We start from the raw sequence: 71,687 nt of genomic DNA on the forward strand, positions 1-71,687 counted from the left end.
CACACACACACCCACACACCAACATACCAGTATTGACGTTTTTGATTTAGGTCAAATAATGAACTGGAAATAATTACACACAATTCAGCTCTATTTCATGGCAATGTTTATGGCATTAGCATGAAAGCAGCTAACAGTAGGAAGCTAACAGCTAACTCACCTGGATAACCCACTCAACTGGAAAGAAAATGCAGGTTGTTATGACAACTTCTCTTTCACCTAATAGCTGCTAGCTACACATGTCTTCTGGCAGTATTCACCCCCTGATAACACTGACAATTGTCTCCAGTATACACAATTTCCATGTGGCATAAACTTACATTATAAGTTGTTTATTTCAATGTTTATTTTACTTCCAAACAAAAGGAGTTTGTGTCAATTAACTGCTGTCTCATGCAGGTGCGTCGGGGGAGAGGGGCGCGAAAATGTGGAGCGCTGCCCGACTGAGGCCTGCTTCTAGGCAGTGGTGGAAGAAGTACTCTGATATCTTACATAAGTAAAAAGTAGCAATACCACAATATAGAAATACTCCGTTACAAGTAAAAGGCCTGTGTTCAAAATGTTACTTGAGTAAAAGTACAAAAGCATTGGCATCAAAATATACTCAAAGGGCTAAAGTGGTCAATATTTGTTTTATACTATAATAATTTAATAATCTGCAAAGTAACTAGTAACTAAAGTAAAAGTAGCCTACAATATTTTCCTTCTTCTTTTTCCTTGTTGAGAAACACATAACTACCAAGAAATACTTTTGTTTTAATTGAACAAAGTATTTTCAATTCTAGCAAACAAAGAGAATTCAGTCAAAGTAAATGAGCCAAAATAAAAAAATAAGCCTATTAAAATCACACTATAGGCAATGGAACAGTAGGTGTGCTATACTTTTTATTATGTTAGATAGCTCTGAGCTCTGTAACTTTGTTTCAACAGGAGATATGTGCTGTGTTACAAAATAATAATAATAATAATAATACAATTATATGTATTTGTTGGCACATGTGAGTGTTTGGGTTCTATTACTCTTCTTCCGGTGGAGAAAATGTATCAATGGTATGACAGCTTTCTCATTTCATATTCATGGTCAGTTTGTTAGAATCCAACATTTCCCTCTTAGTGAAGTAGGCCTGACACAAGTATGGTAAAGTGTAATGCATTGTTTTAAATGATTGTACTCTTCTTTTTAGCATAATATTTGTTTCAATTTGAGGACAGTGAAACTTTACACTCCAGCTTACCTGATGAAATAACTTTTCACTTGTGTGCTATACCTTTGAATGAAATTTGGAACAACTTGTCTTTGGATCTCTTATCCACTAGTCCCCCCCTAACATTTTAGTCTAGTTTTTATTTGTTGACAAAATTGCCAATATTTAGTCATAGTTTTCATCAGTGAAAAAAGGTAGTAGATGAAAAGTTTGTGTCAGTCGACAAAATAAACACTGTATTTCACCAAATCTGTAACAAAATAGTAACTTAAATAGGAGTTATACAAATGTAGAACGATTATTAATTCAGACAAGACGTCAATCATCATTTCAAGGGATTTATTGCCTCTTTCTGTTGAAATTGGTCATAAATCAAAAGTGTTAGTGCAGTGCTTCTACAGCCCGCTGTGGAATGAGACAGGAATGTAAAACAAGCATTTCTTTTTTTACTGATTCCAGTTCTAAGTTCAATGTAAACATAAAGCCTGATTTAAACTTCATCGTATGACCTTGTCACGTGCCTAAAATAGCAGATCTACAAGCTCACAATGCATCGCGACACGTTGTGAGCTTGTAGATCTGCTATTTTTGGCACGTGATATCGCCATGCAACAGAGTATAAATCAACCGTAACAGACACTCGGGTCAACATATCAATTCATTGCCCTAATAGGTCTGCTTAAGCACATTAATCAACCCTCCCAAAGTCCGTCAAAGCAGTTTTATCACACCACAACTCCAATGGCAAAAGAACAGCAGCTCTTAATGTATAATTTAGGAATAACATCAACTTATGTCGGCTCATAATTCAAAATCCTGTAAACATGATTTAAAAAGCACAGTAAAAAAAAAATCTAACTTCTGCATTTTACAACACTACATTTGACACGGCAACGTCTGTGATGGACATTCATCAGAGCAAATAAAGACAATCATTGTGTTTTTTCCTGGGATTACATGAAAAGCGCAGGGGATGTGGGAAAAGATGCACATTGTAGCAAGAATGTTCTCTTGTGGAACCCTTTTCCAACCCTTTACCGTTTTTATTATCTCATTGGATTTCAACATTTACACAGATTAACCTAAATTGCACCTGGGTTTCACTGAGGCACCAAATCATTCTTAGCGTTTGTTTCCAGCTGCCTGAAGCGCTAAACCGGTGGAGCTCTTCTGCAGTGCAGGACAACACAACTGTCACAGTTGTGTTGTCACAGGATGGTAATTGAAAGTCAAATGAGTGTAAACTTTGTATGAATTACAGTGTAAACTTCTGTAATTCATAACTTAGCTCTACCTTATGCTATGTAGGCTACTGTAGTTGTCTCGAAGTGGTAAAGACCACCCACCTGATGCTCTCAGGAGGTTAAAACAAACACAAGGATGATGAACTGCTTGAATTTGACTACTGGTGAACACCTGCTTTTCTGTATAATAAGATCACTTCCCATTTTATAACCATTGAGTTCAGGGCTGCAACTATTGATTATTTTCTTAGCGATTATTCTATGGATTACTTTTTTGATTAATCGAATAATCGAGAAGTTTCACAAAAATGTATTGTTTAATAATTTATCAATGAATCAATTAAACAAATTGATTAACCATAACTTCTTAAGTGTTTGCACATTTCTTTTGAACCTTTTGCCTATGACATTCCCAAAATGATTTTACTAAATGATTGATTCTCAATTTCTTTTTTTATAATCGATTAAATCAATGAGTTCCTTGTTGCAGCCCTAATTGAGCTATACAGCCACATTTCACAGTTGCTTGCAACTACAGGGCACTGCTAAAGAGCACCCATGTTCAGTCAGATTTTCCTCCATATTAGGGAAAAAAAACTAAACAATCCAACCATATTCCCTTTGCAAAACCGGAACAAAGTGATCATTCAAGGGAGGTCTCTAAAGTCTTGTTTTCCCATTAAAATCGCCTCTGGATAGACTTTACATAAGACAGGAAGGAGTCTTCAACATTTTTCAGGCCAGGGACCCCTTAGCTGAGAGAGAGAGATGAAGCAGGGACACCCACTTCATGTATTGTACAAAATTGTATTGCATATTTTTTCTTCCATGCAACTTGATAAGAGGCTTTGAAAGCTAGCTCACCATGTGTAGCTGATTGTCTGTTCACCGTTGAGATTTGAGACTAGATTGGAAGTGAGTATTCCACAGGTTGTTGCTATGTGTTGCAGCCAAGTGATGCTGCAGATTTGATGGCTTCAATCAGTGTAAATCGAATGTTTTTTGATTGTTTATTTTCTTACACCTAATCTTTGTTGGATTTATGTTCACGTGTAATTTCAGATATTTCAATTTTTTTGGTAAACAACAAAAAATGATGTTTCCATCTCATAAAAAAATGCCATCCCCCCCTATAGTAACTCTGAGGATCCCCTAGGGGTCCCGGACCCCCTATTGAAGACCCGTGATTTTATAAGACATTATGTGACCCACAAGCTTTCAAGTTGTATGTGTTTACAGTATTCACAGTGGGTCAGTTAAAGCATCAGTACGTAACGTCTATGTTATGATAAATGTGGCACGCAGTGCTGCTTCAAGGGAGTGCAATTCGAGTGACAAAACAAATCCAGATCGCACATGAAGTGCAGTTCACTTAACTGCCAGGTGGGGGCGCAATTGACAAAAGTGGAAAAGGTAAAAACACCAGCTACTCAGGACATTACATAGCCCTTAAAGCTGTGGTCCATAACTCCCCTCTTATGAACCCTCATTGCAGTTGCTGTTTTTTTTTTTTTTTCATCCTACCATCCTTGGGATTAATTGAGCCCTGGGACACCAGGTGAATTTAATCAACTACTAGTGAAACTGAAAAACTACCAGTAAAATGGGTGGGTCCCCAGGATGGGAGTTGAGAACCGCCTCGATTAAGATATTACTGCAAACACCCCTTGGCTTATAATTATCATTATACTCTACTAACTTTTACAGATTAACCCATTCAATCCGGGAACGGGATCTGTGTCATTTTAGATTTGAGCTAGAACCATTATTTTATACTTTGGCTATTCAAAAAGAGCAGATCTACAAGCTCATGTACGCTAAGAGCTTGTAGATCTTCTATTTTAGAAAAATCGTGAACATTTGTGCAAATCTTTGTATACATATATTTTTTTGAAACAACATTTTTAACTCAAACTCTTTGCTTCGCGGCACTCATGTGCCGTGCTACGAGCTTGTATATCTGCTATTTTTGAATAGCCAAAGACATCTAAAATGACAGAGATGCGTTCCCGGATTGAATGGGTTAAATGTGCCACTTTCTTTTCATTAACTTCTCTTTTTTTTTATATAAGTAAACTTTAAAATAACAAAGGTCGCTTTTGTTTCATTTAGAACAGGCATTGTTTTTTGAACATTCTAGAACGGTGAAGGTGTTGTGTGGCTGACTGTGTTGCAGCAGGAATGTGAGTGTGGGTGAAGTCCGTTGTTTCGGTGATGCTCAGGGACCGAGGGACACTGGTCTTTTTTTTTTTTTGTGCCAGCGGTTCCCAACCTTATCTTGATGCAGGGCCCACTTGAAAAATCTCGAAATCGTTCGCGGCCCACCAAATCTAAAGTTTATTTTAATGATCAATCCAGTGATTGTCTTCCGGCTTTAATCAATGGAACCGATGCAGTATTAATACTTTTAAGTTCTCATTTATCGGTATCGCAATGGAAAAAAATACCATGGCTTTTCCTTTTTACATAGTTTTTTGTATGTATTAATGTTATATTATTATCATTAACATCTTAGTGTTTTTTCAATTATGTGTGGGCCCACTTGCAATATCCTCACGGCCCGCCGGTTGGGAGTCGATGTTTTAAGCGATGATGCAGGATGGAGGGACGACAACAAGCACAGTCGATGGCGTGGCGCTGAGGAGACGCAGCTGACTGCCGACCGGGCCTTCAGAACTGGATCCAGTTTGACGCGTTCTGTGGTGGTGGTGATTGTGGAACAGAGCTGTACATACAACAAAAACAAAAACGTTTTGTTTTGTCTTGCACTTTTTTACATTGCTTTTAGTACAGCATGACGGAACGTAACCACTGGCTGCAATGAACAAAGTAAAGAACATAAGTGAAGTAGTGATGTTATCATGGATTAAAGCAACATAATATCTCACGACTGAAACATTATTTTTGCCAAGTCCCAATCTCTGGTTTGCGTGAAACAGCGTGAAAGGAGCCCTCCCACACTAGAGTTTCATAAACAAGTAGGACAATAGAGAATTATGATGTTTAGGTATCATCATTTTATACCTATGTTCTTGCTGTTCTACATACAGCCAACCAGGAAATTGCAGAGCGAGGCTTTAACCTTTGCTTTTATGAAATATCTGAGACCATTAGGGTTTTATTTAAGATGCCTCTGACTCAGGTATCCTATGCTAGCATGACCAATTCTCTTTAATATATTGCATTGCTAGTATGACTACTTCAATCTTAAAATAACAAATGAAAATAGCTGATCTACAAGCTCACACACTCTCACTGTCGCAGCTTGTAGATCAGTTATTTTCGGTGCGCTTCCATAGAAGACATGCTGGCTTGTATGGAATTCAAATGACTGAAATAAGTCGTAATGACTGAGAACTTTAATCCATGTGTTACCTTGCTGGAGAGGAGAAGTCCCCCCACATGTCTGAAGTGGACTGATTAGTCTGGATCACTGTGTTAGAGTTACTGCTGTCCAACTCCAGCAGACAGCCTGGAGAGACACAGAAAATCACACATTTAAAAGACAAAAAAAGTTCCTAAAACAGTGGTTCTCAAACATTTGCATTTATTTGGCCACAGACCCCTATCTGAAAAGATTTTGTTCCAGGCACCCCCATAAGAGATTTGTGTATATGATTAATTTTCAAAATTATTCAAAATCTTTCAAAAATAGAAAAAGTATAAAATAGGGTTAAACTGATTTGAACTTATTTAGCTGCGGAACCCCTGGAACCCCTGGGGGTCCCTGGACCCCACTTTGAGGACTACTGATATAAAAAAGTTAAACCAAGAAAGAGGGGGTGAAATTATACAACGGCACACATTTGGAAGCAACTAGATAAAACGCTTTACTGACCTGTCACCATGCCACCGGTCTGGGGGAGTGTGTTGTGATTGGATTGCCCTGATGATGGGGGCGTGGCTATCTTGCCTCCCGGCGGGGGTGGGAGGAGTCCAAACCCACCTGACCCCTGTGAGCGGGTCTTGTCCCTCTTTCTACCTTGCTAGAGGAGAAGAGGGAAAATAGAAAGGATGAGAGAGAGATGACAACAGAGCAATTTTCTATTCCATTTCCACCCATCCATGGACCGCTTAAACCGCTAATCCGGAGTCGGGTCACGGGAGCAATAGTCCCAGCAGAGAGCTCCAGACTTCCCTTTCCCAGGCAACATTAGCCTCTACATCTTGGGGGATCCCGAGGCGTTCCAAGGCCAGTGTGGAGATATAATTCCCCCCATCTGGTCCATGGTCTGCCAGGGGGTCTCCTCCCAGTGGGAGGTCTTGCTCACTCATGTACAAGACCCTGAGATACTTGAACTCCTTCTCTTGGGGAAAGTCTCATTCCCTATACCTGCGAGTTCTACCAGGGAAATAATTGTATTCAACAATCAACATGCGGCAGCTACAAAGCTACAGTCTATCATTCATTTTCAAGGGAATCCAGCGACAAAAAGATCCAAACTGACGCCCGACACTTGTAGCTTATGATCCTCTCTACAAAGCTACACGATACATTTGAGCTGGCGCCAACTTCACACTAGCAGCTACAAAACGAGCAAGTGTTGTTGAACCATTTCCACTCACCTTCTCTCTCTCCACACAATTCCTTCTTGTAATGGAGGAAAGTGCAACACTTACACAGCGACTCGGCGACGAATATGCTGCATTGCTTTGTGGTTTTGTATCTTTTTGTCGCTGCCATTAGGTCTAAATGAGTCCTGGACTAGATGGCAGGAATGAAAACCAGCAGTATTCTGTAAGATGAGAACCACGCACAGACAGCAGTATCTCAGATGAGGTCATAACAGCTCCTCCTAACACATTAACATTATTTGTACATCAGCTATAAATAGAAGAGACCAAAGAAGCGATGGTGTCTTTGCAAGCAATCAAGATTAGAGCCTTTGCATGTACAAAAAAAAGTTTAATCATAAGTGCATTTTTGTATTATTTTACATAGGCGAAGTGTTGCGCTGTTGCTTGCGTGGCTTCAAGTCTGATTCATACTTAAAATAGCCAAACTTAAATAGCCAATCTACACAAATCGCTGATCTGATTTATATGTTGAAAATATCGGATCGAAAATAGCCGATCTACAAGCTCAAAACTCCTCGTGCTGCGATGCATTTTGAGCTTGTAGATCGACGACAGGCGACACAGCTGCACAACAAATCAAGCCTTAAGGTCTTTACACACGGGGTGAAGGACGAATAAACTATCTGAAAATGTGTCTGGGAGTATTTCGCATCAGATTATTCATATAGTTGATGCCTCCTTCAACAGGTTGATGCTTTTATTCATGCTGAATACTTAACCTTGCTGCGGAGAAACAAACACTTACACTTTACTGCGTAATATTTGCGTTCTGTTTGGATGTACTCATGACAAACAACTGTTTGAATTATTGCGAATCAATCGCACCAAATAAACACTCCCGGTGTGGACCTGTAAGGACCTTTACACTCTATAAATTGCTGCCCTAGTTTTGAGCGGTACTTCTGACAGTTCTATCTTCTCCATTTCATCCTGTTAAATCAGGCAATAAAGAACCATAAATAAAGAGTATACTATCCCACTATAATCCCCCCCCCCCCCCCCCCCACACCCTCCCCCCACACCCTCACTCGCCAAATGAGGATCACACGTGCTCCCGAATTAGAATTTATGAGCATGGTCTGTAAAAGTAAATGCTAATGGATTTCCCTTACTATGAATCTCAGATTGCAGCATTGCACATGTGCAACTCTGTAGTGTGAGTTTGTTTTTTACGAGGCGTAGCAAATTGGCAGCGCCCTGGATCCACTTCAGTCATGTTATGTTATGTATCCAGTAGCTGGACAGCTACTGCTTTGGCTCGGATACAGGTCCATTGGGGTACCTCAATGTTAAATTGGCTGTTTCTTTCCAAACTGTAAAATAATTAAGAATGAATGTATGCTTTGGAAAATGGTCGGAAATAATGTAGTGTTCATGATTTTAACAAATGTCTCACAATTTTTCCAGATTTCTTTGAAAATAGCAGATCTACAACACGTTGCGATGCTCACAACACATCGCGATGCAACGTGTTGTGAGCAGATTTTCAAATAGCCAATAGCCAAAAGATTTTGAGTAAGTTTAAGTGGTTAAACTGATTTTAATGCTATACTAACCTATTTTGCTGGGGACCCCCTGTAACCCCTTCAAGGACCCCTGGGGGTCCCCCTGGAACCCACTTTGAGAACCATTGGTTTAGTCGATATTTATGACATTAACCATGCCGATCAATGCAAAATAGCTTTGACTACATGCAATACCGGCTGAGAAAACAACATTTTCGGTCCCATTCTGAACATGATCCTACAATCCCCAGAATCCTCTGCTGCTGCTGCTTGGTTCTCTCTTCAAGGGCAGGCCCCCTAGTGACCTCTAGTGTCAGAAGGGAGAATAGCTGCAGAATTTGATGTGGCGCTTTCTGCCTCTTTAATACAGGGAGCTTTCACAGACTCAGCACCATGTATTGATCCTCACTCCAAACAATACAGACATAAGGTGTAAAAACAGCAGAGTACTACTCTAAAACTGTCTTGAGGTTCTTCTTACCCCAATGTTGAGTGTGATGGTCTGTCCCTCTTTGAAACCCAGGTCCAGTTTTGGCCCAGAGTCCCCTGACTGGGCGTTTTTGCTTCTCTCATTCTCTTGTTTCACCCATCTGTAGAAAGAAAACACACACACACACACACACACACACACACACACACACACACACACACACACACACACACACACACACACACACACACACACACACACACACACACACACACACACACACACACACACACACACACACACACACACACACACACACACACACACACACCTCATCAGCACCTATACAGAAATAAACATCACCTTCCAGCAGAAAGCCTGCAGTGAGTGACTTTGCACAAAAGCACATATCACTGACAGCAAGTCTTGGCTGGGACTGCTTTAAGCTGCACACTGTGATAAGAGACCTACTGTATAAAACATATTGGGTGGTCCGATAACATTCTTGACAATTTGGTAAAAAAGTAAAAAGGTCACAATTAGCCAGTTGGGAATTATTTTGGTTACTTGAACCTATAAATCCAGCTTTCCGGGGACAAAATGCAACATTGAACTCTGTCTGACCACTATTGAAACACATGATTACTGTTTTTTGCCATTAGTTTGTATATATATATATATTTTGTGTTTTACCCACTTGACTCCTAGAGTCCCTAGTCTGGGGTGAAGAGATTAGATGGGGAGCTGACCTACTGTAGTACAGAGCCCTGGGGGACCCCGGTCAATGAAGTATACGGTATATGGTTAATCAAGTGGTAAGTGGTTAATCAAAGATGTAGAGGGTGAAATGCATGCATGTGTTGTTTTTACGACACAATAACTCATATCCTGGGAAGCTAGAATGTTGCTACTACAACTCTAACCAATTAGCTACCAGTATTCTGAGTCCCTGGGACCAGAGCTAAGTCCCGATGTTTCAAGGCAGCATCGACACAATCTGTGTTCATCCATCCATCCCTTACTTGAAGTGGTCCTGCAGGGACACGTTGAAGTCAAAGGCATCTCCTCGGTCCCCGAAGCCGACTCCTATGAAGGCACTGCGTCCTGGAGGAGTGTCGGGGCACAAAACCACCTTATGTTTCATATTACATAGTCAAGATTAAACTGCAGTACAAAGCAGAAGAGTTGGAGCTGCATCCATAGGGAAACTGAGAGATAATATTTCTCAGTTGCCCTATGGATGGTACCTTTTGACTTCTCCTGTTCCACCAAAGGCACCATTGTAAATGCTACTGTGACTTATTTTCATGAATAAAATGTCATTTTACCAATATTGTATGGTACAGTGTGTTAATAACACAATATAACTAGCACATCTGCAGTGTTTGGAAGGGGTTTTCCTACTCTTCCACTGGAACACTGGATTGGACCTAGAGGTGCTGCCATCTTTATTGTACTTCAGACAACATTGCCATTACCTCTTTCCATCGGTAGAGGCAACGGACATGAAACTTACGAATTGTGGCTTTTTAAGTAAAGGAAAAAGTAGTTTCTACAATCTGAATGCATGTTCTCTGAAATCCTGTTCCACTACATACAACCACTGTATACAGTATGTCCATTTACACATTAACTGTTTGAAGTTCAGTTGTCACTGCACTAGATACAGTGAAAATGTGAACCTCATACTTGGAAATACAGTACAGGATGTTGACAATTTTTGTTTTGAACGCCTACAGTATGTCTTTACACCTTACGCCTGTACTAAATAATGCTTAATTTTATACTCTCTCCTACGATCGTGTTGATCGCCAAAACGCATTGTAATTTAATGCGTTGTGAGCTTGTAGATTTCTATTTTTGGCATAATAGTATAAATCAGGCTAAACTCTGCAGGGGCATGTCACACAGTGTCACTGAGACAAATTCCTCTGAATGGTTCAGTGTTCAAAATAATGTGTGAGTGTTTAAAATACATCGGTAGACGTTGTTTCTGGCTTGTTCCAAGTTCACATCCTCACCGTTGTCATCCTGTATTCGCAGCACAAAGTACCGGCTGGAGTCACTCACTGTTTCGATAGCAATACCGGGATAATCCTGGACTGGTGCCTGGGCAAACAGCTCTCCTGAAGGACAGGACGCCAAATGACATGGGAAAGAGAGAAAAATATGAATATTAAAGTGGGTACAGCTTGAATCCCCTGACTCATTTGCTCACTTGCTGAAGTCATCCCCCATTTCATCTCTAGATAAACGTTGAAGTCCTAGTCAAGTCAAGTAGAATGTATTTACAGTATATGGCACATTTCATGACTTGCGTAGACTCAATGTGCTTTCAAATTAAAAGAAATAAATAGGCAAAGATCAACCATGACAAACATAATTAAGATTGGAAGATTTAAAATGTAAGGTATTGAATATGAAAACATATAAAAGAAGATAAAAACATAAGAATGATAAAACAACAGTACAATATTTTTTTTTTAAAAAGAGACACTTTTAGCCTAACCAAAAGCTTGTGGAAATAGATTATGTTTTTAGTCGGCTTTTAAACAAGACACTTTTGTAGCAGACCTTAATTCAAGCTAGAGAATTCCAGAGAGTAGGACCTTAATACCTGAAGGCACCATAACCTCATTTAGAATTTATTCTATGTTTAATTAGGAGACATTTATCTGAAGATCGAAGGGATCTGTTCTTTTTTAGGGTGTATTGAATGAGCATGTCAACAGAGTGAGTAGGAGCTACGCCATATATTAAAAACAAAACAAACAGAATTAGTCTAGGGCTGTAACGATGTAGTATTTTATCAGTTCGTTTTTCAATTAATGGAACAATCTTGAACCGTGTTTTTTTAAATACTAGAGCGGCCCTCACACCTACAGTATGTCGCACCACCAATCTGACTGATATGTCTGAGTCATAGTGTCGGGGGCTTTGACGAGTACCCATTGCACCCGTCTGTCTATATGGAGATCCCTGATGTCATCAGTATATGCCCATATATTGGCATATCGGTTGGATCGGCGGTTCTGGACAACTGGATATCTATATATGCCTATGGATGGACATATCGGTCAGATCAGCGCTTCTGAACAACCACATATCCGAACTACTCGACGGCGGGCACTGCACTCCTTGCCGATGCGCCGTATAATATGCACAAGACCATATATGGGCATAGTGGTCGGATCTGTGGCTCTGGACAACCGCATCTCCATATATGCCTACATATGGGCGTATCGGGTTTGTTTATGGTTATGCCTGAGTCATAGTGACATGCCTATATATGGGCGTATCGGGTTTGTTTATGGTTATGTCTGAGTAATAGCGAAGTGGCCGTGGTCCTGCCTATACTGTACTGTATATGGACGTATCAGGTTTGTTTATGGTTATGTCTGAGCCTGAGTGACATGGCTCTGGTCCGCCCGCCTATGTGTCCTATAATGACATGCCCAAAATAGTGATCGATAGATCATTAATCGATTATTTTATTATTGATCAATGATTGATTATTTTTTATAATCAATTTAAATCAATTAACTCTTGCACCCGCCAAATAAGTAAATTCTCTGTTTCACTGGGATCCAGAAAAGAGAAGCTACAATCGGAGTGATGTTTTCAAATGTTTTGGTTTCAGTTAGTACTCTGGCTGCAGCATTGTGAACAAGCTGGAGTTTATGTAACACCTGCTTTGTATTGAGGTTGTGAAAGAAGATAGAGGCTGGATCTGATTCAACAGGGAGAGTGGTTGGATTTTAATGGCTCAGCTCAGCAGCACAGCAGCACAGCAGCACAGCAGCTTTAACTTATCCATTCAATTAAATGTTTTCTAACAGAACTTGGTCAGCTTTTTAACCACTATTTTTTTTTAATACTTTGTAGTGTACTGTAAACAACACTCGGTAACATCCTGAGTGTTCGTTTAACTCTAAGAGTGTACAAATGGGACTAAATTAATGGACCTGTCGCGTACGGTCCATTTGGCTCCATTTGTACATTTTCGGAGTCCTGCTATTCCCACGTTTTTGTGTTGTTTTTTTAATAGTGCCGTTTGTAGCTGCTGAGCAGCCAGGGCCTCAGAGGCAACCATAGGAATTGCACCTGCTCCATATTAAAATGACAGTGTACAGTGTGTAACGTCTCTGAATCGGGTGGAAACCTCATATGTCTGTAAAACTGTTACTTTTCAGGATTCAAATTCAAATATTGCAAAAGTAGCAGATCTGCAGATCAAGTAGGGCATTAATTTACGAAAATACACAAAAAGTTAGAATATGGAGATAAGAGGTTTCCCCCCCCCCGACAGCAACGATATGGACAGTGTCTAATGATTCAGCAGTGGGATGTAATGTACTGTATGAAAAGTACTGCCATGGCCTCACCTGAGACTTTGTCCTCTAGTTTGATGTAGGCTACGTTCCCCTTGGCTGTGATCCTCATGCGACCCGACCAGTCAGGAGCATCTAGCTTCCAGTCTGCAGCCCTGCGTGTGAATCACGGAAACAACAGAAATGCATCATGTCACGAGGGAATTTGGCTCATGTTAGTAGCAGGATAAAGATAAACTACAATGAAAGTAAATAATAGATATAAAAAATACGTAAATATCTACATTTTAAAAGATTATGAGAGGAAGTGATTCAAACCAGTCAGTAGCTTGGTATGTATGTGGGTATTTCTTTTAAATAAAATGGACCCTTTTTCTGTAATGCAGCCTACAACTATCTGAAGGGGAGAGATTCTGTACTTAATTTAGGAAGCTTCTGAAACAGGTTTTTTTTTCCTTGTATAAAAAGACTGCAGCCCTTTTGAGTTGACAAACAATTATGCCTCAATTGGTTCTGACATCTACATGTGTACAGCAGGCTAATGAGGGGGAAAAAATCAAATTAATTCCATGACACACTGGTGACATACATTCCACATAATCCATCATCATCTTTGAGGTGAATCGCTGCCGGGGTAACTACATAATGGGGCCATCTCACTATATAAAAATGTATCTGGGCCAAAAGTAATAATCACTCCATCATCCCCAGACAGACAGTGCATATGCCCACCCCGGCTGCGCTATGTTAACCCAATAAATCTCACTCTATCCACTATTCCAATGTGTCTGCCTACTATGCAGTGGAGAGATGCTTAAATCAGTTTGGTATTTATTGATATAAAACTGTCCACACTGTATAGTGTATAGCCTACCTCACCTCAGTACTTTTACTGTGCAGGAGGAGAGAGGAGGACATCTGGACCAATAAAGTCAGCTGGCTTACGTTTTCACAACACATCGCCCCATCATCATATATCGATCTGCCAGTGATATCATTATGATATCACCGCTATACTGGCAGACAGTCAATCGACCGATCATCAGCTCTATAACAGGCAACGGCAGCACAGCAAAAACAACCACCTCCCCGATATTATGATCATTTTATCAGCGTTTTGGAACATTTCGACGGCTGAGGTAATATAGGTTCCAAAAGCATGACAGTTGTCAGCAGCGTGTTTAACTGTTACCATACGTTACGTCCATATAACCGTTATACAGCCACCCGTACGGTGGTTCTCTGCCCCCCGGGGTATAAACACACAACACAGCGCACATTGTTACCTGAACCCGCGGTTCGTAGCCCGAGGCGGGATGCGGTAAACATTGACTTCGGGTTTAACGCACAGGATTGACTCGTATTCACCCTCCGTCGCCATCTTGATTCAACTATTATTGATGTGGGGAGTTCAGTTGTGGTGGTGGCGGTGGTGGTGGAGACTCATTTATTCGCTCCTTTCGGGGGTCTTGTGTGTGTGTGTGAGTGTGTGTGTGTATCAGTGTGTGTGAGTGTGTCAGACAGTGTGTGTGTGTGTGTGTGTGTGTGGGGCTGGTGCTGCTCCAACCGCAAGACGGCGTGGACGTGCAGACAAGACAAGCCCACCACCACGTTTAGGATTTACCCACTTTTTTAATTAAAAACAGAATGATTGTAGTGTGTATGTTTTGGACACAGACCCTGCCCCCGCTATAAAATCTGAGTGCACAGTGTGTAGGCCTACTGAAAATGTAGATAGATCTATCCTATAACCACATGATGCCTAATAAAATAAAAATATAATTAATGTAGGCCTATATAATGAACCATTCATTCATTTATTCATATTGAATAGTTTTAAACAGGAAGCTAATTCATCAAAACAATTAAACAATATAATATTTTCCATACCATTGGCATTTAAATTATAGAACATTGAAATCTATACCAACTACTAGGCTACTGAGTCTGTAACTACAATGTTTCCTAATGCCATTTAAATGATGTAATATTGAAACCCACCAATAGCTACAATGTTTCATAATGCCATCTAAAAGATTGAAACCCACCCCATATGGAAAGGATGGATAGGAAAGATTTCCTATCCATCCATCCATCCATCCATCCATATTCATCCGCTTGAACCCCCTATGTAGATGAATTGAATACATAGGACCACAATGGAAACAAGTCCCCAGGACTTTTTTGTGTCATCCTTTTAGTCTTAATGTCTGACTGTACCTCGTGCTGTTTATATATTTCTGACTAATAAAGTATTAAATAAATCATTCTGGGGGGCGAACATTCAGTGAAAACAGAAGATCTACAAGCCACAGTCACAACACGTCATACAATGTTGTGAGCTTGTAGCCAGTTTTGGCAAAGAGATTTGGGGTAGAGGGAAACAAGGAGGGGCCTAATATAGACCTCTGGGGGACTCCGGTCAATAGGGTTTAAGTCATACATGTCCAAAGTCTGACCTGCATGGGGCCATTTGTGGCACTAGGTCAGATTTGGTATGGCCTGCTTCCTAAAATGTATTATTTATGGCCCGCCAGTATAGTCATGTGGAGTGTTATGAATTTAACCTGGGCAGATATCTCAGTAGAATGTGTAAGGATTCCTAATTGCTTGTTCATTGTTGTTTCATTCTCAAGTCAAGAAGTGATTGATTATTTATTTATTCTTTGCAGAGATTTTTACAGTGACACACCAGGTTACATTTGGCTAGACTCACTGCCAATTTGAACAAAAGACAATGTATTTAGATTGATTGAGACTGTAAATATAATAGCAATGCAGTGCAATGTGGAAAAAAGGCTGAAAAAAGGCAGAACTGTGTTTTGTTCACAACACAGATGAATGGCTTACATTTGGTGTTATTGTAGCCACTAAGATATATTATTTTATTTATTTATTTTCAAATACATCCCCCTTTGAAAAAGGTTTGGTCACCACTGGTCTAAATGCAGTGGTGTAAAGTAACTAAGTACATTTCTCAAGTACTGTACTTAAGTACAATTTTGAGGTATTTTTTGTAGTATTTCCAATTTCTGAGCTGGTGAGCCTGTATGGTCTGCTATTTTCATACATTTTAGTACTTTTACTTTTGGTACTTTAAGTATATTTTGATGCCAATACTTTTGTACTTTTACTCAAGTAACATTTTGAACACAGGCCTTTTAGTTGTAACAGAGTATTTTTTATTGTAGTATTGCTACTTTTACTTTTTACTTAAGTAAAATATCAGAGTATTTCTTCCACCACTGTCTAAATGTTTAAATAGGGAAACACTACAATGTTTCTAAATGCCATCTAAAGTTTGGGGGCGTGGCCTGGCAGGTGTCGTATACTGCGGAAGCGGAAGTCATCGTCGCTTCATCCTCCTCGACGGTTCCTGAAGGCAGCGTCAAGGGGTTAGTGCTGTTATTTTTGCTTTAAAATTACATTTATTTGCATGAATCCGCGGCCGTGTTTTGCACGTAACGTTGAAGCAAAGCCCGCATGGTTCCCCCCTTAAATGAATGCATCCATTTACGTAGTTGTTAAAGGTCGCTTTTTGGTGGCAGCTCGGCTTGAAAACAAACACTTACTATACTAGCCGTTATTGGTCGATGATGCTAACCGCTAGCTATCTTCAGTTCGCTGTCCAAGGTGCTGAAAAAGGAGTCGTGACACTAATGATAAACCCCACTGTGTGTGTGTGTAAGATAACGAGGCTTTTGACGGCCAATGTGCAATGCTAAGTTTGTGTCTCAAAAAGGAGGATCATTCATTCTCTGTCGCACCGTAGCTAGCATGTGTGTGACCCTGACTGAATGCTCGCCACTAATAGGTCCAGTGTAAAACCAGGCAGATAGTGGACGAAATAACACTGTAAAATCCTGTGTCTGTGACTGGGTACTAAATGAAACCAAGTAGACCAGCCCGTGTCAAATTTTAAGAGTTACACATGGGTAAGGGTCCATTTGGTTAAATGTATTAACACGGAGTTAGATTAACATTGAGGATTTTACTGTGTAGAAGAACTGTGTAGCTGTCGTTTCTGCAACGTACTGTATGTTTGGACATGCTTGCCTTATCGGATGTTTGGTGTCTTTGTAATCACACAACCTCGTTTTCCGAGCTGCCTCCCTGTTTTTGCCGATTGTTTGTGTCACTCAATAGCAGCCAGTGATGTGCGTCAGATTGGTCCTTGTAGTTGTAGGATCCGGTTTCTGCTGTGCTGGGGGGGGGGGGGGTTTGATGCAGTCAGTCAGGGGGAAGAGAGAACAGAATGAGGGTGTAATAATTCAGCTAGACCGGTGGTTCTCACACCTTTAAATGTCAAGGACCCCCATAATTCTCAGAGTTACAGACCTGTAAGGGTCCATTTAGAAGGTGTGTGTGTGTGTTCATTTTACTTACTTACACATTATTATTATTAGAATGTATTTCATTGCAGTGCTACCTGCAGGACATGTTTAGTCAGAGGGACCTGATGTCGCCAGTGAAAATCTAGGGGTGGCACTAAAAAGGCTATACAGCATATAGAGGAATTTCAGGGTGTCAAGTTAATATTGGCAAATACACTACTGTGTATATTGTAATGTATGCAGAGGTGACTGACGACAATATTGCAAAGTTGAAAACCCTAGCAACAAGAGTTAAGACATATCAGAATCAGCTTTATTTGTCACAGGTAACCGCACAGGTTTACAGGTGTAAAGAAAATGTGTGAATAATATATTTTTTTGTCCACGCTCCATCATTTTGTAGTATTCCGTGAGAAGAGATCAGGATAGAGGTAAAGTGAGAGCATAAGGGAGGGAGAGAGTTATACATTTGGGTTAGGGTTTTGACCATTAAAAACGGTAGCACCGTAAATATATCGTGTTTGATTCATTGAATCAAGAGAGCTGTACGAAAAGCCCTTCTCTTCTGTCCTCTGTTGGTACTGTCCATTTAGATCCCGGTGGTTTGATCCCCGCGTCCTCCCAACAGACATCATGACGTCCTCCATGCTACGCAGACAGCTGAAGAACCTGGTCCAGAACTACTCTGAGGCCGAGGTCAAGGTAAGGAAAGCCCGACTCACGAGGGCCATTTTATCCATAAAATATCTTAACCCATTAAGACATTAAGACCTGAGGCCGATTCTACAAATGCCTTCTAAATCAGTGGTTCCCACACTTTAAAGATTTGTCAAAAATGTTAAAAAAAAATAGCAGATGTACAAGCTTGCAGTGCGGCACGAAGTGTCGTGCTGTGAGCTTGTACATCTGCTATTTTAGAATAGCCAACGCTAAAATGACACCGATGCTTTCTCGCTTTTAATGGTTTAATGGTGTTTGCCTATAGATAGAAACTGAGAAAACAGCCAACACCCAACACACAATAAATGTCCTTTTTCACAACGGACGTGTTTCAACTGAACAGGTCAACGCTGAGGAAGACCTGTTAGGTTGAAACGCGTCCGTTGCTCTGTCCGTGGAGAGGTAAATAAAACAAAAATAAAATATGAAAAGGACTTTTATTGTGTTTTGGCTGTTTTCTCAGTTTCATGATATTGTTGAGCCGTGCACCTTGAGACTTTTTTGCAATCTCGAGTGTTGCGGGCGTTCTGCTTTGCAGTGCTTTCGCTTGTGCCTATAGATAGCACAGCAATTATGACACTCGCCTGCAGAACTACATGATGGCCGTGTCCACTGTGTTTTAATTGTTTATAATGGGAGCGTCGCGTTTTTGGAACCTCAAGCAGCTTGGCGTGGCGCTGGTCATTTGCCTTCCTCTGCCTGTCGAGCACTCAAATATTTTCAACTCGGGCGCCTGGAATCACTCCAAGGCATCAGGGGCGGCAGTGGCTCAGGGGTAGAGTGGCCGGATGGGAACCGTTCCCAGTTTGATCCCAGGCTCCCTCAGAGTTGGTGTCGAATTGTCCTTGTGAACGACGCTGAATCCCTCATTGCTCCCGATGAGCAGGTTGGTGCCTGCCTTGCATGGTTTCCTCCGCCATTGGTGTATGAATGGGTGAATCTATGTAAAGCAACCCCTCATTGCTCCCGATGAGCAGGTTGGTGCCTGCCTTGCATGGTTTCCTCCGCCATTGGTGTATGAATGGGTGAATCTATGTAAAGCACTTGGGATAAAAGCGCTATATACGTAAATGCACCATTTACCAAGGCGAGTACCCCAGCGTTTTCAGCCGGGGGAAAAAAAAGCCTCAGTGGACACAGTGCCTACATTTCCATAATATTGTTCATTCAAATTAATTTATTGCTGCAGAATATGAAAATGCAGTGTAAAGTTTACAGCTCCAAGGACGTACAGTAGAGGCCTTTACTCAGCTTTGCTGGCTCAGACTTATTCCTGTGTCCATATTTGCCTCTCCTTCACTGTCTCCTGCTCAGCTTACTGCCAGTGAAGAAAATAAAGACAGAGGGCATAAGCTGTGTAGCAACTCGATTTCACCCTTTCAATCTTCCATTAAAACATTTATACCTTGTTATACCTTTCAAGCTGGGAACACCTGTGTCATTTTAGTTGTTGCTATATATCGCTCTTATCTCCATATTCTACGTTTTTGTAAATTAATGCCCTACTTGATTATATTACAGTGTCACACAAAAGTACATTATCAAAATGATCAGATCCACAAGCTCCCGAGAACTGCTACTTTTGCTTTATGTTTTGGACATATGAGGTTAAGTTTTCCAGAAAACGTAGGTAGGATTTAGAACTACAGATTTGTTATTTAGAAATAGGCCTCAGGTCTTAATGGGTTAGTATCTCTACCAGGTCTCAGCAATATTATCTAATGGATATGTCACGCTGTAACGGTTCCCCTTTTTGTTTCAACTGTATTATCACCCTAACTTCCCCATTTTTGTTATTAGTCCAGGTTGCTTTTAGGTTACACTTGCTAATCCATTTCACTCGACTGTTTCTGTTTTTTTCTTTCAGGTGAGGGAGGCCACGTCCAATGACCCCTGGGGTCCGTCCAGCTCTCAGATGGCCGACATCTCAGACCTGACCTACAACGTGGTGGCCTGTAACGAGATCATGACCATGCTCTGGAAGCGTCTGAAAGACGACAAGAACTGGAGACACATCCACAAGGTCAGTGGCGCGCACACACACACGCACACTCACGTTTTCGGTGTAGAATGGGTTCCCACAGATGTAAAAAATAAATGGGCGGTCCATGTCTTATTTTTGAACATTTGGAATAGGGCTTAAGTGGTTAAATAAAGTTCTGTTTATGTATTTTATATTTACTTGTTCAGTGTATAATTAAAGTGTATATATATATAAATATACCTAATATACATACTTTTTGTTCATTATTGTTGGTGTTTTTTGTTTGTTTTTGCCTCAGTCACTGACCCTGCTGGAGTACCTGTTAAAGACGGGTGATGACCGGGTGCTCCTGAAGTTGACGGACAACGTCTACATCGTCAAAGCTCTCACAGAGTTCCGCTATATCGAGAAGGACGGAAAAGATCAGGTGACGATTGCTGACTTCCTGGTGATGCTGTTGCCTAGCAACCACTACTGTTACAGGAGCACACTGCTGATAACCTTATGCAGTCGTCTGACATGTTGGAGTCTCAGGCTTATCTGACATTTTCTCACACGCTGCCACTTGTATTGGTGAAGCGGTACAACTACAAGCGTGACGCAAAGCTCAGCCAATCAGTGAAGCCGATGGGTAGGGTTGTGCCAATCAGGGATAGGGGGGGGGGGGGGCTATATGTGGTTTGCGCCTTAACCACTAAGCCATAGGCGCCCCCGAACATGGTTTTTCGGTTCTCGGAAACCGTTCGCACCCCCTGGGTCATAGGAGACACGCGCCAGACAGTCAAGACAAGATATTGTGAATTAATTTGATATTTTAGGGCTTTTGGAGTGCGATAGGAAGTTGGGGTTGAGGTGACATGCAACACAGATTTCGAGCAGGACTCAAACCCTGGATGTTTTGATTATGTGGTCAGTGCTTTAGCCACTAGGACTTAAATGTTCTGATGTGAGGGGCTATAATGCAAGCCTGTCTCCTGCAGGCTCTGGTTTATGTAATTGGGGATTTTCATAGTAATGGATTACAGTGCTACATTTGATTCTGATACATCTAATAAACTGATGCATCTTCAATCCACAGGGTGCAAATGTTACAGTGACACATTTGATTCTGATACATCTAATGAACTGCTGCATCTTCAATCCACAGGGTGGAAATGTCAGAGAAAAGGCCAAGGTTGTCCTGGTTCTCATGGAGGACGATGAGAAGCTGAAGCAGGAGAGAGACTTTGCCGTCAAGACCAGAGAGAAGACCTCAAAGAATGCGGCTGGTGAGAAATGAAAGCGTCTAGCCCATTAAGGGCTTGCATCGGGAACGATGCAAGTTTGGATTACATGCCCCACCCAGTTATGCGATACCCGTGTCCCTTTCATGCCCATGTATGGAGATCTGTATCTCACTGTCTCTCTGTGTCCCTTATATGCTCATTCCGTATGGAGATCTGTGTCTCTCTCTGTCCTAGTTCCTTTTATGGCCATACACGGAGATCCCTGATGTCATTTGATATAAAATCAAAAGCAAATTCATATATCGATGAATCGAATAACCACCAGAGTTGTAAAAAATGGCATATAATAACATGCCCATAATAGATAATAATTGATTATTTATCGATTATTGTATTAAATTATTATCAATATAAATCTTTTTGCCAGACCCAGGGGGTCAGGCCTACATGTGGCTTTGTCGGTCCCCTTTTGCTATCGTTGACGAAAACGTTTTCTTACATGTCCCTCTTTTTGATTGGCCAAGCTTAGCGTGACGTAGTTTAGAAACCATTCAGATTTCCGGCCATTCAGATTTCAACCACTAGGGGTCTGGCAGTACCAGGTCCCCTGGTTCCCTTGTTTTAATTAGCCGTTGTACCCCTGTCCCAGTTGCCATTGTTCCGATTGCTAGCCTGGAGACATGTGAAACCCTTTTTTTTAGTGGGGGGGGGGGGGGGCAAGACTGACGTTTTAGTTGATGACGTGAGAGGTTTGTTTAAAAGGGACCGAGGTGAAGAAGGATTTATTATTCTCATCATTATCACATCGTCAGGTTTGTCGTGTAAAACTACTATAGTGGGAGAAGTTATTTTCAGGACTGCAACACAGCTATGGATGTTAACACAACAAATGCCAAGAACAGCATCAGCAGCAGCAGAGCTAGCAAGAAACACTTTGAACTGAAGAAGTGGAGGGCTGTGGCATTGTGGTCCTGGGACATCGTGGTGGACAACTGTGCCATCTGCCGCAATCACATCATGGATCCCTGTATAGAGTGCCAGGCCATGCAAGGCACTGGTAGTCACCCGACTGAGGAGTGCAAAGTTGCCTGGGGCGTCTGCAATCACGCTTTCCACTTCCACTGCATCTCTCGCTGGTTGAAGACCAGACACGTGTGCCCTCTAGACAACAGGGAATGGGAGTTTCTGAAGTTAGGAAACTAACACCGTCTTGACCTCAGTGTCTCAACCGCCTATTCCTTGACTGTTATTTCAGCCCTCACATTTGCAGACGCTTGTTTTAGATTACTAGCTTGGAAACACTTTGTTTAATTTTAAGTTTGCAGTCTTTTTTTGCTTGTACATTTTATTGGTCTTAAATTTTTTTGTCACATAATTCTTGTACAGTCAGATATTCCAGAAACAAGATACGTTTTTAATCTTGTCGTAGCCTCTGAACAAAGCTAATAAGGTCATCTAAGACAGTTTTGGCGCTGCGGACCGGTAAATTAATATGTATTTGGCCACGGACCCCCATCTGAAAATATTTTGTGCCAGGGACCCCAGAAGAGAAGATTTGGGCTTAAAACTTCTAAATTATTCAACATTTTACAAACGTCTTCGATATTTTTCAAATATTTTCAAAAATAGCAGATGTACAAGCTCGCAGCACGGCACGAAGTAGACGTGCTGTGAGCTTGTAGATCTGCTATTTTTCAATAGCCAACATATAAATGGATAAAGTGGTTAAGATGATTGTAATGCTATGTTACTACTTTTGCTGGGGACCCCCTGGAACCCCCCCAAGGACCCCTGGGGGTCCCCTGACCCCACTTTGAGAACCAATGATCTAAGATCAAAAAACACGACTTTCTGTCAGGAGAGGCTTAATATCTGGACGAAGCTAACAGCCACATCATATTCAACGTTTGGACAGTCGGTCAGTCCAGTGGTTTGAGAGTTTAGCTCCGAACACAGGTAGAAAACATGGCAGAGGATACATTATGTGGATCTCGTGATAGAAATGGCGTGGCCCCAGTGTGGAGGATCTGAGACTTGGCTCCAATATGGATCTCGGACAGAATCGGAATCAATTTGATTGTCACATCACAGGTTTACAGGTGTAAAGAAGTGTGTGAAATTAGTTTTTGTGCAAACTCCATCATTATTAGTTTTCAGGAAAGGGTGGGGGTGGGGGGCAGAGAATGGGAGAGCAAGGAGGAAAAAAATATGAACGAAAGGGGTCAAAGGAAAAATGCAAAGATCATTTAGCATCGGCAGGTCCACACAGGGATGTAGACCGCATAAGGCAAAATGTCAAATCTGCATGGTAGATCCACAAAGGGAGGACTTGCATGTAAAGGAGTAGTTCACCCACAAATTACTTATTTTCTGTCAGTTACACACCCCATGAAGCCTTGAATTCATGGAGATTCTTTTGTTTTGGTCGCATTCCCAAGCCAATAATTCGATGACCGGGTGGCTGGTCAGTAGGAGACTCAATTGAGTCTCTGCTGATCATCAAGTTATTGGTTTAGGAATGTGACAAAAACTAAAAAAAACTCCATGAACTCATGGGGTGTGCAATTGATAAAAAATTAGACATTTTTGGGTGAACTACTCCTTTAATGTGACCAGCCTGAGGCTGTGACATCAGTCCTCTATGACGTCAGTTGTCTGAATGTATCTATGACGTATGACTACAGATTTTGGCAAGGTTGAACGCGATCGCAATCGCATCCCTTTATATGTATAAAACAGGAAATAAATGGCCTACTGGCATTGTGCGTACGAAGTTTGGTGCAGAGATTAGTATTAAATATATATTTATTTATTTTAAAGTCTGAATTATGTCTAATTGCTATAGTCAAACTGATTGACATAAGTGTTGTTTTAATTCTTGTAATTCTTATCGCTTGGCATCAGTTCTCAGCATTATCCAGCCATGATCTCTTGGTGAATCTCTATTGCAATCACTCCCTTGAAACTATAAGCCCGTCTTATACCGTTTAAGACCCCCTCAACACGACTAAGAGAGTAGCATATATAATGGTATAATACAATTAATTTGTTTTTAGATCAAAATGGTTTGATAAACTAAGTATTTGACAAGACGAGACAAGTCTGTCTTTTGGAGTTTTTAAGGGCACAAAGGCCAAATGCCAGGGCAGTAAGACCATCGGATAAATCCACACAAATAATTAATTGAACTTAAGGGTTAAGGATGATATTTTTAATGCATAGTCTGAAATAAAAAATTAAAAGAGCATTTTATTTCACAAAAGAGTTGTGCTGCAGCCATGGCATTCGTGGCGTCCATGAAATTCCTGCCCCAGCCACAATACACAGAAACTTAAAACAATGTCACAAACTCGAGTGAAAAATATTTGTAGAACATTCAATAAAAGATAGGAAGGGGGGGGGGTTGTAGTGACGGTGATAGTGGATTCTTGCTGCTCACTGTGCTTTACCATTGCAGTGCTGCCTCATGAAGGTTTACAATCCCACCGTTTCTATTAAACCCCTAGGGGGTCTTGCCATTTCATTTCCTCTAACATTATTTGGCAGATTGTTATCCATTATATCTATTTGAATGCTTACAGGGAATGAATAAGTTGAGAGAGTGACAGAGGCTTGATGCAAAACTTACGCTTATAGATATCTACGTTAAAATATAATATTTATGCTCAGTAAATGTGTTGAATTCAGTCCCAATAGTTGTCTGAGTGAACTGCTATTTATAAGCCTACCAAAAATACCTGTACCAGTGTGTCCTCCTCCTTGTTGGTACTTTCGTCTGTGACACATTTAAAATCACACTGTCCTCTCTCTCCCCATCGTCCTCTTTTCTTTGAATCAGCTTCATCCACCGACCCCCACGTAGACCCCAACTACAAGCCTGTCTACACCCCTGGGGCCAGTGGTCTCCCCTCGCTGGACAACATCCCCTCAGTGGCTGAAATAACGGCTTCCTTTGAGGCTCGCAAACAAGAGCGTGTCAGAGTGGAGCATGAGAAGAAAGAGACAGTGAGAAGGGTGAGCAGACTGAGCACTATTGAAATACCTTTTTAATTGTTTTATAAGAGTGTTGTTAACCCATTAACACCTGAGGCAGATTCCACAAATGCCTTCTAAATCGGTAGTTCTCAAACTGTTTAGTGCCAAGGACCCCCAAATTGATATGTATTTGGCCACGGACCCCCATCTGTAAAAATTTTTTGCCAGGGACCCCCAGAAGAGAAGATTTGTGTTAAAAAATGCAATCTTTTCAAACTTTCAAGATCTTTCAAAAATGTTCAAAAATAGCAGATGTACAAGCTTGTAGCGCGCCACGAATTAGTTGAATAATCAACTAAATTAGAATTCAGGAACATGTTTTATGAATTTAAAGGCCTCAATATATTTTCACTCCTCGTCTCTGTAGGGCAAGCTGAGTGAGGACGAGCTGAAGTGGGAGGATGCTGGGAAAGACGATGGGCCCAAACCAGCAGCCTGGGCAGGATCGTCAAAAGAAGAGGAAGAGGCCGAAGAACAGGAGGCCAGCGACGCCTGGGGGGCGCCAGCCAAACCCACAGCCGCAGCCAAAGTCAGCGGCGATCCCTGGGGCGCCGCGGCCAAAGCGGAGGAAGATCCTTTTACAGCGGCGAAAGACGAAGACCCGTTCCCGGCGTCGAAAAATGGAGAAGATCCCTTCGCTGCGCCAAGGGATGAACCTGATCCATTTAGTGCGCCAAAGGACGGAGGTGACCCGTTCGCACGGAAAAATGACTCGGATCCTTTCGGCGCACCTAAGGCCGACCGGTTCGATGCATCCACAGACGGTGCTGACCCGTTTGCTGCACCAGACAAGGGGGATCCGTTTGCTGCCTCAAAAGACAAAGATGACCCCTTCAATGCACCAAAAGTTGACCCGTTTAATACGCCAAAGGATGATCCATTCAATACACCTAAAGATGATCCATTTAGCACCCCTAAAGATGATCCATTTAACACACCTAAAGATGATCCATTCAATACACCTAAAAATGATCCATTCAACACACCTAAAAATGATCCATTCAACACACCTAAAAATGATCCATTTAACACGGCTAAAAACGATCCATTCAGTACTCCAAAGAACGACCCATTCAATGCAACAAAAGATGACCCGTTCACCGCGCCAGCAGACAATGCTGATATTTTTACTGCACCCGCATCAACACCACCCAAAGAAGATCCATTCGCTGCACCTACGACACCACCATTCACTGCACCTACTACACCGCCTAAAGAAGACCCATTCACTGCACCTACTACACCGCCTAAAGAAGACCCATTCGCTGCACCTACTACAACGCCACCTAAAGAAGATCCATTTGCAACACCCACAACGCCACCTAAAGGAGACCCGTTCATGGCACCCACAACGCCACCTAAAGAAGACCCTTTCTCCTCACCGTCAAACGCCCCTCAAGATGACCCCTTCGGTGCACCGCTGACGACTACACCGCCTAAGGCAGCTCCCTTCGCAGCACCGTCCAGTCCGCCCAAAGACTCTGACCCATTCGGCGCTTCCATGGCCGCCTCTTCGTCAAAAGACAATTTAGGCGCGTGGGGTGACCCGGCCAGCTCGCCTACCGCTAGCGCCGACCCCTGGGGGCCGCCGTCCGGGACGAAAGCACAGGAAGATCCTTGGGGAGTCGGGGCCACAGCCGCCTCCCCTACCAACGCCGGCGGCGACCCGTTTGGGGCCACATCCAAACCAGACGGTGACCCGTGGGGTACAGCAGGTAAGAGTGATGAAGTCATTGATAGCAACAGAGATGTTTGAGGAGAACATAATGAAAGAGTTGGAAGAAAATAATATAGTTTGGCTACAGAAATAACCAGCTTTCCCTGCAGTTTACTGCAAGGTATTTCATCGTCTTTTTGTGTCATGTGCATGCATCTATCATTATGTTATGTCTCAAGATCAGTGGTAGGCAACAGGCGGCCCGTGGGCCAGAACTGGCCCCGTCAATGATTAATATCTGGCCCGGAAAATTATTTAGTAAATAATGAATATTAGCTAACGATATGGATATGTACAGCAATGGTTTTACATCGATGAAACCGGTTAGGATGAACGCATACTGCAGTTCTCTTTGCATTCTTCTTTGAATGTTCTGTTTTCAATGTCAACGTTACTCTTAAGATATTTGGATGAAAAACTTCTCATGTTAAAAAAGAAATGGAAAACTGTTTCACGTGCCTTAAACGATACATTGTTTCTCTCTGTTCTAAGCAGAGACCTTGAAGTATGAAGCAAGCAGCTCTTGTTTGAACAGGAGCGTGACTGTCTGTATACAGATGTGTTCTAGCCTGCCATCTAATGGCTCAGAAAATAATTGGCCCGAGGCCAAACGTACTTGCCGACCCCTGCTCTAAATATTATTTTCAGTTTTTTTTGTGATAGTAGTTTTATATTGAGAGACTGCTGCTGCAGTAAATAATGACATTAAAAAGAAAATTCACCTTGTGAGTGCGGATTGTTTCTATATCTGTTCACATCTGTCCTTCTCTGAAACTATTGACAGTGGAGCACGCTCAGCTCGGGACTTCTGTCTAACCCTAGTATTTGTGTACCTTCTTTGAGCCAGAGCACGTTAACACTTACATCTCATGTGCTTTAGCTCCCACGGCAGCCAACAGCGACGATGCATGGGGTTCTCCTGCCCCGCCTACTGGCGCCGCCGCCGATGACCCCTTTGGAGACGGGGCCTCTAAAACCACTAGCGGTGACCTCTGGGGCACGCCAAGCGACGCACCGAGCAACGGCACAGGTGAGTCTCCTCTGCATAATGCTGTCTGGGCATTTCAGTCTGTTCATCTATCCATCCACCCACCCTTCCATTCATCTTCCCATCTTATGCTCTACTGATCTGCTGTACTCTGCTTTAAATCAGTTATATTTATTCACTTGTTTTGGATGTTTCTGTGTAATTCATACGCACTTGCAAAACCACCCATTAATCCAATAATCTAGAGGCAATAACAATAGAGTTACTGATTGTAACTTTTACGGTCCTTACACATCGGGAGCGTTATTATTTTTGTCCGATTAATTAACATTCAAGCTGCTGTTTGTTACCAATGTACATTTTGGTTGCTGTTGAGGCGTTACCAGATGAATAGTTTGACACATTTTCGGATCCTGGTGTGTAAGGATCTTTATTCTAACTGAGTACATGTTGCATGCTGCTTGTGATTAATAAATTGCAGGCACATTTCTTTGTAAAGCCAGTTGGCTGGACACTAGGGTGAATGTTGCGTGCACATGCAAGTTTTCAGGTGCACTCTTGTGTGTGTGTGTGTGTGTGTGTGAGAGAGAGGGCACGCTTCTGCTACAGCTTACCACCACCTCACATGTCACCTCTCCCATCCACCACCTTGGTTTCACTCCCATCTTCCATCCATCAATCGCCTCTCGCTTAACGACTTTAATCAATTAACTCTTGTCTTCCGCTCTGCTCTCTTCTCTTTACCCCCCCCCTGACCCTGTGTGTCCCCCCTGAAACCTGCCCACCGTCCCACCGTCACCTGCAACCGCTAGAAAACACCTTTTAGAGCAGAGAGTTGGACCTTTATGTCATTGCAGATAATAAGCAAGCAGCACAGGAGGGGGAGTTGGCCCGAAAGACGGCGGCGTTCCTGGGCTCGGCCGGAGCGTCACTCGTCAACTTGGACTCTCTCCTCTCCTTTGACCCTCAGCCCAAACAACCCCCCCTCACCAGCACACTCACCCTCCCACAGACACCAAGCCCCGGTAAGGAGAGGTAGAGCGTGAGGATAACGCTACTGTAAACCCCGTATCTTCACACCGAGCAGGCCCAGGGGACGAGCATTTGAGCGCCATTTGTGTTTTTTGATCATAGTTTTAGTTCGTTGGGACAAATTTAGGTGCACTTTTTTTTTTGCATGTGGTGTGTGACATCGGCCACAACATCCAAGTATAACAGAGGGGGAAAATGTATGTATTTAAACTATAAATCCAAGTATTTTTAGCAGTTTGAGCTGGGCTTTGTTTGAACTGACTCGACAATGGAAGAATCTCTTGGGGAGATCCCTGAAACCCAGGCCATTCTAATGGGTTTAAATGCATAATATTCAACCTAGTCAGCCCTGGTGGGTCTGAATTCCAGAAATAGAAAGAGAGAGGGGGAAGAGAGAGTACAAATATAATATTATATATATATATATTCAGCAAAAGGTTTGTATGACAAGCTAGCAGTGACAAGTGTTTTCGCGTAGCCATGCCTTTCCCTGTGTGTCCCTACTGTAGTGCGTAGCTGTGGTTGTTATATATGTATATGTACAGTAACTGTTAGCTTCAGTGAGCTATTGTAACGGCCCTGTATAGATAGATAAGCTAGTGTACATTTAATGAGCTTCAAGTTGTAACTCTTCTCCTCCCTCTGTCTCTGCTCTGCTCCGCTTCATTTCTCTCTTATCGGAATGCTTTGTACTGTATGCCCCTCCCTCAATCCCCCCTCCTCCCCATCCTCTCCACTTCCGATTCTGTCGCTGTTCCAATTTGTACTTTTTCCCAGGTGTTTTAAAGGGCACAGCTGCGGCTGGTGCTGGTGGCCCCTTCTTGGGTCGAACCATGCCCACTTCAGGGGTGTCCTTTACTGGGGCGCCATCGGCCCTACACTCGAGTCCTTTTGGTTATGTCCCCGCGTCCTCCTCCTCCTCCTTTGGGCTTCCCCCTGCCACTTTGGGGACTTCCCCATTTCAGCTACCTTCCCGTTCCATGGGAACGTCTCCCTCCGGCCACGTTATGCCTACATTGGGACCTCATAGTAGTATGTATCCCCCCTTCTTTGGAGGCGGTATGGTACAGCCCGCTGCCATGGGGGGAATTCCTTCGATGGAAGTAAATTTTGCCCCGTCCAGCTACATGGGGGCTGGAATGGTACAGGCCAACTTCGCGGGGGGAAATCCTCCGATGGCATCCCGGGGGGCTACCCCCTTCATGGGGGCTGGAGTGGTACATCCCGGTGCCACTGGAGGAGTTCCTCGGGCAGGATTCACTGCCGCGGGAGGTTCCATTCCACAGATGGGAGGGGGGATCCCCTTGCAGCCCCAGATGTTCCTGGGCAGTGGATTGGGTGAGACCACGCCCATAAAGGACACCAATCCGTTCCTCCTCTGACAACTTGACGTGTAAATCTCTCCTGTCAATCTAACAAATGAAGTGTTTTTCTTTTTGTTTTTTGTTTTGTTTTTTCCAATTGCACACGAAACAAGCCAGCTCCACTGCTTGCTTCAAATTATATCAAGACCCGTCCACCCGTTAATGCATATGGTTAAAATGTATACAGCCAATATAGTAAAGAATTCATCGCAGAAACAAAATGACTTCACTTCCTTCACTTCTGTTGGGAACTAAAAAGCCATTCAACTGAACCTAAATTTAGCTCAGTTTGATTTGGTTCCCCAAGTGAAAGAAAGAAGAAATCGTATTGTCACTGTCCAGAGCCAGACCGTATTAAAGACCATTTTGTATGCTTCGATCAATATTGTACATACACGCGAAAAGGCTGCGGGCGGTTGTTTGCAACTACTGTTGTTTGTACCACTGCACCGGCCTGCAAGGACGCCGTGGACATGACAATAATGGACAGTCGTGGACAAACTTCAACGGCGCATGGCATGTGCAAAGCCTGAATGGCAACACCACTGCGCCATGGGCTTCAGCATATTCATGCTTGTTATAAATGAGGGGCCTTGCTACTATCTGTGATGGCAGTTGGCATGAACAACCGGTTCCCCTTTTCACAAAGCAAAGAAAGCATATTTGTGTTTGGCAGTAACTGCCCTTAATACAAAAGCAATGATCCTCATCGGCAGGCCTTGGGGGACCCAGACTGGACCTAGTTTTCTATTCTAATAGTTGACCACTTAAACCCCATACGTTGTTGATCGGAATCCCTCAGGGCTCTATACTGGTTACTTTTCTGTTTTCGCTAGACAATTAAACATCTTAGCTGAAAATAGCCACCAGACAAGCTCTCGACGTGTCGCAGCGTGACTCGTTGTGAGCTTGCCGATCGGCTATTTTCCGCGGATGCCGGGGTTCACCGTTTCCATATGGGTTTTCCCTGGTTAAACTTAGGCCCTGATTTGTTTTTAGGCGGCTAGAATGAAAACTACTTTGTCTGGTTCTCCAAGGCTACCTGTGAAAACATAATATAAAACACTAAAGTCTTACATTTTGGTCACAGCGTCTATAACTGAGACCGCATGGTCCTATACAGTATACACACAATTATTGTATCTCTCTACAGCGATTCCAGAATTGATCTAGAAACTACATTACAAATAAGTACACAGTTTGCGTGATTGCATTACGTGTGTTTTCGCGGCTGTGTTGTACAGTATGTGCGAGGGTGTGACTGTACGTGCACATGCGTGTATATGTTGTGTTTTGTGTAAATAGTGGGAGTATTATCACAGTTAAACCTTGAGAACTATATATGAGAGTGTTACAATCATGAGTAACTTATTTATTGATCTATTTATTGATTGATTACTTGATTTACTTTATTTATTTATAATTTTTTGTATGGAATATTTGGGCAATATTTGGGGGAAATCAGTTTGAAACCAGAAATCTTCACAGTACATTCCTCGTCGTGGAATTTGTTTGCTTCACAACAGTGGTTCTCAAAGTGGGGTCCGGGGGTCCTTGAGGGGTTTCCAGGGGGTCCCCATCGAAATAAATAGTTTGGAACCAAATGGACGCTTAAAGGTGTGAGAGTGTGTGAGGTTCCATTTGTACACTCTCACAGTTATGCGGTCCTTGAAATTAAAAGGTTTGAGAACCTCTGCATTACACCAGTGGTTCTCAACCTTTTCAGGCCGCGAGTCCCGCGACCCCCCCAAAATAATCATATGTGTGAACTGGGGACCCCCCACCCTGACAAGCATTTGGAATTGTAGTAGTTGAGGCATTACATTTTGTTTGACTCGGTTCCACAGAGGAAAATTGTGAAAATAGCCGATCTACAAGATCACAACGGCTTGCGTTGCGAGCATGTAGATCGGATATTTTCACAAAGTTTGCCTCTTTCCTGCGGGTTCCCGGGCCACAGGTTGAGAACCACTGCTTTACACAATCAATCTGACAGTAGCAAGCGCTTGTCACCATGTGACAGGCCCCTCTCCTTGAGATCTGATTGGACTAGATCCACATGGGGGGCAAAATACCTGTTTCTCCCAATAATGGCATCGTCCATCAACTCGATAACCAATCGTGGCTTTTTATCTTCCTTGTTTGGTTCGTAAGTCTTTTTGTATTCATTCTCCTCCTATTTATTACATCTGTATCCAGTGTCGTTAGAGATGAAGTACTATGACGTACTGTAGCTGTTAGCTGAATGAAAACCGAATTAAAACATATCATTTTCTTCAATGTGCATGCTGTCAGAGATGATAATTGTGTCCGTGTGTGTGTGTGTGTGTGTGTGTGTGTGTGCGCGCACATTATTGTATTACTATACTTATGAGGGCCAAATGTCCCCACAAATAAAGTAGAATTTGAGAAATAGACATTGTGAGGGACATTTTCCAGCGTCCTCACAGGAGGAACGGTTGTTTCATGGTTTAAAAAAGGTTTAGGATTAGGTATTTAGGTTAGACTTCTGCCCGTTTCCTACTTCATTGCACGCCGGTGTTGCACACCAAAAATAGATCTACAAGCTCACAACGCACCGCAGAACAAAGCACTGTGAGCTTGTACATCGGTGATTATATTAAATTTGCCATCCTGAAATGTTGATATCCTCACAACTATAGTAATACAAACGTGTGTGTGTGTGTGTGTGTTGACATAATCTGAACAAGAGACATCAATTGGTTTAATCCAAATACTTTTGACAAGGTAATGCACAATGTACATTTATGACTGTAGTGAAGATAAAACTCATTCCAAAGTTTGGGTTTCTTTTGGCCCCATGTTCTGTGAAACCCTTGGCTTGACCTTTTTTTCCCAGAGAAACCATTTTGGGATAAGGGTCTGCAATCTTATGATTAATCGTATGACCGTGTCACTGATTGTGTGACACCATTTCCACTTGAAATCCTGTTCATAATATTATTGTGTCCGGGTGACACAGTCGTACGACAAAGCACAGGATAAATTAGGGCTTAAGTGGTTAACGTTGTAATTTGAACATCCTGCCGTGCAACAGAAGCAAGGCATTTTCTCTGCTTTTGATTCTCTCCATTATGGTAGCTGCAGTCTTAGTAATCAATGTTTACCCCTCCAAACACAAGGTCACCTCTCCATGCGGTGCATAGTGTTTGAGTTGTCGATGGCTTGTGTTCTTTTGCTCGGTCCGTTCAAAGCAGTTCAGAGAAACGTCTTTAACAAATCATTGTGTTTTCAGCCACTTTGTTATCAAAGTGACCAATTACAGTACAGATGGATGGCTCTTTTTGTTTTGTTCCAATCATAGCTAGTATCACTATAATTTTTATATGAGATTTAAAAAATATATATTTTATTGTGCATTCAAAGTTGAGGCTGTGTTGTCAACGGTGGTGGTACATGTGTGAGAAATAAAATGATTCAATACTGGTGACCGATTTAGATTTCTGTGTTCCCTTTGTCCATTTCCTCAGTCATCAAGCTTTGTGTTCTGCTGTTCAAGTGTCATTTTGAGTATCAGCCGTGGATGTCAGCAGGCTGCAACTATCGATTATGTTCTTCGCGATTATTATCGAACTTTTTAGATTCAACAAATAATTTACAAGCGCAGATTTTTTTGGTATGTTTTATATCAATGAATCAATTAACAACTTACAGATTAATTACTACTTCGCAGCACAATGGTGTCCTCAAAAATATAGAAAATTGCAGATTTACATATCTCAAAACGCATCGTGCTTGTAGATCGGCTATTTTCACTATTAACTTGTTGCACCCCTAATAGAGTAGAACACTTGCAGCAATCTGAAGTATCCAGGACCTGAGAATCGCCTTTGGTAAACTGCAAACTAAAGAAGTAAGACACCTGATACTAGGGGTGCAACAATTCATCTTAACAAATCTTAGAATTTGTTTACATTGATATATTAAAACACTAAACAAAGTATAAAAGAACGTGCTTCTACTGTATGTTAGATTCATTGATAGAAAGTAAAATAAGATATAAAGTAATTGATAGAATACTAAAATCAGTAATTGCAGCTCTATATTCCATAAGTGAATGAATTGCATTCAGTGGGGGTCTCAATTAGACTAGAATGAACACAGCTTGGTCCCCAGGACCCGAGTTGAAAAGGTGTTACTAGGCATGCATTTTAATGTTGCTTTTGGTGGGTTCTTTTATAAAACAAAGCAAAAATTTCTGTTTTCTGGTCGTGTTCCACAGTGCTGCTGTGTTGGGCGCAATATGAGCTTCTTAATCTGTAGTTTAGCATTTAGCACCACAAGAGGACCATGTGCACACAAAGGTACGTTGACCCACCATAAATGCTGTGATCTGTTTTAAAATGACAATTTGCCTTGGAAAAACTTATGAACACAATTATATCCTAAATTGTATTATTAATCAGTTTTTAGACCACTGTTTTGGTCGTTTTTATTTTACTAGGATAGTAGAGAGACAGAATAGGAGGGCAGAGAAGGGGAAGGACATCTCCAGGCAAGATTATGACCACTATCTGGTCATAATACTGGCACTCCCCCAAATTTCATTTATCTAAACCACTGGCTCACAAACCTTTTCATGTCAAGGACCCCCAAATTAATGTGTAATGTATTTTTCTGCGGACCCCCATCTGAAAATGTTTTGTGCCAGAATAGAAGATCCCCCCCCAAAATAGCAGATAGCTATTGATAGGGGGGGGGGGGGGGTCTTGAGCACTTGCCCCTTCCCTGTGATGTGCCCTTTAAAATAAATAAATAAATACATCTTAGACCTCCAACATCTTTGGCCCCTAATCAACAAGTGATAGTAAAATCTATTAAAATAAAAAAAAATTATTTTAAAAAACATTAATAAAATGCTTTGCAGGACAAAACACAGTCATGTCGCCATGGCGACCACAGCAACAGACAGTCTCATCGCATGACAAGCTGTTCCACTGAGAAATTAATTACTGTATGACCACCAGAAGACACGCTCATGGATTTACTGGGTGGAAAGTAACTAAGTACACTTACTCAAGTAGGCCTATTGTGCTTACTAGTTACATTTACTTAGTTACTACTTTCCAGTTACTTTGTAGATTTAGATTTATTATTACAAAACGGACATTAACCACTTAATTTTGTACTTAGGCTATTTGAAAATAGTAGATCTTAAGTAGAACAGTTTTGACACATTTTGAAAGATTTTAGTACTTTTACTTTGTTACTGTAAGTATATTTTGATGCCAATGCTTTTGTAGTTTTACTGAAGTAAATACTCTGTTACAAGTAATTAAAAAATATACAGTAACAGAGTAATTCTATATTGTGATATCTCAACTTTTACTTAAGTAGAAAATCTCAGTATTTCTTCCACCAATGCAGAGAGCCGTGGAAGCATGAGGCCAATGGTGAGAGCTACACGGGTGGACGGATGAACAACAGCCACAGTACTGTAGCCTATATGGAGAGGAGGGCAAGAGGAGCAGATGGACTTGTGCGGATTAAGAGGGGAAATCTGGGTGGGTTTGTGGTCGAAAGTCGCCCAAGAACGAAAGCTGAAATGGAGGCGGAGGAATGACAGAAGAGCCGTGGTGACAGGAAGACGAAGGAGATGTGAACACAGAAGCCAGTGTCCCCAGGGGCCAAATATGGTGAGTTTATATCATTTTCATATATCAGCTTTTTTCCCCCCACAATTTTAAACTTGAGTGTAGGCCAGGGGTAGGCAACCTTATAGGCACGGGTGCACTGCCAACATTGGCACAGAGTAGGGTCCTCACTGGCACACTGGCATAAATGTGTTTTAAATGTAGTCAATTAAATTAAGTCCCCTCACATAAATGTAGAACATTTCTGCAGGACAAGACTTAATCTACACAATGTCTCTAAAACCTTGTTTTACCTTCAGTCTCATATTACCAAGTAAATTTTTTTTAAATATATATCTGAGTCTAATGATCATTACAATGTCCTGATGAGAGGGATTTACTTTTACAACCATCAATTGAAATGCTCAATGGACTACATTTATATAGCGCCTTTCAAAAGCGTTTTACAGTGTGTTTCACATTCACTAATTCACACACGGATGGCGGAGGAAAACCGTACAAGGCACCAACCTGCTCATCCTGAGTGTTCATTAAACTTCGAAGGTGTAGGATATTACTGTGACACATCCTACACTTTGCCTTGTGTGGTTTCCTCCACCGTTGGTGTATGACTGGGTGAATGTAATGCTCGTTGTAAAGATTTTTTGATAAAGGCACAATATATAAACGCACCATTTACCACTAAAATGACATAAAACGTGACCTGTTACACCAAACCCATCATTTCTGGCTGACTGTGTCTGGTCTCTCATAATGTGATGAGATTGACACCTGGATCTGCTTTTTGAAGGCTGTCACCTAAATTAGCATTATCAAAAAAATATGTCAATATACTGTAGGTATCATTGGAAAGTTATGAATCACTGTCCTGTAGTGTACACAACCCCAAATGTTTACTCGGTAACATACTATATCTGACTCATATTGTTGGTCCCACAAATCAAAATGCTGTATATATTTTCACAGGGCACTTCTGTAAACACATGCTTGCCTAATTTGTATTGTTATAGCATATTTTATGTTATAGCAAAAGAGTTTTTGCGTTATACTAGAAATCTCTTTGACTGAGATTATTTAAATGCTAAGCTTCATCTGTCCGTAGCACAGACCGGCGTTATCTCCATGCAAAAGTGGATCAGGAGGACCCTTGCTTTATCAGTGGAACAGCATTGATTATTACCACCACACATACATGGATTACAGCTCAATTGAACTGGCTTTAGCGATCAGAATAGAATTAGAATTCAGCGCTCAAATTAGGACTCATTCGTTCATTGTAATTCTGTTTTGTTGCACAGGATTAAAGGTGCAGTGGGTGTTTTTTATAGCAATCATTGCATAGAGTGTTTGTTCAGTAACAGGGGTTCTCCCTAGCCTGGCATGGCCTGACTAATATCACTGCGTAGATATTAGTCTGGAATCTCTGTGTGGAACCTGCATTAAAAAAGGCCTCTGGTGATAAACCTGCCCAATATTTGCATACTGAGCCCTGATTGCTATTTTTTCTTTTTTGCACTGGCAGATTCGTCAGGTTTCCAGGCTAGGGTCTCCCTGTCTCTCCAGCTCTTAAACAGAAAATGCATTTTCAGGTTGGGATACCAATTTCTTCCAATCAGGAGAGAGAACTCAGGATACACAATAAAGAGGTGCAATAGGAAGTGATGACACAAATAAGTGAGCAGATATGCCCACAAATAGGGATTTAAAAATATAGATATATATATATTTTAAAATAATCAATTCAATTGATTAGTTCCATTAACTGTTGCTCCCATAGTGCAAATGATAACTATTTGATGACAGAACTAATGTCTAAGTCTTCCCTGCAACTACCCCAATACAGATGTCTGAATACTTTATTAGTAAAATGAAAAATGCAGCATCTGTTTAATTGCTGCTATGATGATGATGATGATCGTCATCGTCACAATAACTACACTCGCTCTCCCACACTGACAGTAGTTGTAATTCCCCCCCCCACAAGGTTTAATCAAGGTTCCCTGATGATACTGAGTGGTGGAATTTGGAGTAATTCTTCCTCGTAATAATCATGAAAACAAGTTCCTTGGAGACTTAATCCAGATTTGATATGTTTTCCTCTTGTGTTCTTCCCCACTCAGGTGGCCACAGGCCGGACCCAGCGAACACCGAGAGACTGAGATTAAGGGGGATTAACTACACGCACCTAACTCTGTCAGATTAACACGGATCGCCAAATCCAGCGGTGGACTGAGATATCGGACTAATCACTCTGTTACAACCTCCTCCCTCCCCCCTCTCAGAGGATTGAAGGAACAGAGAGTGGGGGGAAGAAGAATAAAGGCGGTCATCTAAAGATGCATCCTAAGAATATAATGGAGGCACCTTGGGGCTGATCAGAAATCCCTGGATTCTAGCAGTAAGATTTGTTTGTTCACTGACTGTCCATGTTAAAACATAGATGTGTTACTTCATGACATCAACACAATAGACAGATGCCAATTGTAGGAGCCATTATGTGACTTTAAATATAAAGTCCTGTGTTTTTATTGACGTAAAGGTATTCACATTAATTGGCAGATTGGGTACTGCACTGGCATTAGGTGGTGGGCATGATCACCGGAGCTGGGGCCGCTAATACTTAGTGATGACATTCACCTGTTCACGTGAGTGGGGCATCTGGGCAGAGAGAGGGGGTGAGCGTTTTCTGTTGACCGCAAACCGTAAAATAATATAATGTGGAATCGATTCATCCACGTTTCTTGTGCCTTCTGCGTGTCATACAGTGTCTTTCGCTCATGTTTAGCTCCTCGTGGCTCGCAATACCAATCTTTTGCCAGACATGATGAGGTCTTACCCTGACCGACCACTCTTGGAATGTACCTTGATACACATTCTTGGATTGTATTTTGATAAACTATGCTGGGAGACCAACTCCATTTCCATTTAGTTATTTTTATTATAAGTATAGATTGTGTATCCAAATCTGTTGGATGCCTCTCCCTCTCTCTCTGTCTCTGTTACTGCGTTGTCACTCTCTCTCTCAGTAGTGGACATGAAGAGAGACAAGCCCTCCTCCTCCTCACATATATCTTGAGTTTAACCCATCTGTCTCTCTCATCTCTGTCTCTCACGCTCTGGTGGTGATTAAATGCCGTAGCCTCATCATCCATGACTCTGTTGCCCTTTGTCACCGCCCCCTCAGTGTCCTATACTTCTTTCCATCCATCCATCCATTCATTCATCAGTCCATCTAATGCACCAACTCTTGACCTGTCCCATCTCATCTTCTTCCCTGACCTCTCCACCCACTCAAACACCCTTAATCCCCCGCATCTCCCTGTCTCTCTTTTTTTTTTTCTCTTTTCTGTGTCTACTCTCGCCTGGCCAGCACAATGTGTCAGTGATCCTGCATCCTTGTTTTCCAATCGGGATCGATCAAAATTGGCCCGATACGCCTCCCTCTCCTCTCCTTTGACTCCTTAATGGTTAGAGAGGTAAAGGAGAGGCGAGGGAGGCGCATCGGGACAATTTAGATTTTGAGACATGGATGCAATGGTTCACAATTAGGGCAAGATTAAGGCTTATTCTTTCCCTATTTGTGAACCATTGCATCCATATCTCTCTTCTAGTCCTTTCTCTCTCTCTCTCTCACTAATCTTTCTGTCCAAGTAGGGCTGCAACTATCAATTGTATCTTCTGTTCTCTATCTTCCTGTTCACGTTAGTTCATCACCCTCCAAGGTTCAACCAGCTGGCAAGATGTTGGAGAATATGTCCAGAAGCAACCGCTCCCTGCTGTCCCTGTCCCTGACCTCGCTGGCCCTCACCCTGTCTGTCCTGGCCTTCTGCACCTCCTACTGGATCGAGGGCACCCACAAGGTGGTCAAGCCTCTCTGTCTGTCTCCGGTCAAGATGAAGAACTGTGGACAGAACAACAGTCAGGCATTCACTACAGGTAAGGGAGGGAAGCCACATTATTCTATTGTATACTTTATAAACAGTAGTGGACAAAGTGCTCAACACAGACACGTATTGTATATCGTTGTTGTCGGGTAGAAACCTCTTATCTCCATATTCTAACTTTTTGTGTTTTTTTCGTAAATGAATGCCCTATTTGATCATGCTACAGTGTCACACAAAAGCGCTTTGAGCTTGTAGATCTGCTATTTTTGATAGTTTTGAATTTGAATCGTGAAAAGTAACAGTTCCACCCGACAGAGACGATATTGTATATCGTCGCTGTCAGATGGAAACCTTGTATGTCCAAAACTGTTACTTTTCAGGAAATGGAAAAAATAACCTGTATTTATTTAAGCTCTTGTATTTATTTAAAACCCACAGATACACTGAACCACTTTCAAATTAGCGAAAATAGCAGATGTACATCAGCTATTTTATGCGACTTTTGCACGACACTCCTGTACAACAAATTTATGAAAGAAACCTAAAAAGTTGAAATATGGAGATACAAGGTTATTGCCTGACAGTGTATTAGAGTTGAGCTGTGCTGTGTAGCCCTGCACTGTTCCATTGTGTATGTATCCACCTGTTTCCACGGGAATTTACTGGGGCACTGCAGGCCCTATGCACAGGCCTGGTGGGGGACATATCCGGCGGAGGTACCGCATATATGTATAGCCTACAACCGGAACTGACGCACACTCTCCACTGGAAACTTATGGATACAATCTGAGGGTCCCTAATGTCAGTAAACACTTTGCCCAAGTGTCCGTCAATGTTCTGCACCACAGCTTCCGGTTTCAGTTGATGGGGAAGGGGTTTCATGTCTGAGAAACAAGGCCAGGCTGCAACAGAGCAAATTATGGCTCAGTACCTTGCTCAAGAGCACATTGCAAGTATTTTTTGTTGCCTTTTACAGTACTGTATTTACTGTATGTCGTACCGGCCACATATCTCCCGTCATATATAAAATATAGTATACTGTATAGACACTAGAGATAGATAGATAGATAGATGGTTGGATAGAGATACAGTAGATAGATAGAATACTCTTTTCATGTAGGTAGAGATATATAGATAGATAGATAGATAGCTGTAGATAGATAGATAGAATACTCTTATCATGTAAGTTATGATGGAGGCCAACTGGACTGAAACATCTCATCTATTAAAGATGCTAATGGAGCAAGAGTGCCCCGTTTTCATAATATATCATGCTACAAGTTTTGTTTTATTTTTTTCATCTTCTGTGGTTGTTAATGCTGTACATTTACACAGTATAATCGTAAAGCAACCTCATTCTTTTTTTTCTCCAAAGTGTTTTCTTCCCAGACCTGCATTTAAGCATTTCACAAGTCGCTATGCAGTGGCTGTGTAATCCAAGCTTTGTTTCTAATCTCTTCCCTATCTCTTTGTATCTGACTGTGACTGCATGTTATCTGGATTCCAACAACAACCTCCATGCCCCATCTTATCCTCTGCAGAGGTTAAGCCCATTTTAGTCCTCGTGTCATATTCAATTTCCTCACTACACATAAAACTGGCAGATTACATACTGAACAGCGGTTTTATGGAGGATTTCTGTGACTGTGGTACATGTCCGCTGTGACCCGCAGGCAGGGGAATGATTTAATGTAGGACGGCTGCAACTATCAATTATTTTGTTATCGATTATTCTATTGATTACTTTTTCTATTAATCAAAAAATCGAGACATTATTTTTTTTTAATCATTTGCAAGATTTTATTTTATCCATGAATCGACTCGAAAATATTCAAATTGAGTTTTTTTTTATCAGCTAAATTGATTAGTCTGAATAACCACTTAATCCCTATCCTAGGACTAGGAACTCAGGCTCAGCACATCAAACATGGCCACCATGGTTGCTGCAGTACTGATCAAATACAATGTTCTCGTTGTTTTTGTGACTACATACTGTAAGGCTGTAGTAGGGGTACAGTATGTGATGAAATAATGGCATAATGTTGCTCCATCAGTATTTCTTTCTTTGTTGATGCTGCTATTTGTTTATGTGGATGCACTAAACAAACATTTGTTGTATGTTCCATACAGTGACAATAAACATCTTATCATCTTATCTTATCTCTCCTTCAATGTCTGTCTTTCTCTCCCTTCCTTCTGTCCGACCCCCCCCCCCTCCTCCAGAGGCCCCGACCCCGGACCCTAAGAGCCCGCCGTCCAACATCACCATGTCCCCACAGCAGAGGGAGGAGCTGGCCAGGATCAGAAGGAGACAGATGGCCAACGCCGTCCAGTACATCTGGGAGACCGGAGAGGACAAATACATGCTGCGATACTTCCACACCGGCTTCTGGCAGTCCTGTGAGAAACACAACGAAGGTTAGTTGGTGTTCACGTTTGAGGATTCATGACAACATGTACATGTATCGTACCATAAAGGTAGCATATAGAGCCAGGGCCCACTTGATGTTAAGTGGTCAGATGGGTGCGCCACGTGCATTTTCAGAGCATATTTATAATAATCAATCATTATCACTTAGTAGCATCATCTCTAGGGGGGTGTACTTGTGCTGTACATCATGGCTGGGGGATATACTTGTACATCAAGCCGCCTCACGCTACAGAAACAGGAGAAAAACAGGCTCCTGCTCTATGGGCCACATGGCATTCATTATAAAGGAATAGTTCAACCAAAAATGTACCCTCAAATCTACTTGCCCTCATGTCAGTTGAAACACGTACTGTAAGTTTCTTTGCCCGCACAACACACAAGGAGTTCCCAGCTTTCTACAGAAGAGTTGAAGTCAACCAGTGACCAGGCCTTTAGTCCAAGTCTTCTGAGGCACACTGTCTTCGACTGGCGTCTATTGCCTCGACGGAACAGGATCTGAAGGTCTGGGGGGCATTTGCCTGGAATCTCTTGAATGGGATGAGGAAAGTGTGGAAATCTGAGATGGGAGATGACCTCAAGAGGCGGCTGTTAATGGCTACTGCGGAGTCCGTACTTTATTTATTCAGAAGAAAGCTGCTGCTTTATGTGTGGACAAGGAAACTTTGTGTGTGTGTGTGTGTGTGTGTGTGTGTGTGTGTGTGTGTGTGTGTGTGTGTGTGTGTGTGTGTGTGTGTGTGTGTGTGTGTGTGTGTGTGTGTGTGTGTGTGTGTGTGTGTGTGTGTGTGTGTGTGTGTGTGTGTGTGTGTGTGTGTGTGTGCGTGCGTGCGTGCGTTAATGGTTTTAATACCGTACTATTAACACATTCCATGCCAGAGTTTAATCTCATAATGTACTCACCAGTGCCAGCGTTTTATTGTTGTTTTTTTGTTTTTTTCATGTCGCCACAGACCTCGCTAAATAAGTTAAAAGTGCACGTTCATTTGGTTCTAAACACACAGCGGATCTGTGAGAAACGGCCAGCGAAAACAGTTTCCAAATGCGAGCCGCCATCTTGAAGATACAGCCGATCAACGCTAAACAGTGATCAGCGAGGAGAAAAACAACAACCGAGAAAATCGAGTTTTAAACAGGATCCCAGACAGGAAGCGGATACGATCGAAAAAAACGGAACCCGAATAATTCTGTTTCCGACCGGAAACCGGAAACGGAAATGGATCAAAAAAATTCGGAAAGTGCACCTGGGGCAATTTCAATGGGAATCGGCGGTTCGCGTAGATCTACGCGACTGGCACGCTGCGGCTTTAAATAGGTTCGCGTAGATCTACGCGACTGGCATGCAATGTGTTAAGGAACAAAAACAAAACAGTGACTATCTGTCTGGTTTATTTATTTTTTCAGGTAATGACCAGGTGGAGAAATGTCGAAGCTTCCTTGAGCTGACACCAGGAGAGACCCAAGGTTTGTACTGTTTACTGTACTGTATGACACCAGACATACAGTACGCGTAGGTACTGTATGATGGCAGGGGACAGATGCTAGGTTCATTGTTTACCTGGTTTCAATGTACAGAATGTCTTTTAGAAAGCATGTTTTAGACCGATTTTAGACTCTCTCTCTCTCTCTCTCTCTCTCTCTCTCTCTCTCTCTCTCTCTCTCTCTCTCTCTCTCTCTGTTTGTGTGTGTAATGTCTCTCCAACTCTTCTCTGTGCTCTGTCCTGCAGGGGTGCTGTGGCTCTCAGTGTATAGTGAATGCACGTACATTGGTCTGCTGGCCATGGGCTTCCTGCTGATGTGGGTGGAGGTGCTGTGTCTCTGTGCCAAGAGGGAGATGAACGCCCTCAAGATCAACGCCTTCGCCGCCATGTGCACCGTCCTCTCAGGTCAGAAGATGAGATGAGTAATCTCAACTAATCGATAAGTTAAAGGGACATTTCACTTTCAAACATGTTTGAGGTCATTTTAACATCTACTCAGGCTTTTGTGAGCACCCTAGACAGTTTTTAAGTTGCTGAATTTAGAGACAATTTGCAAGGTAAACATCAAATATTAATAGGTAATTCATCAAATACATAGAGACAGTGTAGTGCTAATCTAGGATAGGTAAACCAAGAATCAGTCTAAACATTATAATATTATAGGATGCCAGGTCAACAAATGAACCTGGCATCTGTCTAAATAATATGCTATATAAATTACATTTAGCCTTTGCATACGACTGCATGGTCGTCAAGGCTAGGGCAAGTGTTGCGAAGTCTGAAGTCTTCAGATTACGACGGAAAATTGGGAGTGAGTCTGCAGTTCTAACTGCAATGGGGAGTTTGGGAGCCAGAAGGGAGAAGTGTCTGGGACGTGTGGAGCGTTGTCCTGGATGTTTTAGTGAAGGTTCTGACAAACGAATGGCATGTACTTGGAACATTCAAAGTTATATAAAAATATAAAGGTTATAGAAAAAATTGAAATAGAGTTTGACCCAATGAAGAGCCTTGGCTCCAATTTACATTGGAGCAGATGAGTGTGCCGGTTTATTCTTTTTCTTCATGTTACTTTCTAACCCAGCACCTAAACCAAGTGATGTGCGTATTCTATTAGTTTTTATATAAAATAGAATAAATAAAGTATAGGGACATGCATTATCTCTCCTCAGGGCTGATGGGGATGGTGGCTCATATGATGTACTCCACAGTGTTCCAGATGACCGTCACCATAGGCCCTAAAGACTGGAGGCCACAGACCTGGGACTATGGCTGGTCCTTTGCGTAAGTCACCTCATCTGACCACATTCACACAGCGATGAGATCATTGAGAAAGACACGACTGGAGACCATTCTTCATTGAACGCTCTAGAGAGTAATACCAAATTATAATCAAATTCATCAATAATGTCTCCAGAGTTATTTCCTTTCCAAAAATAGATCAAATTGAACTAGTTGGCTGTACTTTGGTCACATTTTCAGAGTTATACGGGTAATACTGAAAAGTTTGTTTCTGTTTGGCATGGACAATATAGAAACATCCACCTGTGAAATACGTTTCACAGGTATGGTTAGTCCGCATAGTTCTTGTAGTCAAAAAGAGCCATGATGAGCTGTTTAAAACAAACAACCTCTGTCTCCCTTACGCCCCCTCCCTCCTTCCTCCTCCCCCCACCCCCTCCCAGCATGGCGTGGCTGTCGTTCAGCTGCTGCATGGCGGCGGCCGTCGCCACGCTCAACTCCTACACCAAGACCCTCATCGAGATGCGGACCCGTGCCCGCATGCGGCTGGAGGAGGCGCAGGCCGCCTCCCACGCCCCCTCCTACGACGAGGTGGTGATGGGAGGAGCAGGAGGAGGAGGAGCAGGAGGAGGAGGAGGAGGAGGAGGAGGAGGAGGCATGGTGTTGGGACCTGGAGTCGGAGGAGTCGGAATCTACTCGGTCAGCCAGCTGATGCAACTGGCCCAACAGGGGGCGCTCCTGGACCCGCTGTGGCCCCGAGGAATGGGCCCCGCCGTGGGGCCTCTGGCGTACGGAGCCGGGGGGGCCCTGATGGTCGGCGGGGGAGGGATCGGGGTGGGAGGAACGGGGGGAGGAATGGTGGTAGGAGGGCCAGGGATGACAGGAGTGAGGATAGGAAGTGCCGTTGCAGGAGCAGGAGTGATGGGCGTAGGATTAGCAGGACCAGGAGGAATGATAATGGGAGGAGGAGGGAGGCTGGTGGAGCAGCCTCACAACGGGGTGGTGGTGGTGGAGGGCTGCGGGCTGGAGGGATGTGAGGACTGTGAGAGAGAGATGGACGAGGTAGAATACCACCTGCAGGAGGAGGAGAGGGAGGGCTCCATGTGCTGAGGGGAGGGCCCTCCGTGTTTGGGAAGAAATACAAAATTTGCTCCGTGAAAATATCACCCATTCTCTTGATCATGATATAATTATCCAATCGGAATTAAATAAATGTTTCCAGAAAAACTAATAATAGTCTCATGATTTATTGTTTTATTGTGAAGGCTGTGGAAGTGGTGACTGGTGGTGAGAGAGTGACAATGTGCTAGCTTGGCTGTTGTTCTGTGTCGGTGAACTGTGAACTGTTGGTGCCACTATATATGACTATGAATTGAATACCAAGGACCTCAATGGAAACAAGACAGCAAGGACTTTTTTGAACTGACCTTTTAGACAAAGTATTTTAAATTTAAATACTGTGCTGTTTTACATTTTTTTGCCTAATAAAATATTCAATCAATCAATCAATGGAGCATAGGAGGTGAAGAGAGAGAGCAGGTAGGGTTCCGTGTTATCAGAGTGTTAAAAATCAACAAGCAGGAATACTTTTATGTTCTAAATCCAATTAATGAGTGAGGAAGGAAAAGTACTGCAGCGATTGTCTGTCTGTCTGACTGTTTGATGAAGATGATCAGCGATGTGAGGCTGAATGCCTCAAATATGTCAGGGGAGTGTAACGGGTTGCAAGCTCAACTAAAATAAAACAACCCACTAATACATTAGGCTATATTCCATGCAACGCATGGAATATAGCCTAATGTATTAGTGGGTTGTTTTATTTTGGTATTTAATTTTTTTTTTAGTTGGTGTGAGCTGACGAAAATGGTTGTCGGGAAGCAAGTCCGTTTTCTACTCCAATCAATATCCAGATGTGTTTTGCATCGCTTCCACCCATAAAGTGTACTGTACACCATTGCACTGACACAAAAATCAATTTCATGAAGGTCAGTCAAATGATTAAAACTCAATTTCTAATGAACGCCAGCCAGTGGATACATACAGTATGACTAACTTTAGTTGTAAGCCCCTTTACTGTGTTACGTAATTATATTTGCAGTCATATAATTGCTTGTGATTTAAGCCATTGTTTATATTGCGAGTGAATTGCAGTTGTTGGTCTATGAAACTGTATAGGACTGTATAGACTGTGTTGTATAGGCTTATCTGCTCAGGTGGACTGCAGCCTTTGAGCAATAGGTGTATGATGGACAGGATTTGATACACTGGTGTGCAATCTTAAAATGATTAAGATTGGTTTTAATTATGGCATGGATGTGGTGCGTGCATGTGTGTGTGAGCACGCACGTGGGGCCTTCTGGAACTTCAGTGCCCAGGGGCCCCCAGGGGCGCTAATCTGGCTCTAGGATAATAAAAAAAAAGAGAGAAAAAAAAAACATCTGTAAGATGATCGGTTGTTTTTCCATGTTTAGCCGGCAATCACATAATCAAATCCTGATGGCATGGGGTTAAAAAGCGGGGAAGGATTAATCCACTAGTCAGTGACCTGAGCTGATCAACTCAGCACCAGAACAAAATACTGTACTGTACTACTAGAAACACCATGAGATATACTATGGAGCTACACTGTAAGTATAACTACTGTACTGTACTACTAGAAAGAACATGAGAGATACTATGGAGATACACTGTAAGTATAACTACTGTACTGTACTACTAGAAAGACCATGAGCGATACCATGGAGATACACTGTAAGTATCTACCACACACTGCTTTGGAGACTTCTGGAAATTCTGGAAGATTGAAGATCCTGAGGTTGACAGAGACTCATAAAATGCAGTGTAAAATACAGTGGTTAAGATAGATCTGATACGTTTTTCCTGTGCAACTGGTTGCTTCAGTGTATGAATGGTTTTGTAACTGTGATTTTGATACGTTTTTTTTTAACAACAATGTTACAAAGACAAATTCCTGTACATCTCCTGTTCTTGGTGAACACATGTATTCCAATATCCTTATCAACCATCAATGTTATGGTGTTTCTAAATATCTACACAAAAACTAACCATATGTTTCAAATTAATATTGCCATCATGCCCATTTAGAAATGTATGAAATTGTGTGACAATCAAATCAACTGTATGCGAATAGCCAATAATTGTTCTATTTATACTGTTGCTGGTTGGATAAACCTATTCATGTAAAATGACTGAATTGCTATGAACTATAATATGAACTTAAAGGGGTATTTCACTTTCAAAAAAACTTTTGGTCATTTTATCATCTACTCAGGCCTTTGTGAACCCCCCAGACAGTTTTTAAGTTGCTTGATTCATTATTTAGATATTTGATATTCATTTTAACAGACACGCCCCCTTCCTATACAAACCCATTGTAACTTCAAAATTCAATTTAACCATGTTAGATTCATCAAAAACACCCGTCCTTGGTTCTGGTGACTCATCCTGCCCTCCTAATGCATGAGGGGGCCGTGTTTTTTCAATTACTTTTTTCATTTATTTTTAATATTTTTTTTTGAAAATGAAAAAAATAAAATACAATAAAAAATGTAAATAAAATAAATGAAAAAAGTAATCGGAAAAACACGGCCCCCTCACGCATTAGGAGGGCAGGGTGAGTCACCAGAACCAAGGACGGGTGTTTTTGATGAATCTAACATGGTTAAAATGGAGTTTGAAGTTATAATGGGTTTGTATAGGAAGGGGGCGTGTCTGATAAAATGAATATCAAATATCTAAATAATGAATCAAGCAACTTAAAAACTGTCTGGGGGGTTCACAAAGGCCTGAGTAGATGATAAAATGACCAAAAGTTTTTTTGAAAGTGAAATACCCCTTTAATGTGTACTTATGCTGGGTTCATTGTTTACCTGGTTTCCTATATGGTATCCTATAGTTTAGTTTCCCTACATCTAGATAGAAGTATATTATGGTATAAGAACATGAGGACAGATGCTTCAAGTGTTGGACAGAATATTATGTTAATAATCTGTCTCCATACTGTATATACAGCCAGGGAACAACAGAGAGACAGAGTAAAAGACAGAGGGTTAAAACTTTATTCAGGCCGAACAGCGGCCCAGCAGCCTAGTTAGTTTAAGTTTGGTTAGGACAGTAGCTCCAGAGTTTGTGAACCACACTACACTACTCCTTCCACCAAACCTTCCTGTTGCCTTCTTGTTACAGTATTTGTCAATCATTTTGTCTCTTGGAAAACCGCAATAAACAAAATCTGGATTGGTTGTTTAATTCAGAGTACAAACATGCTCTGTGTTAATTTAACACTAAATGCTATGACACAATTTGTACAAAACTCTTTCTCCTCCTTTCAGTTGGAAATGTCAACCAACAGAACAATTTGGGCTGTTAGAACATTCCATGTAATTCACCCAAATGCTACAAGCATTCTCCACAATGACTTTGAATTAATTAGTAAAATCCTACGCAATTGAACAGCTTCAGATTATCTCCCCTGCATACTTGGTATAACATCCACGCTTAAACTTATCAGACATCATATATTTAAAAAAAAACATGGAATGTCATTAATGCCTGTACCTAAGTTCAGCTGAACAAAAGATGATATTCTATTCTACTACCAGAAACTTATAAGTGTGTTGACAAATACTCCCAGTTATGAAACAGACTGTATAGGTGAAGCTAGGAATCACCCCTCCTCACATTATGTGGAAGAAAGAGTGCATGTATCAAAGCAATAGAATGGCTGCACAACTGTATTATGAGTCATGGTCCTGGCACAGAGTGTGTGTGTGTGTGTGTGTGTGTGTGTGTGTGCGCGCGCGCAAGCGTCCACAGCTAATCTCGCAAACCACTTCACACTGTTCTCCATGCTGGCAGCAGGCCAAGGAGCTCAATCCACACATATTTTGTAAATATAGGTTTTTTTGTGAATATTGTTCAGGTTTTGTCATCATCATGAGGGGGGTGTAGGTCCTCTGACATTGTGTTGTACACAAATCCATAACCTTCTCCTTGGTTTTAGCGTTCAAGCAGAGGTAGCTCAGTGACAGCTCTGTCACCTCCTGCAGGTCGGCCTTCTGGTTGATGTTGGTCATCAGGCCTACCACCACAGTGTTGTAGGAGAACGTGACGATGGTAGACTCCCATGGCAACGAGGATGATGATGATGACAGCGAGAACCACCACAGTGATGATGATGAGGATGGTCGTGTTGTCTTTGGGTTCAACTGCAGCAATAAAATACATAAACCAGAAATGAAAGAGTGAGGAATTATCTTATAACAGGACATCCATCCATCCAACCATTCATTTATATTCTATATCTGACTGTATGTATATCTGTGTATATCTGAGTCAGTCAGACTGTCTTTCTGTCTGTCTATTATTATTATGGTACACAGAAACGGTGCTAATTTGGTACAGCTGTTTTCAACTGTAATTATTTGGTATCTGAAATTCTTTAAGTACATTTTATTTGTGATATTGAAGCTGTAACACTACCGGACAATTGTCCTCTCCTCATCTAAACAATAATACAATATTTGTATTTCATGTGAATAAAAAACATTATCATAGTGAGGATGGATAGGCAGCATCAGTAACGATACCCATCCCTAGTTATTATGGACCAGATCACTGTGTTCAGTACAGTGAACTCACTCTAATGTAGTCTATATTCAGTTCAGTTCATTTTTATTTTCTGATACTGGACATATATATTACATAAATGTATTTAGTTTTAATAGTATGATCATGTGATCCAGCCAGTCATTGTCCTGGCTAGTGAATTCCTTTGATCTAACTTCTTTGGCAGCACATCCATTCCTCCTTTAGTCCTATAATAACAGTCTTACCCCAGTTGGTCTTGATCAGCTCTCGGTCCAGTGTGTACTTGAAGACCTCTTTGACCCCATAGAGCTCAAACACACACTCGTGCTGCTTCCAGTCTTCATGTTTGACTGAGGTCAGGTTCAGGTCAACGCTCATCTGGAAGGTTCCATCATGGTTGGGGAGGAGCTCTCCATGGTCCACGTTCTCCTGGAGCTCCTCTCCATCTTTAGCCCAGAACATGATGACTCTGTCTGGGTAGAAACCTGTAGCGTGACACCTCACTGGAGAGGATGGAGTCTTCTGGAGGAAAGATACAGAGGGAAGCTCTGAGAGAGAGAGAGAGAGAGAGAGAGAGAGAGAGAGAGAGAGAGAGAGAGATTAGAGATGTAGTGGTTTGCATTTGAATGTGGATTTGTTGACTTTTATTTAGGAACTGTTGTATTTCATGACAATAAGAAAACATTCGAACAAATTAAATGAAAGAGAGATGGAGGAGAAAAAGTATAAATAGAGAGAATGAGAGGGTGGGGGTAAGAGACAGAGAGGCAGGAAAGAACAGAGATAACTAGAAAATGTGCTCCTCGGAGCACAAGTCTCCGCCAGCAGACCTGTGCTATCGTTTTTTGTCATTTAGGGATTCTTTGTCTCTGTTTAGTGTTCTTTGTCTCTGTTTCTTAGCTTTGGCCTTTGCATCAGGTTTCAGACGATGATTTACTGCTTCTTCAGTTTGCGTAATGGGAGTTGCATTGTGTGATCTCAGCTGTGATCTCTGTTTGTACTGGATAGTACTGTTCCTGTCTAAGCTATTTATATATTTATAATTTATTACATGAAACTTGACCAATGTTAGGTGTTCTCAGAGGGACACACACACGCACGGACAGGTGATTTGTACTGGAAGGTACTGTTCCAATCAAGACTGATTGATCCTGTCTTACCTCACTTCAAAAAACAAGTGACACACCTTTTTATAGGATTTTATTTCGTCATGCGTCCCTCTAGCCAATCAAAAGCATTGGTGTCAACATATTGTCACGTGTCACGTGGAGCTTGACCAATGTTAGCTTGGCTGGGGGGGAGGGGACACACAGCGGGACGAAGCGAAAACATACTCTCCGCCTCCGGCGGAGAGAAAAAGAGAGAGAAGGATAGATACAAAGACAGGGATAGAAGAGGAGAGAGACAGGAGAGAGACCAAAAGAGAGACATGAAGAAACAGAAAATGGAGGGGTGGGAGTCAGAGAGACAAAGAGACAGACGACTTGTCCCTTTCATGTTCATCTCTTCATTTTAACTCATTTAGACCGGGAAATAATCGGTGTCATTTTTAGACTTCTTTGGCTATTCAAAAATAGTAGATCTACAAGCTCATAGCACGGCACCAAGTGCCGCACTATGAGCTTGTAGATCCGCTATTTTTGAAAAATCGTGAAGAACAGTTTTCTGAAAAACGTATTTTGCCTTGGTCAAGATTTTTCAAAAATAGCAGATCTACAAGCTCATAGCGCGGCACTCGGTGCCGCGCTATGAGCTTGTAGATCTGCTATTTTTGAATATCCAAAGTATAAAATATGGATAAAGTGGTTACACAGATGCGTTCCCGGTTTGAATGGGTTAAGTACAACTCCATCACATCTTGTTGTTGTACCTGTTCTCTGTAGAGTCTTCTTCCCATAGTTCACAAGCTTCTTCAGCTCTTCAATGCACACACTGGTGTAGTAGTGCTTCATGTATGCTGTGTAAGCTTTGTTTTGATCCAATTTCAGTTTAGTGATGAAACCCTGTGGTTTAGGAGTGATCCATGTCTCTGTCTTCAGGTCAAATGAGAGGAAGTCCTCTCCATCATAACCATGCTGTTCAAAACCATCAATGTCTCCAGTCTCATCATCCCACTCACAACCATTCATCGTCTGGATGATGTGGACACCTGAGAGACAGACAGACAGACAGACAGACAGACAGACAGACAGACAGACAGACAGTGGTTGATATTCTGTCTTTACCACAGTGAACAACAGAATGTCCATATAAAACCACTGACATTAATGTATGGATGGAAGCTACGTGCACCCCCCCAACACACACACACACACACACACACACACACACACACACACACACTGTGTGCCGGTCCTAAACCACAAATGCTCCACTCATGTTGTGTGTCGTCCCCCCCCCCCCCCCCCCCCGCTCCACTCCTCTTGTATGCTCTGTGTGTTAGTCACATCTTACTGATTGTTTTTCCAACAATGTGAATTAAATCATTTCAGCAGTATGAAGTGAAACATCAACATACCTCCAGTTTGGTTAAAGCGCTGCTTTACAGTGTCCATGTTGACCTTGTTGATCTGCTGCTTATCCACAGCTATCCTAGTGCTCCTCTCCCAGTACTGTGGGTCTTCTGTTGTGATCTGGTTCATCCAGTCCTGTTTGGGAACGAATCTCTGTGTGTTGCTGTCATAATACTCTGTCTGAACATCATCAACCATCACAACAAACACAAACTCTGGGAAGTTTGGGACTTCAGAGGATGTAGTGTAGAAGTTTTTCAGGGAGTGAGTCACTGTGAAACAAAATGGAAATTTAACAGTTTAACCACTTAACCCACTTGTACTTTATTGTATGATGAATAACGGAAATAGCTGATCTACAAGCTCACATGTCCCAAGTCACATGTAAATCAGCTATTTTAGTTTTTTCATTTTTGCCATGATGCACAAAATAGGGATGACAGGGGTAAAGGGGTTAACATTATTGAATTACAATGTTTTTTATTTATTAAATCACAACAATACGTTTTAAGGTTTAATGCCTTTATATAGAAGAGAGGGCATCAAACACATTAGTTATGTTTTACTTTCTGTCTGTATGAACCAGTGGTGGACAGTAACTAAGTAGCCTACATTTACTTGAGTACTGTACTTCTTTTTTTTTTGCAAGCTGATAATTTTCACATTTCAAATAGAAATATTGTTATTTTTGATGGTACTACATTTCATTTTCACCCAAACAAATATATTATGAATAAACCACATCATCAGCTATTTTCTATTTCAATACAGCAATGCATTGATAATAAAAAGAAAATGTACTTTGTAATGTGTGCTTGAGTATCTACTTGAGAATAAGATACTTTGTCCACTATTAGACCACCACTGGTATGAACCCACCCATCTGTCTGTCTGTCTGTCTGTCTGTCTGTCTGTCTGTCTGTCTGTCTGTCTGTCTGTCTGTCTGTCTGTCTGTCTGTCTGTCTGTCTGTCTGTCTGTCTCTCTGTCTGTCTGTCTGTCTGTCTGTCTGTCTGTCTGTCTGTCTGTCTGACTTCAGGTTTTCAATACACACTAATGGTAAAATGAAAAGTGGAGCCAGATGGAATTGAACATGTTCACACACAGAATAACTTAGTACAAAGCGCCCTCTAGTGGCCACTGTGAGTACAGTCATTTTTACAACGGAAGGGTTTTGGATTTGAAACATTACATTATCTACTGAGATTAAATATGTGAGAGTGTTTTAACAAAATACAATAAAATCAAATCAAGTAGCCTATTAATAAAGTAGAACAATAGTCTGCCTTCAAGTTACTTGGTTATAAAAGTTTAAACGTAGGCTATGTATTAACCAGCATTAAGTTGTACAAAGCCAGGTCATTCCTCAGTGCTGTTAACCTAGTACGCAGTAACAGAAGAATCACAATGCAATGAAAACCACAAGAATTTAAATGAAAGAATAGAAGCAAAGCAAGACTTTACCTGGAGAGACGACATGACAAAACATCCACAGTAAAGTAAACTCTTTCATCTTGACGACGGTGTGAAGAATATAAAAGGCTGTTTCCTCACTGTAGTTGATACGAGTCTCTCAGTAACATGAAGAAGATGACGTCAGCGTCCAATTCTAGCCAATAGAAATGTAACAAATGTTGTTTCATCATGTGTTGCTAGGAGGATTTCACCAACTGAGGTTAAAAGTGAAAGTAAACACAATATGAGACTTTATTATTTACAGTAAATATCATTATTGCAGAGAGATTAATATATGAATCTCTCAGCATTTATGAATGAATTTACCTACAGATATCAACCTTTGATTTAACACACACACACACACACACACACACACACACACACACACACACACACACACACACACACACACACACACACCCCCATCTGAAAATATCTAGTGCCAGAGACCCCCATACAAGATTTATTGTTAAAATGTTTAAAAAATATTCCAAGTCTTTCACATTTTGTCTGGATTGTTTTGAAAACAGCAGATCGACAAGCTCACAATGCCTCGCATCCCGCTGCATTGTGAGCTTGTAGATCTGTTATTTTCAAATATCAGATGTATAAGTTTAAAGTGGTTAAACTGACTTTGATGATATATTAACAAATTTTGCTGTGGACCCCCTGCAACACCCTCAAGGACCCCTGGGGGTGTCTGGACCCCACTTTGAGAGCCACTGCCCTATAAGGCATGAACAGCAGTAGCTGACCAATCAGTACAAGGCTAAAGTGTCATTGTGAACAACCTTGCTTTGTCAGGAAGTCAACATGTCAAACTTGGATGAAAACTGTCTGCCAAGTGTGGTTGAAGTTTCAAGTATCAATACACTTTATTGCCCTATCAGCGAGGTAGATTAGCAGCCGTAACAGCGTGGCTGGTATTGTTTTTCACCTTGTGAGTGTGTGTGTGGTGTTATATGACACATATTGTCAACGTGATAACGTCCCAACCGTGCAAGATGCAGTCACTAAACTGTACAGGTGTTTACTTCATAATGAGGGATGAGAAGATGGCTGTGATCCAAGCACATGGGTGCTGGAAGTATAGGATACTGCCTAGATAATACCTTTCATTTTCATTAGCATTGCTACAACATGTTAACAAGCTTCTAGTGGACTTTTCCCCCCCGGTAACCATAGTGCTGATTACTAAAGGGTTTTCAACTATTTCACCAATACCTAAAAAAAAGCCTTCTCTTTTCATGACTTGACTATTCATTTGCACTGGAGACAAAAATGTCTTGCCCAAAGAAAATGCACAATTTGTTCTAATTTACTGGCCATAATGTGTATGAATGTTTAAGTATCAGTACACACCAAATGTAAGAGCACTACTAGTCTAGTTCACACAAGGTAAAAGCATGTTTGAGATGAGGAATGTCTCATTCATGTGGTTTGTGGATATAAAGATCTCTGTAACGTGCAGCTCATTGCACCATGGCTGTCTATACCAGTGACTCTCTAAAGTCTAAACATTTCATATCTGCACAAATCAATTTTATGGCATTTCTATCTATACAATATGTTATATGCATATATAATATACATATGCTTCAAATTAATATTGCCGTCCTGCCATTTTACAAATGTATAAAATTGTGTTGTTTGGAAAGTTTAGGCACAATGAATGAAACCGGAGCTGCATTTAGACTTCTTGCTCTGAATAATGGTCTTTTATTTTCTTCAACTGTTATGTAAATAATCTGTCTCTACAACCAGGGATATTAATAATTAATAATATAAAAAATAAATTAATAATATTTCTTGAATAGCTTGTCACATACGATGGTATTGTGAGCTGAAAACAGATCTACAATCTCAGATTGTTTATTTTTGGTGCTCAACAAAGTATAAATCAGGCTTTTTAGAGGGACAGTTAAACAGGGTTGTGGGGTCACTGTGACAGTTGACAGCTGTATCAGGTGTGAAAACAGGAGACCACCAAACCACATGGGAGAAAATGGCTTTATTTCCCCTGTTCATCTAAAAAACAACAAACCTTTACTAAAGTATGAAAACAGTCCAAGTCCATGTATTGTGAAGGGTTTGGGCTGTTAGAACATTCCATGTAATGGTCACCCACATTATTTTTAACATTGGTCGACAAATGCTACAAGCATTCTCCACAATGACTTTGAATGAGTAAAATCCTACATATTTAACAGCTTCAGATTATCTTCCCTGCATTCTTGGTATAACATCCACACTTAACTCACAAATAAGTGTGTTGACAAATACTCCTAGTTATGAAACAGACTGTGAAGGTGAAGCTAGGAATCACCCCTCCCCACATTAAGTGGAGAAAGAGTGTAAGTATCAAAGCAATAGAATGGATGCACAACTGTACTATAGTCATGGTCCTGGCACAGAATACATTGTGTGTGTGTGTGTGTGTGTGTGTGTGTGTGTGTGTGTGTGTGTGTGTGTGTGTGTGTGTGTGTGTGTGTGTGTGTGTGTGTGTGTGTGTGTGTGTGTGTGTGTGTGTGTGTGTGTGTGTGTGTGTGTGTGTGTGTGTGTGTGTGTGTGTGTGTGTGTGTGTGTGTGTGTGTGTGTTTGTGTGTGTGTGTGTGTGTGTGTGTGTGTGTGTGTGTCCACAGCTAATCTCGCAAACCACTTTACACTGTTCAACATGCTGGCAGCAGGCCAAGGAACTCAATCCACACATATTTTGTAAATATAGTTTTTTTTTGTGTGAATATTGTTCAGGTTTTTTCATCATCATGAGGGGAGTGTGGCATTGTGTACACAAATCCATAACCTTCTCCTTGGTTTTGCCGTTCAAGCAGAGGTAGCTCAGGGACAGCTCTGTCACCTCCTGCAGGTCGGCCTTCTGGTTGATGTTGGTCATCAGGCCTACAACCACAGTGTTGTAGGACAACTTGACGGTGGTAGACTCCCATGGCAACGAGGATGATAATGATGACAGCGAGAACCACCACAGTGATGAGGATGGTCAGGTTGTCTTTGGGTTCAACTGCAGCAATAAAATACATAAACCAGAAATGAAAGAGTGAGGAATTATCTTATAACAGGAAATCCATCCATCCAACCATTCATTTATATTTTTGTGCGGATTAAGAGGGGAAACCTGGGTGGGTTTGTGGTCGAAAGTCGCCCAAGAACGAAAGCTGTAATGGAGGCGGAGGAATGACAGAAGAGCCGTGGTGACAGGAAGATGAAGGAGATGTGAACACAGAAGCCAGTGTCCCAAGGGGCCAAATATGGTGAGTTTATATCATTTTCATATATCATCTTTTCCCCCCCCTGAATTTTAAAGTGAAACAAATTCACCTGTGAAATACGTTTCACATCACGGTATCGTTGGTCCGCATAGTTCTTGTAGTCAAAAAGAGCCATGATGAGCTGTTTAAAACAAACAACCTGTGTCTCCCTTACCCCCCCCTCCCTCCTTCCTCCTCCCCCCTCCCTCCTCCCCCCTCCCTCCTCTTCCCCCCCCCCCCCCACCCCCTCCCAGCATGGCGTGGCTGTCGTTCAGCTGCTGCATGGCGGCGGCCGTCGCCACGCTCAACTCCTACACCAAGACCCTCATCGAGATGCGGACCCGCGCCCGCATGCGGCTGGAGGAGGCGCAGGCCGCCTCCCACGCCCCCTCCTACGACGAGGTGGTGATGGGAGGAGCAGGAGGAGGAGGAGGAGGAGCAGGAGGAGGCATGGCGTTGGGACCTGGAGTCGGAGGAGTCGGAATCTACTCGGTCAGCCAGCTGATGCAACTGGCCCAGCAGGGGGCGCTCCTGGACCCGCTGTGGCCCCGAGGAATGGGCCCCGCCGTGGGGCCTCTGGCGTACGGAGCCGGGGGGGCCCTGATGGTCGGCGGGGGAGGGATCGGGGTGGGAGGAACGGGGGGAGGAATGGTGGTAGGAGGGCCAGGGATGACAGGAGTGAGGATAGGAAGTGCCGTTGCAGGAGCAGGAGTGATGGGCGTAGGATTAGCAGGACCAGGAGGAATGATAATGGGAGGAGGAGGGAGGCTGGTGGAGCAGCCTCACAACGGGGTGGTGGTGGTGGAGGGCTGCGGGCTGGAGGGATGTGAGGACTGTGAGAGAGAGATGGACGAGGTAGAATACCACCTGCAGGAGGAGGAGAGGGAGGGCTCCATGTGCTGAGGGGAGGGCCCTCCATGTTTGGGAAGAAAAAAAATGTTGCTCACCCTTTCTCTTGATCATGATATAATTATCCAATCGAATTAAATAAATGTTTTCCAGAAAAACAAATAATAGTCTCATGATTTATTGTTTTATTGTGAAGGCTGGGGAAGTGGTGACTGGTTGTGAGAGAATGACAATGTGCTAGCTTGGCTGTTGTTCTGTGTCGGTGAACTGTTGGTGCCACCATATATGACTATGAATTGAATACCAAGGACCTCAATGGAAACAAGACCGCAAGGACTTTTTTGAACTGACCTTTTAGACAAAGTGTTTTAAATGTAACTGTGCTGTTTTACATTTTCTGCCTAATAAAATATTCAATCAATCAATCAATGGAGCATAGGAGGTGGAGGGTGGAGAGAGAGCAGGTAGGGTTCCGTGTTATCAGAGCGGTAAAAATCAACAAGCAGGAAGACTTTTATGTTCTGAATCCAATTAATGAGTGAGGAAGGAAGAGTACTGCAGCGATTATCTGTCTGGCTGACTGTTTGATGAAGATGATCAGCGATTTGAGGCTAGATGCCTCAAATATGTCAGGGGAGTGTAACGGGTTGCAAGCTCAACTAAAATAAAACAAAACAACCCACTAATACATTAGGCTATATTGCATGCGTTGCATGGAATAGTTGGTGTGAACTGACGAAAATGGTTGTCGGGAAGCAAGTCAGTTTTCTGACCTACTCCAATCAATATCCAGATGTGTTTTGCATCGCTTAAGCCACCCATAAAGTGTACTGTACACCATTGCACTGACACAAAAATCAATTTCATGAAGGTCAGTCAAATGATTAAAACTCAATTTCTAATGAACGCCAGCCAGTGGATACATACAGTATGACTGTAACTTTAGTTGTAAGCCCCTTTACTGTGTTACGTAATTATATTTGCAGTCATATAATTGCTTGTGATTTAAGCCATTGTTTATATTGCGAGTGAATTGCAGTTGTTGGTCTATGAAACTGTATAGGACTGTATAGACTGTGTTGTATAGGCTTATCTGCTCAGGTGGACTGCAGCCTTTGAGCAATAGGTTTATGATGGACAGGATTTGATACACTGGTGTGCAAGCTTAAAAGGATTAAGATTGGTTTTAATTATGGCATGGATGTGGTGCGTGCATGTGTGTGTGAGCACGCACGTGGGGCCCTCTGGAACTTCAGTGCCCAGGGGCGCTAATCTGGCTCTAGGATAATACAAAAAAATCACACCCAGTGTGAAGAGAGTGGTGCCTTTCATGAGTTCATTTCATTAGTTACTTTGTACAGACTTTGATGACTTCAATGTATTTTTACTAATTTTAAGTACTTTAAAATGTTTGTACAGATTTGTACGTGTTTTTACTCATTTTAACATCTTTTAAGTATTTTTACGCATTTTAAGTATTTGTACTCATTTAAAGTATTTTTACTCAGTTTAGGAACTTTAAAGTATCTTTACTAATATTTAAGTATTTTTACTCATTTTAAGTATTTTTACTCATTTTAAGTATTTTTACTCAAAAGTGTGTGTGTGTGTGTGTACTGTACTGTACTGTACTGTACGGTCTGTACTGTACTGCCTCTACCTGTACCTGTACTGTACTGTACTGTACTGTACTGTACTGTACTGTACTGTACTGTACTGTACTGTACTGTACTGTACTGTACGGTACTGTACTGTACTGTACTGTACGGTCTGTACTGTACTGTACTGTACTGTACGGTCTGTACTGTACTTGTACCTGTATGGTTGCATCTTTGTGTTGCAATCAGCCGCAGCTGTTGAGGCTGTGCTAAAACATACAGAGAGGCCGTGCTCATACGGACACACATACGGACACACAGACACACAGACACGGTCAAATGTAGGAGTGGTTGGCACCACTCAAAAAAGAGAGAGAAAAAAAAAAACATCTGTAAGATGATCGGTTGTTTTTCCATCTTTAGCCGGCAATCACATAATCAAATCCTGATGGCATGGGGTTAAAAAACGGGGAAGGATTAATCCACTAGTCAGTGACCTGAGCTAATCAACTCAGCACCAGAACAAAATACTGTACTGTACTACTAGAAACACCATGAGATATACTATGGAGCTACACTGTAAGTATAAATACTGTACTGTACTACTAGAAAGACCATGAGAGATACCATGGAGCTGGAGCTACACCGTAAGTATAACTACTGTACTGTACTACTAGAAAGACCATGAGAGATACTATGGAGATACACTGTAAGTATCTACCACACACTGCTTTGGAGACTTCTGGAAATTCTGGAAGATTGAAGATCCTGAGGTTGACAGAGACTCATAAAATGCGGTGTAAAATGCAGTGGTTAAGATAGATCTGATACGTTTTTCCTGTGCAACTGGTTGCTTCAGTGTATGGATGCGATTTTGTCACTGCGATTTTGATACGTTTTTTTTTAACAACAATGTTACAAAGACAAATTCCTGTACTGTACATCTCCTGTTCTTGGTGAACACATGTATTCCAATATCCTTATCAACCATCAATGTTATGGTGTTTCTAAATATCTACACCAAAACTAACCATATGTTTCAAATGAATATTGCCATCATGCCCATTTAGAAATGTATGAAATTGTGTGACAGTCAAATCAACTGTATGAGAATAGCCAATAATTGTTCTATTTATACTGAAGCTGGTTGGATAAACCTATTAATGTAAAATGACTGAATTGCTATGAACTATAATATGAACTTAATGTGTACTTATTTTGTTTGTACCATATAAAGTGTCATTGCTACCACTGTGTTTATAGATGGGGCTAGGGTAGAATAATTAATAAAACCAGAGCTGCATTTAGACTTTTATTCAACCGTTACTTTTTAACCTAAAAATATAGTTAGATAGATAAATAGATAGATATATAGATAGAGTATACTGTATGACACCAGACATACTGTAGGTACTGTATGATGGCGGGTGACACTGTTGTTGTTATTTAGACATATGCTGGGTTCATTGTTTACCTGGTTTCCTATATGGTATCCTATAGTTTAGTTTCCCTACATCTAGATAGAAGTACATTATGGTATAAGAACATGAGGACAGATGCTTCAAGTGTTGGACAGAATATTATGTAAATAATCTGTCTCTACAGCCAGGGAACAACAGAGAGACAGAGTAAAAGACAGAGGGGGAGGGGAGCAAGAGAAAGTGATGGAAAGGGAGACAAATTTTCTCCCTGCTTGAAAAGAAATATGGTATATTGTGCCAAAAATCTACAAGTCTATTTTTGGTGCTCAACAAAGTATAAATCAGTGAACAATTAACAGTTAAAGACGAAGATGTTTTCACACTTTTAGAGCATATCCGTGGTCATAATATAGACATACATAACAGTAGATGCCATTTTTTTGTGTATTCGTATATCAGAAGTCCCTAAAAGGCTCATTTTAATTACTTCCTGTCAAACGCAAACGTACTGCGTGATGACATAGGCAGACCCCTATGAATAAATATGAATATTGATTTCATTCACCTGTGTGATTAAAATGTGCAAAAAAATGTCATTTCACCAGGTCTACAAGGGTGCTGTATCAGGCGCGAAAACACCACACCACATGGGAGAAAAAGGCTTTATTTCCCCTGTTCATCTAAAAAACAACAAACTTTTACTAATGTATGAAAACAGTCCAAGTCCATGTATTGTGAAGGGTTGAGGTGTGAGGGTCTGAGGAGGATGGTGATTGAAGGCTGCTCCATTCCAGCTTGTTGGGTCCATGGACTGCTCCACACCTACTCAGCTGCCTTCTATTCATCTCATTAGGCCATCTTCTCAAGAGCAGAGCAGAGATACCCTCAGTGTGTGTGTGGCAGCTGGAGAGAGAAGAGCTGTTTGTGGGGAGACAGCCTTGAGCTAAAACTTTATTCAGGCCGAACAGCGACCCAGCAGCCTAGTTAGTTTAAGTTTGGTTAGGACAGTAGCTCCAGAGTTTGTGAACCACACTACACTACTCCTTCCACCAAACCTTCCTGTTGCCTTCTTGTTACAGTATTTGTCAATCATTTTGTCTCTTGGAAAACCGCAATAAACTAAATCTGGATTGGTTGTTTAATTCAGAGTATAAACATGCTCTGTGTTAATTTAACACTAAATGTTATGACACAATTTGTACAAAACTCTTTCTCCTCTTTTCAGTTGGAAATGTCAACCAACAGAACAATTTGGGCTGTTAGAACATTCCATGTAATTCACCCACATTATTCTTAACAATGGTGGACAAATGCTACAAGCATTCTCCACAATGACTTTGAATTAATTAGTAAAATCCTACGCATTGAACAGCTTCAGATTATCTCCCCTGCATACTTGGTATAACATCCACACTTAAACTTATCAGACATCATATATTTAAAAAAAAACATGGAATGTCATTAATGCCTGTACCTAAGTTCAGCTGAACAAAAGCTGATATTCTATTCTACTACCAGAAACTTATAAGTGTGTTGACAAATACTCCCAGTTATGAAACAGACTGTATACTGTAGGTGAAGTTAGGAATCACCCCTCCTCACATTATGTGGAAGAAAGAGTGCATGTATCAAAGCAATAGAATGGCTGCACAACTGTATTATGAGTCATGGTCCTGGCACTGTGTGTGTGTGTGTGTGTGTGTGTGTGTGTGTGTGTGTGTGTGTGTGTGTGTGTGTGTGTGTGTGTGTGTGTGTGTGTGTGTGTGTGTGTGTGTGTGTGTGTGTGTGTGTGTGTGTGTGTGTGTGTGTGTGTGTGTGTGTGTGTGTGTGTGTGTGTGTGTGTGCGTGCGTGTGTGTGCGCGCGCGCTGCGCGCAAGCGTCCACAGCTAATCTCGCAAACCACTTCACACTGTTCTCCATGCTGGCAGCAGGCCAAGGAACTCAATCCACACATATTTTGTAAATATAGTTTTTTTGTGAATATTGTTAAGGTTTTGTCATCATCATGAGGGGGGTGTAGGTCCTCTGACATTGTGTTGTACACAAATCCATAACCTTCTCCTTGGTTTTAGCGTTCAAGCAGAGGTAGCTCAGTGACAGCTCTGTCACCTCCTGCAGGTCGGCCTTCTGGTTGATGTTGGACATCAGGCCTACAACCACAGTGTTGTAGGAGAACGTGACGATGGTAGACTCCCATGGCAACGAGGAAGATGATGATGACAGCGAGAACCACCACAGCGATGATGATGGGGATGGTCAGGTTGTCTTTGGATTCAACTGCAGCAATAAAATGCAAAAACCAGAGATGAAATAGCGAGGAATTATCTTAAAACAGGACATCCATCCATCCATTTATATACAGTATCTGACTGCATGGTATCTGTGTCAGTCAGTCAGTCTGTCTGTCTGTAAACAGATTATTATTATGGATGGGTACAGAGAAACTCAAGAACTCAAGAGCTTTTTTTAGAGAAGCTCAAGAACTATAGCTATTTGGTATCTGAACTTCTTAAAGTACACTTTATTTGTAATATTGAAGCCCCCCTACCATTATTATGGTGAGGAGTATTGATAAGTACTGGTAATGATATGCAGTAGCAGTAACAATACCCATCCCTAGTTATTATGGACCAGTGTTCAGTACAGTGAACTCACTCTAATGTAATCTATATTCAGTTCAGTTAATTTTTATTCTCTGATACTGGACATTACTATTACATATTATAAATGTATTTAGTTTTAATATTAAGATCACATGATCCAGCCAGCCATTGTCTTGTTTTACCTGCATTTCAGAGTGCATAATATGACCATCTAAGTCAGTATCAGGTTAATAATGAATTCCTAGTGAATTCCTTAGATCTAACTTCTTTGGCAGCACATCCATTCCTCCTTTAGTCCTATAACAGTCTTACCCCAGTTGGTCTTGATCAGCTCTCGGTCCAGTGTGTACTTGAAGACCTCTTTGACCCCATAGAGCTCAAACACACAGTCGTACTGCTTCCAGTCTTCATGTTTGACTGAGGTCAGGTTCAGGTCAACGCTCATCTGGAAGGTTCCATCATGGTTGGGGAGGAGCTCTCCATGGTCCACGTTCTCCTGGAGCTCCTCTCCATCTTTAGCCCAGAACATGATGACTCTGTCTGGGTAGAAACCTGTAGCGTGACACCTTACTGGAGAGGATGGAGTCTTCTGGAGGAAAGATACAGAGGGAAGCTCTGAGAGAGAGAGAGAGAGAGAGAGAGAGAGAGAGAGAGAGAGAGAGAGAGAGAGAGAGAGAGAGAGAGAGAGAGAGAGAGAGAGAGAGAGAGAGATTTAGTGGTTTGCATCTGAATGTGGATTTGTCTTGACTTTGATTTAGGAACTGTTGTATTTCATGACAATAAGAAAACATTTGAACAAATGAAATGAAAGAGAGATGGAGGAGAAAGAGTATAAATAGAGAGAGAATGAGAGGGTGGGGGTAAGAGACAGAGAGGCAGGAAAGAACAGAGAGAGAAAGAGAGAGAAGGATAGATACAAAGACAGGGATAGAAGAGGAGATAAACAGGAGAGAGACCAAAAGAGAGACATGAAGAAACAGAAAATGGAGGGGTGGGAGTCAGAGAGACAAAGAGACAGACGACTTGTCTCCTGGAGACCTTTCATGTTCATAATTTTTAGACTTCTTTGGCTATTCAAAAATAGCAGATCTACAAGCTCATAGCACGGCACCCGAGTGCCGCACTATGAGCTTGTAGAAAAAAGTGGTTACACAGATGCGTTCCCGGTTTGAATGGGTTAAGTACAACTCCATCACATCATGTTGTTGTACCTGTTCTCTGTAGAGTCTTCTTCCCATAGTTCACACGCTTCTTCAGATCTTCAATGCACACACTGGTTAAGAGGTGCTTCAGGTATGCTATGTGAGCTTTGTTTTGATCCAATTTCTGTTTAGAGATGAAACCCTGTGGTTTAGGAGTGATCCATGTCTCTGTCTTCAGGTCCAATGAGATGAAGTCCTCTCCATCATAACCATACTGTTTAAAACCATCAATGTCTCCAGTCTCATCATCCCACTCACAACCAGACATCCTCTGGATGATGTGGACACCTGAGAGACAGACAGACAGACAGACAGACAGACAGACAGACAGACAGACAGACAGTGTCAGTGGTTGATATTCTGTCTTTACCACAGTGAACAACAGAATGTCCATATAAAACCACTGACATTAATGTATGGCTGGAAGCTACGTGCACACTACCCCCCCCCCCCCCCCCCCCCCACAACACACACACACACACACACACCACATTCCTAAACCACCGTTCCTAAACCACAAATGCTCCACTCATGTTGTGTGTGTGTCCCCCCGCTCCCTGCTCCACGCCTCTTGTATGCTCTGTGTGTTAGTCAAATCTTACTGATTGTTTTTCCAACAATGTGAATAAGATCATTTCAGCATTATGAAGTGAAACATCAACATACCTCCAGTTTGGTTAAAGCGCTGCTTTACAATGTGCATGTTGTTCTTGTTGATCTGCTGCTGATCCACAGCTATCCTAGTGTTCCTCTCCCAGTACTGTGGGTCATCTGTTGTGATCTGGTTCATCCAGTCCTGTTTGGGAACGTATCTCTGTGTGTTGCTGTCATAATACTCTATCTGAACATCATCAATCATCACAACAGCCACAAACTCTGGGAAGTTTGGGACTTCAGAGGATGTAGTGTAGAAGATTTTCAGGGAGTGAGTCACTGTGAAACAAAATGGAAATTTAACAGTTTAACGACTTAACCCACTTGTACTTTATTGTATGATGAATAACGGAAATAGCTGATCTACAAGCTCACATGTCCCATGTCACATGTAGATCAGCTATTTTAGTTTTTTCCTTTTTAAGTTTTGCCAATATGACATGCCATGATGCCCAACATAGGGATGACAGGGGTAAAGTGGTTAACGTTATTGAATTAAGATGTTTTTTATTTATTTAATCACAACAATACGTTTTAAGGTTTAATGCCTTTATATAGAAGAGAGAGCATCAAACACATTAGTTATGTTTTACTTTCTGTCTGTATGAACCATGGTGGACAGTAACTAAGTAGCCTACATTTACTTGAGTACTGTACTTAATTTAACTTAATTGTACGTAATTTTCACTACATTTCAAATAGAAATATTGTTATTTTTGATGGTACTACATTTCATTTTCACCCAAACAAATATGTTATGAATAAACCACATCATCAGCTATTTTCAATTTCAATACAGCAATGTATTGATAATAAAAAGAAAATGTACTTTGTAATTTGTACTTGAGTATGAATAATATACTTTATCCACTAGACCACCACTGGTATGAACCCATCTGTCTGTCTGTCTGTCTGTCTGTCTGTCTGTCTGTCTGTCTGTCTGTCTGTCTGTCTGTCTGTCTGTCTGTCTGTCTGTCTGTCTGTCTGTCTGTCTGTCTGTCTGTCTGTCTGTCTGTCTGACTTCAGGTTTTCAATACACACTAATGGTAGGATGATCAGTTTAGTAAAGTGGAGCCAGATGGAATTGAACATGTTCACACACAGAATAATCTAGTACAAAACGCCCTCTAGTGGCCACTGTGAGTACAGTCATTTTTTACAACGGAAGGGTTTTGAATTTGAAACATTATATTATCTACTGAGATTAAATATGTGAGAGTGTTTTAACAAAATACAATAAAAATCAAATCAAGTAGCCTATTAATAAAGTAGAACAATAGTCTGCCTTCAAGTTACTTGGTTATAAAAGTTTAAACGTAGGCTATGTATTAACCAGCATTAAGTTGTACAAAGCCAGGTCATTTCTCAGTGCTGTTAACCTACGCAGTAACAGAAGTAAATCACAATGCAATGAAAACCACAAGAATTTAAATGAAAGAATAGAAGCAAAGTAAGACTTTACCTGGAGAGACGACATGACAAAACATCCACAGTAAAGTAAACTCTTTCATCTTGACGACGGTGTGAAGAATGTAAAAGGCTGTTTCCTCACTGTAGTTGATACGAGTCTCTCAGTAACATGAAGAAGATGACGTCGGCGTCCAATTCTAGCCAATAGAAATGTAACAAATGTTGTTTCATCATGTGTTGCTAGGAGGATTTCACCAACTGAGGTTAAAAGTGAAAGTAAACACAATATGAGACTTTATTATTTACAGTAAATGTCATTATTGCAGAGAGATTAATATGAATCTATCAGCATTTATGAATGAATTTACCTACAGATATCAACCTTTGATTTAACACACACACACACACACACACACACACACACACACACACACACACACACACACACACACACACACACACACACACACACACACACACACACACACACACACCCATCTGAAAATATCTAGTGCCAGAGACCCCCATACAAGATTTATTGTTAAAATGTTTCAAAAATATTCCAAGTCTTTCACATTTTGTCTGGATTGTTTTGAAAACAGCAGATCGACAAGCTCACAATGCCTCGCATCCCGCTGCATTGTGAGCTTGTAGATCTGTTATTTTCAAATATCAGATGTATAAGTTTAAAGTGGTTAAACTGACTTTGATGATATATTAACAAATTTTGCTGTGGACCCCCTGGAACACCCTCAAGGACCCCTGGGGGTCTCTGGACCCCACTTTGAGAGCCACTGCCCTATAAGGCATGAACAGCAGTAGCTGACCAATCAGTACAAGGCTAAAGTGTCATTGTGAACAACCTTGCTTTGTCAGGAAGTCAACATGTCAAACGTCTGCCAAGTGTGGTTGAAGTTTCAAGTATCAATACACTTTATTGCCCTATCAGCGAGGTTGATTAGCAGCCGTAACAGCGTGGCTGGTATTGTTTTTCACCTTGTGAGTGTGTGTGTGGTGTTATATGACACATATTGTCAACGTGATAACGTCCCAACCGTGCAAGATGCAGTCACTAAACTGTACAGGTGTTTACTTCATAATGAGGGATGAGAAGATGGCTGTGATCCAAGCACATGGGTGCTGGAAGTATAGGATAAACAGATACTGCCTAGATAATACCTTTCATTTTCATTAGCATTGCTACAACATGTTAACAAGCTTCTAGTGGACTTTTCCCCCCCGGTAACCATAGTGCTGATTACTAAAGGGTTTTCAACTATTTCACCAATACCTAAAAAAAAGCCTTCTCTTTTCATGACTTGACTATTCATTTGCACTGGAGACAAAAATGTCTTGCCCAAAGAAAATGCACAATTTGTTCTAATTTACTGGCCATAATGTGTATGAATGTTTAAGTATCAGTACACACCAAATGTAAGAGCACTACTAGTCTAGTTCACACAAGGTAAAAGCATGTTTGAGATGAGGAATGTCTCATTCATGTGGTTTGTGGATATAAAGATCTCTGTAACGTGCAGCTCATTGCACCATGGCTGTCTATACCAGTGGCTCTCTAAACATTTCATATCTGTACAAATCAATTTTATGGCATTTCTATCTATACAATATGTTATATGCAGATATAATATACATATGCTTCAAATTAATATTGCCGTCCTGCCATTTTACAAATGTATAAAATTGTGTTGTTTGGAAAGTTTAGGCACAATGAATGAAACCGGAGCTGCATTTAGACTTCTTGCTCTGAATAATGGTCTTTTATTTTCTTGAACTGTTATGTAAATAATCTGTCTCTACAACCTATTAATAATTAATTAATATTAATATTAATATTAATAATTAATAATATAAAAAATAATAATTAATAATATTGCTTGAATAGCTTGTCACATACGATGGTATCGTGAGCCGAAAACAGATCTACAATCTCAGATTGTTTATTTTTGGTGCTCAACAAAGTATAAATCAGGCTTTTTAGAGTGAGGGACAGTTAAACAGGGTTGTGGGGTCACTGTGACAGTTGACAGCTGTAGGATATCAGGTGTGAAAACAGGAGACCACCAAACCACATGGGAGAAAAAGGCTTTATTTCCCCTGTTAATCTAAAAAACAACAAACCTTTACTAAAGTATGAAAACAGTCCAAGTCCATGTATTGTGAAGGGTTTGGGCTGTTAGAACATTCCATGTAATTCACCCACATTATTCTTAACATTGGTCGACAAATGCTACAAGCATTCTCCACAATGACTTTGAATGAGTAAAATCCTACATATTTGTCCACAGCTAATCTCGCAAACCACTTTACACTGTTCAACATGCTGGCAGCAGGCCAAGGAACTCAATCCACACATATTTTGTAAATATATATTTTTTTGTGTGAATATTGTTCAGGTTTTGTCATCATCATGAGGGGAGTGTGGCATTGTGTACACAAATCCATAACCTTCTCCTTGGTTTTGCCGTTCAAGCAGAGGTAGCTCAGGGACAGCTCTGTCACCTCCTGCAGGTCGGCCTTCTGGTTGATGTTGGTCATCAGGCCTACAACCACAGTGTTGTAGGACAACTTGACGGTGGTAGACTCCCATGGCAACGAGGATGATAATGATGACAGCGAGAACCACCACAGTGATGAGGATGGTCAGGTTGTCTTTGGGTTCAACTGCAGCAATAAAATACATAAACCAGAAATGAAAGAGTGAGGAATTATCTTATAACAGGACATCCATCCATCCAACCATTCATTTATATTTTTGTGCGGATTAAGAGGGGAAATCTGGGTGGGTTTGTGGTCGAAAGTCGCCCAAGAACGAAAGCTGAAATGGAGGCGGAGGAATGACAGAAGAGCTGTGGTGACAGGAAGACGAAGGAGATGTGAACACAGAAGCCAGTGTCCCCAGGGGCCAAATATGGTGAGTTTATATCATTTTCATATATCATCTTTTCCCCCCCCTGAATTTTAAACTGAGTGAAACAAATTCACCTGTGAAATACGTTTCACATCACGGTATCGTTGGTCCGCATAGTTCTTGTAGTCAAAAAGAGCCATGATGAGCTGTTTAAAACAAACAACCTCTGTCTCCCTTACGCCCCCTCCCTCCTTCCTCCTCCCCCCTCCCTCCTACTCCCCCCCCCCCCCCACCCCCTCCCAGCATGGCGTGGCTGTCGTTCAGCTGCTGCATGGCGGCGGCCGTCGCCACGCTCAACTCCTACACCAAGACCCTCATCGAGATGCGGACCCGCGCCCGCATGCGGCTGGAGGAGGCGCAGGCCGCCTCCCACGCCCCCTCCTACGACGAGGTGGTGATGGGAGGAGCAGGAGGAGGAGGAGGAGGAGCAGGAGGAGGCATGGTGTTGGGACCTGGAGTCGGAGGAGTCGGAATCTACTCGGTCAGCCAGCTGATGCAACTGGCCCAACAGGGGGCGCTCCTGGACCCGCTGTGGCCCCGAGGAATGGGCCCCGCCGTGGGGCCTCTGGCGTACGGAGCCGGGGGGGCCCTGATGGTCGGCGGGGGAGGGATCGGGGTGGGAACGGGGGGAGGAATGGTGGTAGGAGGGCCAGGGATGACAGGAGTGAGGATAGGAAGTGCTGTTGCAGGAGCAGGAGTGATGGGCGTAGGATTAGCAGGACCAGGAGGAATGATAATGGGAGGAGGAGGGAGGCTGGTGGAGCAGCCTCACAACGGGGTGGTGGTGGTGGAGGGCTGCGGGCTGGAGGGATGTGAGGACTGTGAGAGAGAGATGGACG

General features: G+C 41.8%; 5 protein-coding genes across 5 annotated transcripts; 2 read left to right on the plus strand and 3 right to left on the minus strand.

Annotated features, from left to right (window-relative positions):
* Positions 1 to 4,856: 4,856 nt before the first annotated feature.
* necap1 (NECAP endocytosis associated 1) lies at positions 4,857 to 14,692 on the minus strand. The gene is made up of 8 exons (XM_080442419.1): positions 14,580 to 14,692; positions 13,348 to 13,448; positions 10,984 to 11,088; positions 9,985 to 10,066; positions 9,014 to 9,122; positions 6,288 to 6,435; positions 5,825 to 5,921; positions 4,857 to 5,174 (listed from the first exon to the last, which is right to left on the minus strand). The coding sequence occupies exons 1-8, from the start codon at positions 14,672 to 14,674 to the stop codon at positions 5,120 to 5,122; spliced, it is 792 nt and encodes a 263-aa protein (XP_080298545.1). The 5' UTR covers positions 14,675 to 14,692; the 3' UTR covers positions 4,857 to 5,119.
* A 1,967-nt stretch (positions 14,693 to 16,659) lies between these two features.
* Positions 16,660 to 34,135, plus strand: LOC308095354 (uncharacterized protein). The gene is made up of 10 exons (XM_080442399.1): positions 16,660 to 16,688; positions 18,221 to 18,329; positions 20,215 to 20,370; positions 20,630 to 20,758; positions 21,479 to 21,599; positions 25,396 to 25,571; positions 25,960 to 27,307; positions 28,190 to 28,339; positions 29,155 to 29,322; positions 30,107 to 34,135. Exons 2-10 carry the CDS (start codon positions 18,261 to 18,263, stop codon positions 30,709 to 30,711), a joined length of 2,922 nt encoding a protein of 973 aa, XP_080298525.1. The 5' UTR covers positions 16,660 to 16,688; positions 18,221 to 18,260; the 3' UTR covers positions 30,712 to 34,135.
* A 5,913-nt stretch (positions 34,136 to 40,048) lies between these two features.
* On the plus strand, positions 40,049 to 46,447 carry LOC308095477 (germ cell-specific gene 1-like protein; the record flags this gene model as incomplete). Its single annotated transcript, XM_080442535.1, has 7 exons — positions 40,049 to 40,244; positions 42,416 to 42,610; positions 44,022 to 44,081; positions 44,345 to 44,503; positions 45,268 to 45,379; positions 45,781 to 45,943; positions 45,974 to 46,447. 7 exons carry the CDS (start codon positions 40,049 to 40,051, stop codon positions 46,445 to 46,447), a joined length of 1,359 nt encoding a protein of 452 aa, XP_080298661.1.
* Positions 46,448 to 49,433: 2,986 nt separating this feature from the next.
* LOC308095361 (major histocompatibility complex class I-related gene protein-like) lies at positions 49,434 to 55,021 on the minus strand. The gene is made up of 5 exons (XM_080442411.1): positions 54,923 to 55,021; positions 53,466 to 53,732; positions 52,818 to 53,096; positions 51,193 to 51,495; positions 49,434 to 50,565 (listed from the first exon to the last, which is right to left on the minus strand). The coding sequence occupies exons 1-5, from the start codon at positions 54,969 to 54,971 to the stop codon at positions 50,357 to 50,359; spliced, it is 1,107 nt and encodes a 368-aa protein (XP_080298537.1). The 5' UTR covers positions 54,972 to 55,021; the 3' UTR covers positions 49,434 to 50,356.
* A 7,708-nt stretch (positions 55,022 to 62,729) lies between these two features.
* On the minus strand, positions 62,730 to 68,060 carry LOC308095363 (major histocompatibility complex class I-related gene protein-like). The gene is made up of 5 exons (XM_080442413.1): positions 67,972 to 68,060; positions 66,522 to 66,788; positions 65,865 to 66,143; positions 64,966 to 65,268; positions 62,730 to 64,327 (listed from the first exon to the last, which is right to left on the minus strand). The coding sequence occupies exons 1-5, from the start codon at positions 68,018 to 68,020 to the stop codon at positions 64,119 to 64,121; spliced, it is 1,107 nt and encodes a 368-aa protein (XP_080298539.1). The 5' UTR covers positions 68,021 to 68,060; the 3' UTR covers positions 62,730 to 64,118.
* Positions 68,061 to 71,687: the final 3,627 nt, after the last annotated feature.

The sequence above is a fragment of the Gymnoscopelus braueri genome, assembly GCF_963280865.1.
Source record: "Gymnoscopelus braueri genome assembly, chromosome: 11".
NCBI lineage: Eukaryota > Metazoa > Chordata > Actinopteri > Myctophiformes > Myctophidae > Gymnoscopelus > Gymnoscopelus braueri.

Excerpts from the sequence above, each read along its gene's own strand:
- LOC308095363 (XM_080442413.1), bottom strand. The coding sequence starts at position 68,020 with ATGAAAGAGTTTACTTTACTGTGGATGTTTTGTCATGTCGTCTCTCCA. Across the intron at positions 66,144-66,521 it reads GCGCTTTAACCAAACTGGAG|GTGTCCACATCATCCAGAGG; the intron begins GTATGTTGATGT and ends TCTGTCTCTCAG. Across the intron at positions 64,328-64,965 it reads GCTGATCAAGACCAACTGGG|TTGAATCCAAAGACAACCTG; the intron begins GTAAGACTGTTA and ends TTATTGCTGCAG.
- LOC308095354 (XM_080442399.1), top strand. The coding sequence starts at position 18,261 with ATGACGTCCTCCATGCTACGCAGACAGCTGAAGAACCTGGTCCAGAAC. Across the intron at positions 20,371-20,629 it reads ACTGGAGACACATCCACAAG|TCACTGACCCTGCTGGAGTA; the intron begins GTCAGTGGCGCG and ends TTTTTGCCTCAG. Across the intron at positions 25,572-25,959 it reads AGAAAGAGACAGTGAGAAGG|GGCAAGCTGAGTGAGGACGA; the intron begins GTGAGCAGACTG and ends TCGTCTCTGTAG.
- necap1 (XM_080442419.1), bottom strand. The coding sequence starts at position 14,674 with ATGGCGACGGAGGGTGAATACGAGTCAATCCTGTGCGTTAAACCCGAA. Across the intron at positions 13,449-14,579 it reads GCTACGAACCGCGGGTTCAG|GGCTGCAGACTGGAAGCTAG; the intron begins GTAACAATGTGC and ends ATTCACACGCAG. Across the intron at positions 6,436-9,013 it reads CCATCACACTCAACATTGGG|CAAGGTAGAAAGAGGGACAA; the intron begins GTAAGAAGAACC and ends CTTCTCCTCTAG.
- LOC308095361 (XM_080442411.1), bottom strand. The coding sequence starts at position 54,971 with ATGAAAGAGTTTACTTTACTGTGGATGTTTTGTCATGTCGTCTCTCCA. Across the intron at positions 53,097-53,465 it reads GCGCTTTAACCAAACTGGAG|GTGTCCACATCATCCAGACG; the intron begins GTATGTTGATGT and ends TCTGTCTCTCAG. Across the intron at positions 50,566-51,192 it reads GCTGATCAAGACCAACTGGG|TTGAACCCAAAGACAACACG; the intron begins GTAAGACTGTTA and ends TTATTGCTGCAG.